General features: G+C 40.6%; 6 protein-coding genes and 1 long non-coding RNA gene across 7 annotated transcripts; 6 read left to right on the top strand and 1 right to left on the bottom strand.

Annotated features, from left to right (window-relative positions):
* Nucleotides 1-7,181: 7,181 nt before the first annotated feature.
* Nucleotides 7,182-13,777, top strand: LOC112075406 (homeobox protein Hox-B9a). Its single transcript, XM_024142410.2, has 2 exons — nucleotides 7,182-7,912; nucleotides 11,139-13,777. The coding sequence occupies exons 1-2, from the start codon at nucleotides 7,399-7,401 to the stop codon at nucleotides 11,372-11,374; spliced, it is 750 nt and encodes a 249-aa protein (XP_023998178.1). The 5' UTR covers nucleotides 7,182-7,398; the 3' UTR covers nucleotides 11,375-13,777.
* A 5,629-nt stretch (nucleotides 13,778-19,406) lies between these two features.
* LOC112075405 (homeobox protein Hox-B8a) lies at nucleotides 19,407-22,099 on the top strand. The gene is made up of 2 exons (XM_024142409.2): nucleotides 19,407-20,283; nucleotides 21,012-22,099. The coding sequence occupies exons 1-2, from the start codon at nucleotides 19,860-19,862 to the stop codon at nucleotides 21,323-21,325; spliced, it is 738 nt and encodes a 245-aa protein (XP_023998177.2). The 5' UTR covers nucleotides 19,407-19,859; the 3' UTR covers nucleotides 21,326-22,099.
* A 959-nt stretch (nucleotides 22,100-23,058) lies between these two features.
* LOC139025715 (homeobox protein Hox-B7a-like) lies at nucleotides 23,059-28,309 on the top strand. The gene is made up of 2 exons (XM_070440900.1): nucleotides 23,059-23,692; nucleotides 27,414-28,309. Exons 1-2 carry the CDS (start codon nucleotides 23,281-23,283, stop codon nucleotides 27,671-27,673), a joined length of 672 nt encoding a protein of 223 aa, XP_070297001.1. The 5' UTR covers nucleotides 23,059-23,280; the 3' UTR covers nucleotides 27,674-28,309.
* A 6,645-nt stretch (nucleotides 28,310-34,954) lies between these two features.
* Nucleotides 34,955-45,173, bottom strand: LOC112075404 (uncharacterized). Its single transcript, XR_002894977.2, has 2 exons — nucleotides 45,044-45,173; nucleotides 34,955-35,626 (listed from the first exon to the last, which is right to left on the bottom strand). It is a non-coding gene; the product is annotated as an uncharacterized lncRNA (long non-coding RNA).
* Nucleotides 36,619-39,803, top strand: LOC112075403 (homeobox protein Hox-B6a-like). Its single transcript, XM_024142408.2, has 2 exons — nucleotides 36,619-37,543; nucleotides 38,940-39,803. Exons 1-2 carry the CDS (start codon nucleotides 37,117-37,119, stop codon nucleotides 39,194-39,196), a joined length of 684 nt encoding a protein of 227 aa, XP_023998176.1. The 5' UTR covers nucleotides 36,619-37,116; the 3' UTR covers nucleotides 39,197-39,803.
* LOC112075401 (homeobox protein Hox-B5a-like) lies at nucleotides 41,934-44,483 on the top strand. Its single transcript, XM_024142406.2, has 2 exons — nucleotides 41,934-42,663; nucleotides 43,357-44,483. Exons 1-2 carry the CDS (start codon nucleotides 42,081-42,083, stop codon nucleotides 43,602-43,604), a joined length of 831 nt encoding a protein of 276 aa, XP_023998174.1. The 5' UTR covers nucleotides 41,934-42,080; the 3' UTR covers nucleotides 43,605-44,483.
* An 11,203-nt stretch (nucleotides 45,174-56,376) lies between the features above and the next one.
* Nucleotides 56,377-60,659, top strand: LOC112075402 (homeobox protein Hox-B4a-like). The gene is made up of 2 exons (XM_024142407.1): nucleotides 56,377-57,955; nucleotides 58,911-60,659. Exons 1-2 carry the CDS (start codon nucleotides 57,532-57,534, stop codon nucleotides 59,237-59,239), a joined length of 753 nt encoding a protein of 250 aa, XP_023998175.1. The 5' UTR covers nucleotides 56,377-57,531; the 3' UTR covers nucleotides 59,240-60,659.
* Nucleotides 60,660-71,800: the final 11,141 nt, after the last annotated feature.

Raw genomic sequence — 71,800 nt, 5'->3', positions numbered from 1 at the left:
CATTTCCTTATCATAACAAGCAATGCCAGTGCATATATTTGGTTTATACAAGGCCTATTTTAAAACAATTTAATCTGATTTAGGAGTGATTCCTTGTAATAACTAATAATGGATATAATATACTTTTACAAGGTTAGCCTACATCTATCGTGTCCCTTTAACCTTCTTTCCCTTGTTCACTAGCTGCGTTCAGTGGCCACCATTTTTTGTAGCCTACCTTCTGAATTCAAAATATGTATATATTTTTTTTTCAAAAGCCAAGTTGCAGATGCCAGAGTTTCCGTTGCTGATTTGCGGGTTGTTAGCCAACATACAGGACGGTCTTTAACGTCCTCTGGGAACAGTGTAGGCTTACATGCATTCCACATAGAATTCCCTCTTTTTTTTTTTGTCTTCCAGATTGTTAGAGATTGGTCGAGCTGGAATTATGTTCTGGTCTGTGACATTTATAGCCTTTTACCAGATCATCATGATAACCACGGCACGTAAAAAATAATAATAACGTGCGTGTATTTAGTGTGTGCATATGATTATTTAGTCCCCATTGATTCCATTGGTATCTAGATTTATGGATTCATTCGACGTTATCTATCGTTTCATTCTGCATGGACTTTCTCTGATATTGTTTGAATATGAAGATTTGATGGAAAACACATGCCGCAACTTCCCCACACTGGATACTGGATATGATCGTTTTGTCTGTTGGCCTTTTGTCTTAAAAGGAAACTGTGTAGCGTCTCCTGCTAGCATCGCCATATTGAAGAGCGCACGATTTTAGTGACGCTGTCTGGGGCATCCAGGTTTTATCAGGGGCAATTGACAGGGCATTTATTGTAGACTCAGGAAGTCAGGGTAGCGGATGTGTCACAGGGATTCTAGTACTGTACTTTTCACTACAATAGTATTGCCTGCTATTGTGGTTAACAAAGACGTCTTAACGTGCGTTATAGGCCTTTATGTGCATGATTGAAATGGCATGGGCATGCTACTTCCTCTCATATTCTTCATTCCTGCTGTATTGCAGTTTGTATCTTGTCTCGTTTTATAACTGCTGATCACTTTAGTAGGCTAGTATATATGGAATAAAGGCTACATAAAAAAAAAAATGTTATTCATCTAGCGGAACCAAGAATAACGTTTATGGATGGTCACCCACGTTTATAAGGTATGGGAACTTGTCCAGTGGCTCAATCAGGTTCTCTGAAGGTCTTTGAAGAGAATATGAGACAAAGCTGTTGTGTGATTTAGGTAGTTTCAAGTTGTTGGGCTGGACGCTTATCACAGGAACCTGAAACTACCTGAATTACTCCAGTACTGCACATCAACGCCCGTGCGTAATGGACGAATGCAACAACAACGAGAATGAGCCGTTTCCACACGTCTGCGCACTACCCTCCATTTTGTAATTGCACACTAAAAATGTATTCAATATGATCTAGAAAAGTTGTTATTGTTGACATGTACTTCCCTCCCAATAGTCAACTTACTGCACATGGGCTTGTGGAGAGTTAAACGGCTAATTTAAGCCTCCCCCAAAATACCTGTGTACACTTGGGTGTGATGAACGCTTCTTCTAATATAATAAATACATTGTATGAAGTACAGCACGCCCAGACGCCGTAAATTATCTACATTAAAAACACCAGCACCGGCTCTACCTCATATTCACACCAGCTTGTTTTTTACTTTGCGTCAGGGGCAATGCTCATATATAATTTGCAGGCAATGTAATAACACATTAACATTTACCGTCTACAATACATTTTCTAACTTCTATCTTGTTTCAACTTTGTAATACAAGACAAATATCATTCACAATTTTTTTGTTCTAATTTTCTGCATTGTGATCACGAACTTTTCAATAAACTTCAATGAACAAAATCAAACTCAGAAGCCATATATGCTTTTGATAAATGTGTTTATTTCTTACAGATAAATGTTACAGCATTACTGTTGATACCTTCACAACGTATTCATTACCCTTCACTTATACCACATTCTGTTGAATTCAAAATGGATGAAATGTATATTTTTTTCTCACCCATCTAAACACAATGCCCCATAATCACAAAGTAAAATCATGCTTTTCAAAATTTATGGTAGATTTATTGAAAATTAAATACAGAAATATCTCATTTATATGAGTATTCACACCCCTGAGTCAATACATGTTTACGATTACAGCTGTGAGTCTTTCTGGGTAAGTCTCTAAGAGCTTTGCACACCTGGATTGTACAATATTTGCACATTATTTATTTATTTTATTCCTAAAGCTCCATCAAGTTGGTTGTTGATCATTGCTAGACAGCCATTTTCAAGTCTTGCCATAGATTTTCGAGGGTAATTTAATAAGTCAAAACTGTAACACGGTCAGTCAGGATCATTCAGTGTTGTCTTGGTAAACAACTTCAGTGTATGTTTGGCCTTGTGTTATAGGTTATTGTCATGCTGAAAGGTGAATTTGTCTCCCATTGTTTGTTGGAAAGCAGACTGAACAAGGTTTTCCTCTAGGATTTTTCATGTGCTTAGCTCTATTCCGTTTATTTTAATTTAAAAAAACTCCCTAATCTTAGTCGATGACAAGCATACCAATAACATGATGCAGCCACCACTGTGCTTGAAAATATGAAGTGGTACTCAGGACATAAAGTACATTTTTAGCCACATTTTTCACAGTTTTACTTTAATCCCTTATTGCAAAACGGATGCATGTTTTGGAATATTTGTGTTCTCTAGAGGCTTCCTTTTCAATCTGTCATTTAGGTTATTATTGTAGAGTAAGTACAATGTTGATCCATCCTCAGTTTTCTCCTATCCTTAAGCGGTTTCCTTTCTCTCCGGCAACTGAATTGGGAACAACGCCTGTATCTTTGTAGTGACTGGGTGTATTGATACACCATCCAAAGTGTAATTAATAATATTCAATGTTTGCTTTTTTTTTTTAACAGGGTTCTTTGCGAGGCATTGGAAAACCTCCCTGGTCTTTGTGGTTGAATCTGAGGGACCTTACAGAAAATTGTATGTGTGGGGTACAGAGATGAGCTAGTCATTCAAAAATCATGTTAAACACTATTATTGCCCACAGTGAGTCCATGCAACTTATTACGTGACTTGTTAAGGAAATGTTTACCCCTGAACTTATTTAGGCTTGTCGTAACAAAGGGGTTGAATACTTATTGACTCAAGACATTTCAGCTTTTCATTTGATATTAACTTGTAAACATTTCTAAAAACATAATTCCACTCTGACATTATAGGTTATTGTGTGTAGGCAGGTGACACAAAATCGCAATTTAACCGTTTTAAATTTCAGGCTGTAACACAACAAAATGTGGGAAAAGTAAAGGGGTGTGAATACTTTCTGAAGGCACTGTACATCTTCATATATAACCCAAGGGTTACCATGAATTTTACCACAGGGATGTCTCTATTGGGAAAATGACAGTTACACGTGAATGGCTGACACACTTTCTCTTGTTTGTTTTGATGATTTCATGTGAAAGAGTATAGACTTTTTGGACTGGTATGAAGAGCGAGGCCCTTAGGGGTGTGTGTGTGAGTTGTGTGTTGTGAGTGTGTTTGAGAGAGAGATCTGTCATCATGAAACCTAACAAATTCATTAACTTGGTCTGAAGGTGGATTCTTACACGTTCAATGGCAATGAATGTAAAACAGCTTAGCCCCGATCTGCCATTGTATTCTGCATTTCAGTTGGCAAAGAAGCATATTACCTACTTCCCCAGAGTTAGATAAACTCATGGATGCTATTTGTATTTCTCTGCATCCATTATGAAGGAAGTTAGAGGTAGTTTCGCGAGCCAATGCTAACTAGCGTTAGCGCAATGACTGAAAGTCTATGGTATCGAGTAGCATGCTAGCAGTTACCACATGCTTCCAGTCATTGCGCTGTTTCTACTAATATGCTAGCAGTTAGTATAGACTTCCAGTCATTGTGCTAATGCTAGTTAGCAATTGCACTAACACTACTTAGCAACTTCCTTCAAACTCTACGCAGAGACATAAAATGGCATCCATGATTTAATCAGACTCTGGGGAAGTAGATAAAGGGTTTCATTGCCAAAATCCTGAAGTATCCCTTTAAGGCTTATCCAGAGGGGGCTCACAGAAAGATGACAGAGCATAACACATATTCATGTCGGAACGGTAATTAACAGTCATAGTAAGTTTGTATGCAGTCATGTCAAACTTTCAAACTTCAATGTCTGTCATTTTATTTCAGCAGTGTTCACGAAAACATGACCCTTATTTAGACGCTAGCCTAAAGGTCAATTCATTTGCATTTCAGCAACAACTTCATGACACTGCGTTCGATATGTATATATATATTTTTTCATTATATTTTATCTGAACAGGATAGATAATGCAATGCATACGAATAGCATATGTTATATAGTACACAGAGAGCAAGCATATGTGTTAACTATTTCCCACATACAATCATGTCTTGATTATTAATATCTTAAAGGCAAAGCACTTGTACTCAACATTCCACAGAAATGTAAGGCTGATTTATTGTGACTAGTTACTGCTCAAATGTGTAGGTTACTGTTTACTGCTTTAGGCTAGCAGCAACAATCACCGAAAGAACTGCAGACTGCATACTATTTAGCATATAGGCTAATATTAGCTACATGCTATACTAATGCTGAAGCTTCTACTACTAACCTATACAGGCCTGCTGCTGCTACTATTACTACTACTACTTTCTTACAACGCACTGTTATGTAAAATGTGTTATATTTAGTAAATAGCCTATTATAGTTATGTAGTCCCAAGTGCAAGCGGGCTAGCTTTAGTAAGAGCATCAGAACCTTTAAAATCAAGCATTTACTGTCAACAAAGGAGGATACAAATAGATTAGGCCTACTTGGAGATGGGGTTGGTAACATAATCATAGTTGACATGAGTTTCCTAATATCATAATCACTTAAGGAATTAGACTGAATACCATTATATAGTGGTATTTACAAACGAATATTATTCACATAAGACAGGAGAGCAACAAAATATTATTCACATTATTTGAACGTTGTAAAACACACCAATATCCCGTCCCTCTTTTTTTGCGGACAAATTAAGCTACATAGCATATAAAGGCATGTAGCCAAAGTTAATTAACAACATTTAGGATAAAAACGTTTCTGTATAGAACCAAAAAGTGTTATATACTTGCTTCATATATGGCACCCCGTAAGGTTCTATATTGAACCGAAATTGGTTCCATATAGAACCATTTATGGGATGGAACCCAATGGTTCTAAATGGAACCTTACGTGGTTCTACATATAATCTTTAGGGGTGCCATATATGAAGCAAGCAATAGAACCCTTTTTGGTTCTATCCGGAACCTTTTTTCCACGAGTGTAGGCTACTCACAAAACGTATTTTATTGGCTCTCTTGTGCAGAAATCCACTTAAGAGACTTTCTGAGTGTCTTTAAACAGTTCTAAAGAACCTGAGCATAATCATAAGATATTTCATTTTGCACGTCACTAGTGTTGCCCATAGCTTTGGAGAGGCGATGTGATAGTTATTGTAACTCCTGGCAATATTAGGTTTCTTATTGAAAAGTGGAGGCTCTTGTAGTCGGAAGAAATATCTGAGGATGAATTATAAGTATAGATACATGTGCTTGTTTCATGGTTTGTTTTACGTTGATTTAACAATGAGGTGTTATCAAACCCTTATTATTGTAACTTGTAGGCCTATCTCCTTACCAGTGATTACATTTTGTTACGATAATTACGATACGATAGTCTACCACATTTAATTAAACGTTGCTCTTGACATTTTTTTTAAACATTTCGTGCGGTTGGCAGATAATGTTTTCAATGTTTACTACTCCAATGTATCTAATTAAGTTGTTGGCACTTTGCACAGCGGGTATTGGGTGGAGTGTATTCAATTACCAATGCAACATTCAAGCCAGTGGAAGGCTACACGCAATGTTATGTAGGGAAAAACATTCAAATGGCCTTACAGATGAATCTCATCTACCCAATTCCCTTTCGCATGTTATCGTGGTTTGGAATTAGTCTATATATTTTTTAACATAACAGCTGCTAGGCTATTTAGTGCTCAATAACCCTGCAGATATATTCGAGTGCAAACACAGCGCAAAGTCTTCTCAGCCGTAGGTATTCCTATATTGCTGTTCTTTTTGCACTTGATAGACGTTGTTCTGAAGCTGAAATGCATTAGATGCTAGCACGAGAGCCAGTGGAAGGCAGAGAGAGCATTGAAGGCCGAGGCCAAAGCTTTGACCCGCTTGAATGTGACAAGTCATGCACAATACCTGGAAAGCTGCCAGAAATAAATATGAACTGTCTCCAAACCGTTAACTTATGAGTCTTCTTCGCTTCCCCCTGTATCAGTAAAATGGTCATCATCCTCTGGGTTTTCGAATATCCTGGTGTAGTCTCACTTCTGCGGTGTTTACTTTTTGTGTCTGAGTGTGAAGTGAGCGTTTTTGTCAGTGGCAGGAATGCTACAGCAGAGTCGTTTACGGTCCCCGCCACAGGCGATATATCAAGTCTATAAAAATCAAAGCTGCCTGATGTAGTATTTTATTATAGTATTAAACGACCAAAAAAGTTCAAGTAGTTCCTTCCATAAAGACAGGGGATTGGCACGCAGTAGTGTTTAATGCGCTCGTTAAGAAACATTACTCTTAATCTTCCAATAAAGCATGAACATAGACATTTCCTACACCAGAGGAAACTCAGACGCAAGTTTAAAGAAAACAAACCAATAAACGTCTAAAAACCTGAAGATTTGAAACATAAAAACGTTATCCGTGATAGACATCCAGAGATGAACGTGGTGGAGAAATAATGGCGCCTTAATAGTATTCCGATGTTAGTTAGATTCTGATGATGTATTGGGCATTCATACACGTAATATATTGGATAAGGCTTATTGTATTCAACGGCCTTGTTCCATGAGACGCATGCATGTTTATCAGTTTGATAAAGAAAATAATGTGATCGCTTATTTTGTCGACCACTGTTTCCAATATGCATGTATAGTGTCGTTGGGATGCATCATTCAGCTGGATGTTTCTACGACCGCCTACAGATACCCACATATATATGGACGCATTCACATTTTGCATATTGCATAAACAAGACAATTTATTTAGAGAGGAACATTTGTACAGTGGTAGGAGAGGTGCAGCCCCCTTGGCGGATTGATTTACGCCCCATTGACGCTTTATCAGGCTCGTGAAAAAAGTCTGACCAATCATTTCGCTCCGAGCGCACAGCCCCAGCAACCTAGCTCTACTTTGTTCGTAGGCTAGTAGAAGGCTAGTAAAAAAAAGACTTCTGTCCTATATGTTTTCAATTCAATGAACCGTGAATTGTATAATGTCCGAGAATGTCAATTTCTGGAACGCTGAGCAACTATTATGTGGACTCTATAATAAGTCACGAGAGCGAAGATCCGACTTCAGTCAGGTTTTCCAATGTACAGTATTCCAACTCCAGGCAACCGGGGGGACATGGCGAGCATCCCGAATTCCCCTCTTGTAGCTTCCAGCCTAAACCTCCAGTTTTTAGCTCGTCCTGGAGCCCGTTCAGCCCCCATGCCTCCAATGGCTTACCAGCGGTTTACCATCCATACATCCCGACTCAGCCCGTGCCTTCCACGGACACCCGATACATACGCACTTGGCTCGACTGCGCTCCGCGCTCGGAGTCCCTCCCCGGGCAGGGGCAGGTCAAGATGGAGCCGCTACTGGGACACCTCGGGGAACCCCCCAAAATCGGTGGACACGAGTACATTTTGGAATCCTCTTCGGCAAGAGAGATGAATTCCAGCCAGGGCTCCGGATTCGAGGACAATAAGGATATCTGTGAAGGTAGCGAAGACAAAGACGGGCCAGATCAAAGTAAGTTATAAAACGAGGAAGTGAACAGTCTGTAAAGCTTTTAATGCTGTCATAAAACAGGAACAAAGAGATAGCGAGCCATAGAGGCTCACTACCAAATATGGTCCGTAGTGTGCGTCTAATTTACTATGTATGTTTACGTTAGAATTATTATCATATATTTATACATACATCAGGTCAGGGTATGGATGGTACTCTGTTTTGGAGCTTGCGACATTTCACGTGCGCGGTTTTCTGCGCTGTCCTGCCTTAGTTTTGGGGACCAACTGGTATTGAATATAATTTGACTGCAGTAAGTTTTGGCACACAGTCTCTGAGAACAGGTTATCTGCGCTCAGTTGCACTTTAGTCCAGTTCGTTTTGTCAGCAGCTTGTTTTAATCTAGTAATAACTGAACAGCACCTCAAGAAAAACGTCCCTCTATTGAACTATGTGCCAAGAGCCTCTCCAGTGCAAATGTAGGGTTTACCAGGGCAAGGCCCCCTTAACTCTAGTCAATATTTTAGTGTAAATATCCTCTCTAAGGGAAAACGAGCCTTTGTTTCATTCACGTCTGATGACAGTAGTCTATTTATAGACATTTCATGTAATTTAGAAGGTGGAGTGTGGGGGATTGGGCTATATGTTCGTTTCTGCAATAATTATTATTCTGGCAAAGAAACCGCATTGACGACATTTTCTGGAAATAAAGTTTTATTGATGCCTTTAGCGCTGTTGAGTGTGCAAGAGTCTCTCTTTAACACCACCAAATAAATCTGAAACATTTTCCAAGTGAGACTCACAGTTGGGTTTTTTACAAGCAGACTCATCTGTCTGAGCTATATGACATTATGTGGAGGATGTTGGTCACTGCACTCTCAGTTGACTCGCTGTTCTAGCCATGCCTATGGTTGCCTTGACAGAATAAAATTAATTTTCTCTCCTTTACCAACACTGCCTCATAAGATCAGGCTGGCTATTAATCAGGCCTGGAGTCGAGCCGGAGTGGAAACCTATATATTTGTGTTACTCCGCACAGCACAGTCTTGTTGAAATAGGCTTTGCGTGCTCGCCGGGTAACGTTTTGGTGCGCCGGGACACATAGAGATATATCATACATCTGAGGCCTAACCTACATTGGGTGGGTCAAGGTTCTGACAGATGGTCATTTTCGAGTAGCATGGACCGACGGTGGAGACGGACGTCGATTTGAATCCACAAAATGGGTTCACGCACTACGTGAACTCTCTAATGGATGGTGCGCAACAGAATTCCCCTTTGTGTTGCCCTGGGCGGCATTCCAGAATAAACTACGGGCAAAGGCAATGAAGTTGGGAATTACACGTCCCTCTTTGTGCTAGCAGCGGCTTGTGAGTGAAACAAAGTGATTGCCCCTGAAGTTTATTAAGTTATAAGACCAGCCAACATCACTATTAATTGTAGTATGTTGGCTCCCTGGGACAGTTGGGGGAAAACATATAAAATACGATGCAATCTTATTGTAGAGAAATGCAATAACGAATCTCTCTAGGCATATACGAAAGGTCAATTCCTCAGACTATTAAGGTAAAATTGCGAAGAGACATGATGGTATAATAACGGTCTGTAGCCATTATGTGTTTCCATCCCAACATTCGTCACAAAACAGACCATGATCATCCAACGACAATACCCTCTTAAACGTGCATTGTTGCAGATCATGTCTCGGAGCTCATAAGTATTTAGATGGCACACCTCTATCTCCGACGTGTCCGCCGGCAACGGATAGCTTTACAGGGTTATCAATCATCCCCGAGGGATTATTTCCTTTCATGATAACAATAGGATTGCGTCATAAGATTTAGGATATTGGAGACAGTTGATGTGGAATGAAAGTGCGTGTCTAGGGGCATGGGCCGATTGGATTTCTCTACATTGGTTACATGTATGTAGCCTAAGAGAAATGGCCATGGGCTTCAATGAGCCCAGATTTTTTTTCATCTGTAGAAATGCACGGATCCATTGGCCAAAGCTATAACCCTTCACATATCCGTACGCGTTATGGGATAGCACTGGATGGTTTGTCATGCAGTGACAGGAAAAGCCCTGACTTTGCACGGGATGAATGACACTAGGTGATTATGTACTTGGGGAATGCGAAGCACCACTTTGCGTGTCACAAAGCCCACTTCTACCTCCAGTGCCTCGGAACAGGCATTTGTGTCCACTTGCAGATGCAATCGATCCAATGCCATGCCTGGGAGATTTATATCCCCACGGCCTTTTGAGTAATCAAGGTATTCTCAGTTTAAGCTTTTCAAGGCCGTTTGAATGCCATGGTAGCCCAACATGCACAGTGATGGTATACCAAAAGCAACTGTGAGGAAATGTAGATGGGTCTACATGAAAATACATAGCATGCATTCCCGAGAAAGCCACCAGAGAGGAAAGGCGTCTCCACGGAGACAGCAAGAATTATTTCCCCTGGAACATATCCCATAAAAAGGAGATCATCCACTTTCCAAAGCAACCGCATTTCAGGGGGACTGCATTTTTGTTTGGGTTAGSCTCTGTTGCTCACTATAGGTCTCTCATAGTTCCAATGCTTTTGGCTCTGTTGGGGGAGGATAGCTTCTCCTCATAACCATGCTGCGCTTTCTTCACTAATTGCATTCGGCTGAGGCCTGCTAACCAAGCTGAAGGGTGGAGTGCATTGCCATGATTGGAGGTTCTGACAAAAAAAAATAAGGAGAATCGTAGTTTACGAGATATCATCACATCCAAGTGTTCCACCCATTTAGAGTGCACTTCTCACAAACAGGGTGATTTTCAAGGTCTAGTGGGGTGAAGGACACGAGTACTTTTTCCATTATCTTTGTGTTTCCCATTTATGACGTTGTTATGGTAACATGAAAAGACACCTTGTGGTCCAGGAAGTACTTTCATGGTAAACATGTACATTGAAGGAACTGCCTGTCCTCTAAACCCATTTACAATACCAACCAAGGTCACCTTCGGCCTGAGGGGAGGTGAGGAACTACTTTCCTCTCTCCTCTACATTACCGAACACGGTTCCATTTGGAGCAATATGAGCCTTGGCTTTTGGTATCACTTTAACTCAATTATATAACGCATGGGCATGGATATCTTGTTATTACGCACGCATGTTTGTATTTCGTTATGTTATGAGGCTTGCTAGTTTTGGGCCTATTCTGGTCTGTGTTTGTTAGCCATTTACTAAAGGTGTCTGTCTGACTTTCCCTTGTAGATGACCCCTCTGTCAACTGGTTGCATGCCCGGTCTTCCCGGAAGAAGCGGTGCCCTTACACGAAATACCAAACCCTCGAGCTCGAGAAAGAGTTCCTCTTCAACATGTACCTCACCCGGGACAGAAGGCACGAGGTAGCGCGCTCCCTGAACTTGACCGAGAGACAAGTCAAAATATGGTTCCAAAACCGACGGATGAAAATGAAGAAAATGAATAAGGACCAACCCAAGGATTAAGAAAAAAGGGGAGTGCTATTAAAAAACACCACCATCACAAAGAGTCTGCTTTCTCGTTACTTTTCCCTTAAATAGGCATACATGGACTGTAATGGGTAAAGTAGGGGTACAGGAAGCTTGTTTTTGTTATTTTCCATATCGATGTGAAATACCCTCTGACGTTATAGAAGCACAGACCAATAGAGAAAACCCTTATGGTCCATTGTAGCTGAGTTGGTATAGCATGGCGCTTGTGACGCCAGGGTAGTTGGTTTGTTTCCCGGGATCACCCGTACATAAAATGTATGCACGCATGACTGTAAGTCGCTTTGGATAAAAGCGTCTGCTAAATGGCATATATTATACTATACAGTAGAAAGGAGGGTGGATTCACGCGGCTCTTTCTCAAGCACTGCTTTTACCACGTATTTATTGCTTTACGCATGACGCCAACGCTCATCAGGAGAGGCGCGGAGGTGCTGAAACGTCGGTTTCATGTGGTCATTAATACATAAGAGAAACGGTTGTAGTTAAAGGGTGTGTGCAACCTGCATTTATTCTTATCTTTTCGTTTTTTGTTCGCTCCATTCCTCTGTTCAACTCCATAGATGCGTCTTACGTAATGACGGTGCTAGGCCTGTAACTGATCCTTCACGAAAAATACATCATTTTATTTTCCGAGCAGCAGTTCCCCAATTCAGTTCCCCGATGATGTTATGTTTTAAATCGATGAATAACCTAGTGTGGCGTCACATCCCCCAGAGCCCCTTTGACTGGGTCGCATCTACCAAAATATCAGGGTTCCAGGTATTTGTTGTAATCCCTTTAAATACTAACTCAACAGGTATATGCACACTCTTATATGTATCTAATTTTTCTACATAATACTTTCACATTCAAGTTCCTTGTGCGTAAAAAGTGCGTAATAACCTAATAAGGGTTTCATATGGAAAGGTCTATGACATGGCTCTCCAACCCTGTTCCCGGAGAGGTACTCTCCTGTCGGTTTTCACTCCAACTCCAGGTTGTAATGAACCTGATTCAGCTTATCAACCAGACAAATATTAGAATCAGGTACGCTAGATTAGGGTTGGAGTGAAAAGCTACAGGACAGTAGCTTTCCAGGAACGGGATTGGAGAACCCTGGTCTATGGGGTATTTATCCGTTAACATTTCCTTGAGACCAATGTTACTATTTCGTTGTGTAATTGCTAAAAAGTATTTTAGACTACTTGATGTGGAAATTAATCAGGAATACGTGTTTTCGGGTAGATAGCGCGACATGGTATATTTCATTGAAGTATCATATGCAACAATGATAGATCACATTCAAGATGGAACTTTGTTCGTGACTGGGATTAATCCTAGTTTTATATAGTTCGGTCTGCCAATATAAGGTCAGTAGATCCAGTGGCCCTTAGCCTACTTGCTTTGATCTAATGACTGTGCAGTCTAACAGTGGGACGTTTCGAACATTTACGTGGAAGGAAAAGGACCTACAATAACCCGCCCTTTTACGCTCTCTCTCATTTTGATATATGCCATAAAAAGATTTACTCCTACGCGCTTAAATACAGGATATAACATATGTCGAAGAAAAACAAGCCTACATTGTCTAAGAATAAAATGTTTACATTGTTAGCGCATGCCTAATATCATAATGAAATGTAATTTATTTCTTTATGTTTGTGTGTTTTGGAAATGAAAATCTATCTAAAGAAAATGCGCCATGCTATAGCAGTTTTTGGATGGTAATATTTCTAATTAATTGTAAATAGGCCTAGGTGAATAACCTCGATTGTTTTTATTGGAATGAGTTGAATATGTTCAAAATTGGTGTTTTGGGAAATGACATCGGAGTTGAATGAGCAGACGTCGTTTCTCCAGTTTTAGATATTGTTTACATGTTCTTGTCCAGAATGTATTGAGCATTAACTGATTTAACCGTGTTGTCAATACAATAAGGAATGACGTACTTATTTGGTGTACATGTATTTTTGTTTGTTTGTTTGTTTGTGTGAGTACTTACAAACATCCTGGGAGACTCTTAGGATGCATTTTCAGTGAGATATGAAATGGGTGGCGTTTCTGGAGTCGCGCGCACGGCTGACCTTCATTCTGAATATTAAGGAGCATTAGACTCCATTGTGTCTCCATGCGCTCGAAGCCTCGCATATTCATTGCAGATGCATATTCATTGCAGGCCTTCAGGTCATCTCAGTTGGACTCTTCATTTTTAATAACAACAACGCTGTAAGGACCGACTCCAGAAACTACCAACCCCCTCTGTCTTTTTTTAATTTTTATATCACATTAATCTCTTGTGTCCCTTATGTAAATTGTATTCAGTCCTGTGTTGTTTATCTGTGAGATAGAACTGCTGATGCTGGATTCGTATTAAAAAAATAGTTTACATTAGAACAACGTCTCTGCACTTTTTTACTGCTGTTGATAACTTCATGGAATTGATATGAGATTCAAATGAAAGTAAAGCAGTTGTATTTATGATAGCCAATTCATTTTAGACAGTGGGAAGGTCTCAAGAGCGCGCGTAATAGGGCGCATATGCGCCTTCTCTCTGCGTGTGAGTGACAACAAAACAAGTTTGAGGCTTTTTATATTTCCAATTCCACTTCATCTTTTAGGAGGAGCATGTGTTCGAAATATGTCTCGTGCGCCGGAGCATTTGTCTTGAATTGTACTTGAAGGAAAGGAGTCAATTTGGCCAAGTATGCGCATAGTTCCCTGAAGAAGATAGCCCCAGACCCTAACATTCATTAAGATGACTCTATGGCAGTGTTTATCTTGACGTTTTCATTTAATACGCTTATGACAATACAAGTTTGGGTTTTGTGTATTTAAAATGTCCCACTCGTGTAGAACCCGAGAAGGGGATAGAGAAGGACGTGGAATGAAACCAATCTGCTGTGCTGTACTGTGCGTGGAAAATACTATTCATGGGGCCTGTGGCACATGACTAGTGAGGTAGGTTATGATTCTAAGGCCCATGTTCGCTTTTTTCCAAAGAGGAACGCAAAGAAAACTATGATTTTTTAATAGGTCTTTCAAAAATGGCACGCCCAGCAAATGCCCACCCCTTTGCATAATGAGTCCATATATTATATTTAACTAAAAAGCAGTCTATTCATGAACTTGGATTAAATAGTTTTATAGATTTATTGCCGTATTTTGGTACAATGTGGCGCATAATGGTACAATTCATACCCTATATCCTCCTGTAACATCCCATAATAAACAATGATGCTAATGTTTCATCGATTTATTTTTCAGAAATGGAAAATAACAACATGGGCGTGGAACTCTGGAGACTGAATATAGGCTACATGAGGTTGAATGTACAATAACATTGTTGGGTGTTATTATCTGAATCCCTGCAGCCTATAGTAATTAAAATATGTCTTGAAGTTCGGGCCAACCAGAACTACTGGCTTGCAGATGTGCAACTGAGACGTTACCGTTTTTTGCGTCGCCAAGCATATGGGAATAAAAAGCCTATTTCTTGTTAGGGTCAGTATTGGTTATTATGGCTCTGTACCACCCAATCCTGGGCCTGTTATGGTATTTTTTTCAGGAGGAAACAAACAGCAAAAACGATGTGGGCTTTCGTTTGGGGAGGAGGAGATGGGGAAGCCGACTGTCATAAAAGAGAGAAAGAAAATTCAATGCGGTGTGCCGCAATAAAATAATATGACTGCAATAAAACTTAATAGGGTATACCTTTCTGAAGGTTAAGAACTAAACGGCTGTAAAGCAAACACTGGGAGAAGGAAAAGTTTCAAGTCCTCCTTAATAACTGTTTCGAGGTGTCGTGTGGTAGGCCTAATCCACGTTCCTAGACTGGGGATTTACGTTGTTCCTTTGCGTTTTTGTCGTTTATTGTTTGCTGCGTTTGTTGTTTTCGGATTCCACTAGGAGTGGGGGGCTTGCGTGGCGAGGTCTGGACTTCCAGATGAACCGCCGGAGTCCAGTGTTCGCGAAGCATCCCTTTGTTTCACTTCCGAGCGCATCCTGGCCGCCCTATAGCAGTGCCATAAAACGCCACAAAAAAGATTCTGGCGAGACGTCTGACATAGGGGAACCTTAATCTGTTAACAACCTCGCCCCCAGGCTAGGCTCTCCATTTTGTGGCAGAACCTTCGATTGTTAGGTCATGGAATAGGTTCTAATAAGTGGTCAGAGTGCATCTCTTTCTTTTAAAAACTCTGTTTTCCCCATGTTCTCATTTTCAGTTTGCAATTCTGTTGTATGACAGTATGCTGTGATTTTGCATACATTCATTGAGTAAAAAGACAAACTCCTGGACAGAGTAAATTCAATTTATCATGGCAATTTTATCATACACCAGATTATCATACCAAATCTGAAATGACAACAAACGTTGCAACCTCTTTTTGACAATCATTACCATTCTTGTCAGTACTTGCTACCACTATGAGGCACACTACGACTCTTTTCAAAGAAATTACCATAATTATAGGCTACAATTAGGCCCCACAACAATAACCAGAGATGAACGAATAGTAATAACCAACATGTATATTTTACGTTGTAAGTTGTTTTGACATTTAAACCTCAATGAATGTTTCTATTCATATTGTTTTTTATTGTGATCAAGTTTTTATTCGTTTTTTGGTTGTCAGGACAAACAAAAAACACAAACCAACAGAAATTACACAAATTCACACTTATCCCTCCCCCTCTGCTTCCAACCCGCAGGGTTGAGTACATATATTAAAATAATGGACTTTATACTACCAAGTGTTGTAGTCCATAAGTTAATATTCTCTAATGTTGCACCATGTAGAGATCATATGAGTAAATGTGCCAGGAGTACCCAGGGGGCAGAGCATACAGACAGGGGTTGAGTTTGTCTTCAACTGGAAAGTTCTTTTGGAGTCGCATAACTCATATGGGCAAAATTCATAAATAGCTTTGACTTCTAAATCTCTGCAAGCTAGACTTCTCAAATATGTGCACAGAAAATGAATGTTTCTAACGCATATTGTTGATTATGTTTTTCCATCAACTTTGGCAAAAGTTATGTAAATGGTCATTTCCTAACATGAGCTTGATTCAAAGTTCTTAAAATAAATATTCTGATCATTCTTATTTTCGTTTGAACCATGCACGAGAGGTCGACGAATAAGGTTGAAGCATAATTTACCCTCGTGTTACCACGTCATTCGTTTTTAGAAACAATTAAAAACCTCACTTGCAAATTACAAAGTTTCTTTAAATATTTAAACAATTTCGTTTTTTTTTTTTTTTTTTACATTATTCAGGTTATTCATCTTACATGATTCATCTCAAATGATATGTTTAATTTGTTGTCTGCATATAATCAAATACAATAAGGTATGCTTTCTATAGGTAGGCAGCTGTTAGAGTAACAACTTAAATGAAACAAATATGTATTATATTCTTTCCAACAATATGTAGGCCCATGTACGGCAGCTAATTATTTCTTACAAAAATAAGTTTGTAGGCTACATATAGAAATGACTCGATTGATATTATGTTGTCAATTAAATAGGCCTAAATAATTACACATTTTTAGCAATATTAATTAAACTAGACGGGATTAGGCCTATGTATAGACTAACATGTCTTCAGAACAGAAGAGGAACAGCTCTTGTAGCCTATGTGTTTTCTCATTTCGAAATAAGGCCTATACTTGCACTGTTTAGCTATGAAATAGCGTCATTATGTGGGTTTATGGGTCGTGTTCATAGAATCATAAACTGGTATTAAACTTGAAATCCCTGCGTCACACCTAAAAACGGCCTCTTGGTGGCGATGTTGGTCCACGAAAGAAAGCATCCACTGTGTTGTCTGCCTATCCGGAAGTCCTTAGAAAACTCAGACAGGCCACTTTACACCACCTAAACTTGGGCGAAGGGAACCTCTTGCATCACTTAAAGAGATTTTGAAGGGCGGCAAGAAGATTAATATAGGCCTATATGTTTCTCCTGTATTAGGGTAAGATTTCAAATTAGGCCTATATATTTGAATAGTCAAACAGAAGCGCATTGACAATGATTTGGGCTATTTGTTTGCTTCCTCAGAAACGTTATTAGCCTGCAAATAATGTTTTCACCCTAAAGCACTTATATAAAGGGCACAGCTCTTCTGAGAGGATTATATAGCCTACTAATTTGTAATAATTGATCTTCTGTTGGTTTAAAGATGTTGTCCATGACTTTGGGAATAATTACTAAAAACAAACTGAATGTTGTGAAGGTTTTTATGATTTATTGTTATTCGATTGCAATGTGTTTAACTTTGTAGTACAACTATTATATTCATTATTCGGATCGGAAAACGCTGTTCATATTTATGTTTTTTTACAATGTAACGAAATATGGAAATAAGTGACTCTTGCTGTAAACCGTCGTGTTAGAAGTAAGATGCCGCTAAATTGGGTAACACTCTACATTGGTAACGCTTTTAGCGCTGTGAAATATGTTTGAATTTACATTAGAACTCCCTGATATGTAAAGGACAACAGTTAATTCAGTGTAGCTAATTCGAAAGTTTGGTATACTTCCAATAGATAGCTAACTAATTTGGGTTAGAACATTTATTAAAATTGCAGTAACCTCCTTAACGTAGCCTAATATGAATGCACACGCTATAAAGTATGACAAAATGGCAGACAAATTGTCCTACTGTAAATTGGACATTCACATGACATATGTTTGAAAGTTTTCCAAAAACACGGTTAATATTATTGTTTAAAAAAATTGCAACGGTTACATTTGACAGTAGCCTAGCAGGGCAAATACTTGCATACGCACACTGGGAATAAAATAATGCACGCAAAATGGATATTTTCTCACTTAATTTCAACAATGAACATATAGGCAACAACAACAATTTCAACAATGAACATATAGGCCTATATCTTACATAATATCGGAAAACTGCATAAAACAAGAATAACAAAAAGTTATTATTCGTTTGGCTCCTATACTACAATGTAAGTCATATATTGGCCAATACAACGTAACTAAGACGTTATCATAATCTTAATTATCTAGGCTAGTTGTCCTAATACTAGAATTCGGATTAAATGCTTGACGACACTCCTCCTTAGCTTCATTTTGTAAATGCAAACTACGCTCGGCCTATTTTTCAAAGCAATCACGTATAGACAGGCCTATATTCTCTTTAAAACGTATTGTAGTCCCAATCCTAACAACCGTTTCGTTTTTATGAGGTCATTAACGAACACAACCTTTCCACAAGTTAACCCCTCATTTGTTATTCCAGAAAATAAGTCTAGGGGTTAAAATATCAGCTTCTATAATGACAGTCCGTATGGAAAACACAACTAAAATGACAATTAAATACTTGAATATTTCTGTATAGGTGAAATTGCTCCAAGTGAAGCATTTATGGCGTTGGTCGTGGAACCTCATAAAATCTTAACAGCTTTTTTGATGCTAGGTGTAAACAACAAACAGCCTCAGCGTTTATTGCATTTTATAGTTTGTTAAACCATTTACAACCACTTTCTCCATTACACCACGAGTGGCGCTCCTTTCAGACATATTCATATCTTTATGAATATCATATTTATAAAAATACTATCATCAAAATGTTAAATCTGACTACCTCGTTTGTTCTCAACAAGCCTCAGACGCTGGTGCCGAGGCTTTGACAAGTTGTTTTAGAACTGCAATTACATTTATAGGACTTGTTAAAACTGATACCAATTACATCGTGTGCTTTCACAATTTGCCAGGGCGACCCTGACATTTTCGAAAAAGAGGATCCCACCTCATTATAATTTAGAAATGAATGAGTAGGCTATATGTGCATCCCTTTAGGTTGACCATTAGCTAGGCTACATGCTAAAAATCAATCTCTCCAAGAGAGGTTTTTAGAGTGGGTAAGTTGTGGTGGGTGGGGGGCGCTCTCTATTTGATCTGATGCAAAGCGGCAGATTTCTCATTAACTTACCCGCTTGAATATATTAATGCGCATATTCTCCCCTCCTCTCTCCCTCGACCCCCCTCTCTTTCCCCTAGTCCATTGCTCCCTCTCCCTTTCTCTTTTTCTCTCTTTTTCATTCTCTCACTCCTTCCATATCAGAAGCCCGCAGAGTAGAGCAGTGTCCGTGTGGGATGCGAGAAGCCAATGAGATGAGGACCCGATAATAGATGCAAATTATCGTGAAAAGACACCGCAAAATATGAAACAACTCATTTGCAGCGGAGTAAATCACAGAAAACTGTTTGTGAACTGGCACCTCATACCAGAATTGTGATGCAGGAGCACTTCAGTGGAGACGATTTTATGGAATCGGCATGATTGTGGCTTCGGCTATTTAGATTGGGTGTTTTGAAATCCAACATCAGTCCATATATTGCGAACCAGCTTGGGTTCTTTTTTTTTTACCCAATAACTCTTCAATTGCCTTCCTCTCGAGCGCTTGAGTCTTGATAATCACAAACAACAACAAAACCAACAACAACAAAAGATGAGTTCATATTTTGTCAACTCTCTCTTCTCCAAATACAAGAGTGGAGACTCTTTACGTCCCAATTATTACGAGTGCGGGTTCGCGCAGGACCTTGGGAGTAGACCCACAGTAGTGTATGGACCAGGCACTGGAGCAACTTTCCAACATCCCCCTCAAATCCAGGAATTTTACCACCACGGAGCGTCCACGCTCTCCAGTGCCCCTTACCAACAGAGTCCCTGCGCCGTAACATGCCATGGAGAGCCGGGCAACTTCTACGGGTACGACGCTCTCCAGAGGCAAACCCTTTTTGGACCCCAGGACGCAGATTTGGTCCAGTACAACGACTGCAAGCTAGCCGCTGGTGGTATCGGGGATGAGACGGAGAGCACGGAACAGAGCCCCTCTCCAACGCAGTTATTCCCGTGGATGCGACCGCAATGTAAGTCATATCTAAAACTGGAACATTGCTTGTGGGTATGAATGAATAGCGGGAAAGGGGTAGAATATTAAACCTCAAACCATTCGCAATTAGGGCTGAGGTGCGTTTCCTGTGTTCAAAAGGAGAGACAAAGTGCTTTTATTGTTTTATGGTGTCCAAAACTTTACAGTTGAATGACCCCGCCATATACAAGAGAGAGGGGAATAGAGAAGAGAGCAAAGCTTTTCTCTCCATGTGCGAGCCGGACCGCAGCTGATTCTCTTACTTCTCACCCAGGTTAAAGTTTTACTACTCGCTTTTACGACTTAAAGTGGTCTCGGGGATTATTTCGCTACAAGGTGGTCATTTCCCACAGGTTAGGCGCTTTATGGCTTCACCCAATGCGTTGAGTAGCCTATGTGTGGGCGTCAGACATGATTTGCTTTGGATTTTATTTAATATCCCATGAATGTGTGGACATTGAACATCCAATCATTTGAATTGTATTGCAATGCTGATAAATCACTTGGAAGTCAATCTAGGTTTAAGTAACCTCGGATATATATATATATATAAAAATGAGTGGATTATATAATTGATAGCTTCACTCTGTAGGCCTAGACAATAATAATTGCTTGTGGGGATATTGGGGATGGAGGTAAGGGGATTGCATTTGTGAACTTGTATAGGCTATTCGTTATGGATATTTGTATGTTTTCCTCAAACATGTCCTCTCATTTTGCCAACAGCTGCCGGACGAAGGCGAGGCCGACAGACCTACAGCCGTTACCAGACACTGGAGCTGGAGAAAGAGTTCCTATTCAATCCCTACCTGACCCGCAAGCGGCGAATCGAGGTATCGCACGCCCTGGGACTGACCGAGAGGCAGGTCAAAATCTGGTTTCAGAACAGGAGGATGAAATGGAAAAAGGAAAACAACAAGGACAAATTCCCCAGCAGTAAGACAGAGCAGGAAGAGATCGAGAAGGAGAAACGACAGAAGGAGCAGGGCGCGGGGACACACTCGTCCGGGGAAGACTGCGACAAAGCCAAGCAAATGTAAGCTATAGGGAGNCGAAATCAGCACCGCGGAAAAGGCACCGAGAACGATAAGGGAAGTGGGGTCAGCATGTGGTTTTGTCTCGGAACATGGTAGTCTTTGGCTAGTCGTTCCAGGTTTGAGTCATTCGAAGGGAACGTCTCCTGACGGCGACAAAGGACAGGACCATTCACATTGTGGTTGTTGGGAGACAAAACGAAACATTTGAACGGGAAATGAAGCATTTGTACTTTTTATCTGATGTTGGAAATTATTATTGTGTTAAAAATAGAGTCCTTTCATTGTGGAACAATTATCGTGAGAAAAAAAAACACATTTATATTGTTAGAATTTTGTCATTAACATTTATCTTGGCAGCTGTATAGTTTTTAAGTTAAATTGTGCACTTTTTACTGTTCTCATTTCTATGTTATGCCCACGTGGCGAATAATGAATTCCAACAACATGAAACTGCCTATTTATGCTGTAGGCTTTCCTATTTTTACACTTGTCCTTCCTTAGTTCGTTTTGATTGATGGTATTTTGTTGTCTTCCTTATTTGGGTAAGCATGCGCACAGTGCAAAAATGCAAAAATGAATAAAAATACAATGGAAATTAAAAAGGATGTCATGTGACCCCTTGTTTAAACAGAATGTGTACTGTATGTGTACTGGCTACTCGTGAATTAGTTTATGGGGACTTCATGATATGCTTTATTGTTCTTCATCACTTTGTTCTATTGTCTAAACCTGGAAGCGGCGGAAGACAGAGGACACAATAAAGTTTACAAGCGAGAATCTGTGACATCATTGCTGCTTAATTTCCTCTCAAGGTGTGAATCCCAATAGTCACCGTCATCACACAGACTGACTCAACCAATTAGTAATCTTACCCAAATTACACAAGTGCATTAAAACCTTCACCAAACCAATGAGTATGTATGGCTACTGGGTGCACACTTCTAACAATGTAGGGATTGACGCATGGTTAGAATTGTGTCGTACGTGTTTATCTCCACACAAGCATGACATAGATAAGGCCATGATGGCATGTGGAACCACACTGTAAAGTCTGGCTAAATCATATGACTATTAACAGTAACAACACACACCCCTCATTCAGAAAAAAACGTGATAATATTTCACTTCCCATAACAGTCACATTCATGTTGAGTCTTATTTGAGAGGGGGGAAAGAAAAAAAAGGCGCATAAAAGCACCTGTGCGCCAGGTAAATCTTGTCAAACACTGGGAGAGCGTGGTACGTGGCACTAGGCGACTCGAGACAGCTACTGGCATCCCGGTTCCGTAAAAACAAAAGTGCTTGTGTTGTCCAGAGCTTCTCTGTCGTGCTGGAGATGGAAGCTGTGGAAAGAGGGATGCTCTAAAGCAGAAAGTCTCCCAGAGTGGGCTCCACTGCTCCCTGGACATAGTACAGGCATCGTGCGCAGAGACCACAATAACAGACAGAGGAACTTGCTGAGAGATCCCACCACTGACAAGGATAAGTAAAATCGATATGGAAACTAATAGGTTTTTCTTATTTGTGTGGTGTCCAACGAGAAGTCGAGGACATTTTAAGATCTGTCTGTATACATTCAGTTGGATATTTGTAAGCATCAGCCCTTTTTATCACTGTGCAACGCGCTGGGTGATTAGATAATATATTATATTGACTATCGATTTGTTTGTGTTCTAGTTAGTTCCTTGATTGGAGGTAGGCCTACCTTTTGGCTTACAGTGAATAGACTGAAGTATTTTATGTGTATGGTCAGCGGTGCACTATTTTCCACATTAGCTGAGCTTGTAGGAAGCCCTGCTGTTATTGGACGAGTTTGTATCACATGGCCCTCGTCACGTGGCCCCTGAGGAAAAAGGGGTGATTTTTGGTGTAAATCTAGACTGTAATTCTGTAATATATCACAGTACCTCGTAAAACCGACAGTAAAACCTCCCGGCCTACAAATCACCGGTCAAATTATGAGTTCATTGTATTATGCGAACGCTTTGTTTTCCAAATATCAAGCTGCAAGTTCGGTTATTCCAAGTGGGGTCTTTCCCGAGCAAACTTCTTGCGCCTTTGCGTCCAGTTCACCGGGAGTCAGCAGCTATGTCTCGGGCTCCGGCGGCGCAGGCTTCTCCTCCTCTTCCTCCACACTGTCGGGACTGTACAATAACGCAGGGAACATGCCCACTCAAACCCGCAGCATGTATCCCTCTGCGTACGGGCTGGGCACCGGCTCTCTGAACATGCACTGCTCCCACTTTGAACACCCCAACCTCTCCATGATTTGCTCCGGTGGTGACCCGTCCAAGGTGTCCAGCTGCGGCAAGGCGGAGCAGAGACAGAACGAGGACAGTTTACGGATCTACCCCTGGATGAGAAGCTCAGGTATGTGAGCTTAAAATGTATGTTTTCAAAAGAAGAGGAGGGGAGAAAGGAATAGGGCTTTGCTCCGACCTAATAATTCTTGTAAACGGTCTTTAAACAGTGCGGGCTTCTACTTCCTGAACTATGCTTTACGCCGCTTTGCCTGCGCATCTTTTATTGCTATATGACCTCAATAAAACCATAATTTAAGACATCTGAATATTCATTAGGCGGTATTGTGTTAAAACAGAGAGAGAGAGGGCGTTGGATTGTTTTACTCCGTCCTCGGGTAGAAAGAAATAGCGCACATAGACTATTCCATCGCTTTCTGTTGTTTATGCTGTTTCGATAGGATCTCGTGGTAAGCGCACTCTACAACACAGCATGATTTCCAGATGCCTGGTCTCTGCCCCGTGTTCACTGGCTTATATTATTATCGCATAAATGCCTCCGAGTGTTACAAACACTTAACACACTGTGATACTAATAGTTGGTTAGCGCTTGGTTTGCGATGTTAGGCTGTGTTGTTTTGTTATAGCAACGCCTTTGTCTGACATTCTGGACTGGCTTGTGGAATAGTGTGAGTGGGCCTTACAGCTGCCTACAGCCCACACAACAAACAAGTAAGTCTAGTCTGAGAAAATGATGCTTACAAAATAGCAATTCATGTTACGCCAGTGTTTGATTACGTGTACTGTCAAATAATGTCATGTGTAAAACGAGTGTGTGTGTGTGTGTGTGCATGTGTAGATGTGTAAGTGGCTGTGTAGCTGTGGTATGTGTCTGCGCGCGCCTGCCTGTGTTTGTGTGGTGTGCGTTTTATGCACGTTAGGAGGCTAAACAACTACACACCATCAACGAACAACCAATTTTAGTGCGCGCGGCTCATGTGAAATAGTGGCTGACAACAATTTTGTCTAATAATTTTCAGTAACCTCTCAAGGCCTTGGCTACTATTACCACAAAAATTCCTATCAGTCAATTGTCAATTTAGTGCTCCCTCCTCTTGTTAGCCTCTGGCGTAAAACGTACAACATCATAAATAGTTTTGAAACATATGTCCTCATTAGCAGGGCTTTTGACATCTACTAGCAGGTATTCGTTGCCACACGTTTTCTCATACATCTACGCTCGTCGTGTAAGTTGTGTATAAGCTATTTATGTTCTTGTGTGAAATATGCATACTTTAAAAAAAAATCCTAATGGAAGCCTGCTCATGCCTGGCATGTCTTGTCTCTCTTTGCCAGCCTACCGCTTGCTAATTTGGTTATAGGAGCCACCAACTGACTTTGAAAACCTAATTTAGATTTTAAAGTGTAATTTTATCAGGCTAAGACTATTCATACACAAATAAATATAACAAATCGAGACATTGCTCAAATTGACTAGTAGGTACACACAGTGATGGACAAGCAGGCAGGCAGTCTATCTCCCTCTCTCTCTAATAACACACACACACACAGTCTTGTACAGCTAACATTGTGGGGACACACAATTCACTCCCATTCAAAATCATATTTTCTCTAATCCCTAACCCTACACCTAACTCTAACCCTAAGCCTAACCTTAACCCTAGCTGCTAACCCTTAACGTAATTCTAACCTTAACACTAATTCTAACCTTAACCCTAAACTACCTAGAAATAGCATTTGACCTCGTGGGGACTAACAACACGTCCACAGTTGGTCAATTTTTTGTTTGTTTACTATTCTTGTGGGGACTTAGATCCTCACAAGAATAGTTAAACACGTCCACACAGACACACACACACACACACACACACACACACACACACACACACACACACACACACACACACACACACACACACAGAGAGAGAGAGAGAACCCTCTCTCTCACACAGACATTAACTTTCAGTGTCTTATACTCTGGGACGGGTGTGTTGTAGACTATGCGCGAGCGTACTAGAGGGTCTCTGAGAGCACAATGCTCGCTCTTGTTAAAACTCCTGACAAAACTGCGTTTCACGGAGAAGAATTCCAGCCAAGTCGTTTCTCTCTGCTGAAACACAAATCACCGATGACACCATAGGAGAGAAAAATATAATCAATAAGAATACCCCTCTTTCTCTCTCTCTCGCTCTCTTCCTCCCTCTCCCCTTCCTCGGCCTGGCTCCCCAGACCTCCAAACCTCCTCCTGTCTCATTTCGAGCCAGTTTCACCCAGAATGTGACACGTCGCCAGAGAGGAAATGAGAACCACACCAGTGACCACGGCGTGCAATAAAACCCCGCAGTGCTGCGGCTCAGCTCAGACTCCATTCGATGTCTGCCTTGAGCGGAAACGGGAGGAGACCCGTCCCATTCGCAACGTATGCGGAACTTTTGGAAGTAAAATCACTTGTGTATGTAAACACATCTTGTTTTGCTCCTCGCCTATATGCCATCGCGGATTATTCGAGAAGGCCCTACGCCCAATTAAGATAGGCATCCTGTTGTGTGGGAAAGGTTGTGTACACCAAAACTCCCATTTTATGTTCCAAGGAAATGGAATGTTAGGTATTTTGTGCAAAAGGAAAATGCATGAATATACAGCTGAGCATTTTCAGCTGCATTTTATGGTTTCATAGCCTACTTCTGTTGTATAAGCTAGGCTACCTGTTATGGAAGGAACTTGCGTGCCCTTTGCCACAATTGGTTTGAATCCTTGCCAATTGAATGATACTGCGTATCAGTCGATATAGCATTACAGGTAGATGTTATTTCTATTCATTGCATCAAGGATGTCAATGAAAAGTAAGTGGCCCTAAGTATAAGGCTAGTTTAGATACTTTACAAAAAATATAATGTATTATGCACACGATGGAATAGGAAACCTATAGATTACCTAAGCTTGTAATACAAGCATTTAAAGGCCTATAGTATCTCATTACAAATATTGCTTATTTATTACTTTTCTTTTCTTGTTATTTTCATGAAACGTTGCTGGATTGTAGGCCAAAATGACACTAAGGATTTGTGGTGGGCCTACAGTCAACGCTATCTGACCAGGAATACTAATGAACAAAAACACTGCAATTTATTTATATTTCTGATAAGTGATACTTTTTACTAGAATTCCATAACAAAATAACAGTGTGGAAATGACTATTACTTCCTTTCTGGCCTATACATCCGCTTCCCTCTTACTACCCCACGGTTATACCTGGGGGGTTATAAAACTATTTACTGTACACTTAAAATTAGTAGTGGAAACAGCTCGTAAAATGTAACTTTTATGTGTTTATATTTGCTCCGCAAGGCGTGTTTACAACATAGGCCACCACTGAGGTAGCACAACAGATGCAGTACATTTGGCCCAGCTAGATTCAGAAATGTAATTATTTCCAAACTATGAGAAAGTTGCCTTTTAACCTCCGAGAAGATAGTAAATAATAATATCCTCTCCACAACTAATTCTTCGAATCATATAATCTTCAGAAATATAACACAATTGTTGCATTTATTTCAGCAAATATCACAACATTTCCCTCTTCTGGACTTATGCTTTCTATGCACTTTTATCAAAGCTTTGTTATTTAAGTTGAAAAAATAACCCACAAGGTATAGCCTATAGGCCTACACGTTCACAAGAACAAAAAAACAAAGTCAATCTAGAGCATTCGATTTTATACATTTTTTTACTACTTCAGTTTGTTGAGAAAAATGAAAAATGAAATGGGTTTTCTCTCGATTTCTGTCTGTTCAGTATTTTCACACACGCTCTGCCTCTGTTATTTACAGGTGCAGACAGGAAGCGAGGGCGACAGACGTACACGCGTTACCAGACGCTGGAGCTTGAGAAGGAGTTCCACTTCAATCGCTACCTGACTCGCCGAAGACGCATAGAGATCGCTCACGCGCTGTGTCTCACCGAGAGGCAGATCAAAATCTGGTTCCAAAACCGGAGGATGAAGTGGAAGAAGGAAAACAAGACGCCCGGACGGAGCTCCCCTGTAGCCGAACCGCCGGGTGGCGAGGAGGACGAAGATGAAGAAGAGTAGCGACGGTGAAAGGACGGTGAAAAGACTAATAGGCACTACATGAGACAATTATTATATTAAAACCGTGGGGGGAAACCGTGTCCCCCCTATTCTTACACTGAGTTAAACATACAGTACTACCTATAAGATTAATGATTTATTCATGTAGTCTAAAGCCACGTCTTGTTTGGTTAAAAGTACAGTGAAATTGTATAAAGAAAAAAATTACATTGATATCTAATCAATACTAAATAAGCTATTGTTGCTTACATGTTGATTTAGATAAATGTTATCTCGTTTTTTTGGCATAGATCTGTAATATTGCAAAACCCTGGTTGGGAAAACTAGCCTATATGCGAGAAAAGGGATCGGCTTTGCAGCAGTTTTGCAACTCTACGATCATCGTTGTTATGTTATATATGTTCATTCTCTGTCATCTTGTGATCTTCGGGATGTGTATTTTATGACTTGTTGTAAGGGCTTTTACCCCTATGTCAATTGATTTGACGTATTTTGTTTTTATTCTCGACATGTAGGCCTACAGTGGACCACGAGATGTAGGAATTTGTATATTTTCGTGTTGTGAGGAACTATTTGTTATTCAATTGCACAAGTGTTCTGTTCATGCCAATAAAACAAAAAGTCATCAATTACAAATGATTTTGTTTTGGATTTCTCTTGGGTATATGGTACATTCCTAAATGCTTAGGCACTATATGTTTGTAATACATAGGCCTATGCGATGGGCGATGGCCTATCGACGAGGCTTAGGCTATTTGTCGAAGATTACAAAAGAAAAAGACAAACGTTAACATGTATGATGTTTCAATGACTAGGTCTACAGGCTACATGTACAGTTGTAGGTGATATATCTCCATTTCATTTCACCAAATGAGCCTTCATTAAGGCTTTTGTTTAACAAAACTTGTGGAAGCATGATACTATCCACATTTCTTATCAGAATTTTTTCGCTAACTATCACATTTTGCTGATAGTAGGCTAGCCTTCCACTTGCAGGCTAGTCTGGTCCAACAAATAAATAGGCCCATTCATTTGTAGGCCTTATAGCAAAGTGTTCCAATTTTCATTGAATATTATTTTGAATCTGTGTTTACAAAGTCAAGATAGTCTAACCTGTTTTCATTTCTAATGTAGCCCAATGTTTAATATTGATTATAATAGGGATACTTGTATTGCTATAAACAGCCTATCAGTATCACGATTTCATCATCCTGTTTAGTTGATTGATGCAAGTGTTTGGGTTATTTTGAATATTTCGTTTATTGGTATATCTTTTAGGCTAAACTATGGATGTTAAATCTACCCGTTTGCCATGGAATTGTTGGCTATAGTCTCTGCCTTGGTTCTGTGCATACAACACTGACCAAAAGAAGGCTTATATTGGGGGTTGTAACTAATGCGTTTATTGCATCAATGAAAGACCGGAAACCACCATCAAAGTAACAAAAAATCAACAAAACGGGAAACAGGCGCTTACGAAAACGTCTGCTCATGTGACAGGATTGCAGGCCCAGCAACAATACCCGTCTTCAGAGTTTAGTCTTTCCTTTTTCATTTTCGTTAATAATCAACATATTTAATTTGCTTATAGGAAGCATCAAATTGCATCGTTTAGCTATTGTATATTAGACGAAAAAGAAACCAGGATGCAAATGCGTTTCATTCTCTTTAGGAGCTTCTTAGAAGACATCTTTATGATTTGGGCCTTGGCCACAATGCGGCGATTATATGCCGCAGTGCGAAACATTTTACGCACGCCTTTTTGTAGCATAGATATTCAGTTGAATGTTGATATTTGCATATTTCCATGGTTGTGTTGTTCCACAGGATTCGATGAAATCTTCTTTATCAAAGTATCTCCTATTAGACGTTTTGGTAGACCGGAATGCTTTGTTGTTTAACTCACACGCCTCAAAGTCTGTTTTTAATGCTATATGGTAGCCGTGCAAGACTTTCTGTTCTGAAAAGGGTTTTATTCTGAACATACACCACCAATACACCGTCAATAGATAAAGCTGGTCTCATACAAGCAATATTAAGGCAAATAATATATAACATCTGAACAAAGGCCTCGATAATGCATAGATAGACTATCAGCAACGTAAATGGCTAACATTGATGTAATATGAGTATGCAACGATTCAATGAGATATGCTGGTTCATCATTAGCTCTTGATGTAAGTAATTGTTTTCATGTGTTTTTCTTTTCTTTTCAATTTCAACAATACAATGATAATATAACTAAACAACAGGAAAAAGGTCAACGTAAGCCTAGTCTTGTCCTCCAAGTTCTTGCTATCCATAATATTTACGCATTGCGCCAATAGCACACTGAGACATCCCTTTTCAAACATCTTTGGACAAAATAGATATGAAATATCTGAGCAATATAGTTGTATTAATCGCTTATAAGCGCACAAAAACACCCTCATAAGAAACGTTTATGTCCCACCGATCGGCCTACAACCTCTTTCATGTAAAACACAAGAGAAATCCTCCCTTTGCTTTTCCTTTTTGAGAGAAAAAGATGGCGATGGAGGAACCACTACTGCCAAAGCAGTCATGAAGAAATGCAATAAATTCCTTGTTGTTTTATGAAAATTTACAACTTTGTGATAGAACTTTATGAGTGCCTGGGTCCTGGGATTGGCCGAGGATGGTCATGTGGATGGGTAACCGTGAACATGAACTTTTTATGATTTCCCAAGTGGTTATATTGCAGCAATCTTTTGGACACCGCACCTTCTGAAGCAACACCGTGTTCCTTCAAGGTTCTAGGCTCTTCAATCGCATGTCGAAGTAAAAAAATAACCTTGTCCGCGCGCAGTGTTTACAGAGAAACTGGAAGACCTGCCTCCTCATCCTGCGCTATGCTAATGTGGCCGACAGTGATTGGGATTTCCGCTGCGATGGAGAGAGTGACTGACTGTGAGAGATATGGACACACCGGAGGGTCTCGTCTCATTTTTCATACCGGGATGCTTCATTCCTGTTGACTAATGTAAACTGAACGGTATGGAGGCGGCCTGTAAAGCCACAGTGGTGACTTCGCGCGCTAATGGCGGTACGGAGCTGGGGCAACAGGACTGCTGTATGGCGAGCTGCAGACTCGCGGATGCTATCCAAGGATTTAGTGACGGATTATCAACAAAGGTAAGGCGTGCGTGTCTGTCATTACACTCACGCTGTTTCGTTTCACAGAAAGTTTGAAAACAATTATTCAAAACGCAATCATAGCTGCTCTCTCCAATGAAAATATTCAAATTTTAAGTGTGCATAAACCTTTAGTAAATATTAGATTATATGATGACTTTGTATAAGATGTCGTCACTTGAAAGTGCTTGTAAATGTTTACCATGTTATGTGTGCATGACGAATTTGTATTTGGTTCGGAGGCATATTAGAGAAATACATATCGATATCGATATGCTCATTTGTGGCTGGCTGAGGGTGTTTGTGATATAAGGATACCCGTGTCCGGGCTGCGAGGGCGAGGTTTGATGGAGCGGCTCCTATGCAAATATCATTTCTCATGTACAGTCTTGGGTCACCTCTTAAGAGGAATCCTTAATCAAAAAGAACGGGGCTATACAACATTCCTTCGCTCTCATACGACTCCCTAAACCGTGGAAACAAACAAGACGAGGCAAACAACATGCCGCTTTGTGGAGATAGCAGATTATCTTTTGAATATAGCATTGAGACTCGCCGTCTTTTTTTTCTAAATCCTCCATTACGCAAGGGCTTGTCAAGTAGTGGTGTAGCGTATCACTTCCAGATCACCGACGCGACGCTTCCAGGTTACTGGACAGTTGGTGGGTCTGTGCGGTGTAGAATGTTTTTTTGTATGTGTCTGCGGGGTGATCTCGCCCACTTTTATTGCTTAATTTCCCCTTTACATTCCTCCTTCTGTGCCATCATCTGGTATTTTTTTTAGACGCTAGACCCTTAGGTGTCCATTTGTTGTCTCCTCGTCAGTAAAAGGTCCCCCACACCCACCATCAAGGCTGCTTCCATAGTGCACTTGTTATGATATCTGTTTCAGCCTGTCTGTGCCTTAAACCCAACGTAGCCAACTATTTCGTGATTTTTAATGTACCACTATAATCATGATCACATAATAGGCTACCACTACTAGAACTACCACTAATATATTGTACTGACACAAATCATGCTTGCCAATCCTCATCCAATGTAATAACATGTTATTTTTTCCAATGTATAATTAATGGTGGTATTATTATTAGTATATAATGCGTAATTGTGAGTGATAATATTCGCTTCTAGCTGTGTATCAAGGGTCTGGCAGTCTGTCTACCTATATATCTATCTGCAAGTATATCCATCTGTGTGTGTGCGTCTGTGTGTGTGTGTGTTTCTGTCTGTGTGTCCGTTTCTGTCTGTCTGTCTGTCTGGTCTGTCTGGTCTGTCTGTCTACAGTTTATCACAATACTTCTAATATCAAAATCAATGTTCTTTATCATCTCACTTCAGTATTTGACATCCCAACAAACAACAGAGCAATTCCTTATTCAGAGTTTATTCAGCAGTACTGCAAAATACAGACTAAAATCAAAGAAAAAAAATGACATGATAAAAACAAAGAACCACTGAATGATATGGTATTTAATTGCAACATGTTACAATATACAATTACTATGTTATAGCATAGTATATTTTGTATTGTATGACATACTGTCAGCAAAATATGGAGCCTACCATAGAATTTCGTCCATGCAGATACAATAACTTTCAGGAAATAAAGGATAGCAGGCTAGTGCATATCCTATTCCACTTAATGATGAAAGAGACTTTGTTTTGGATTTCATTTCCAAATGTGATAAGCCTTCTTGGCAGTCTTGTAGCTTTGCAGTAATTCCAGTTGATTTGATCCTGCAGTGACGCAGGTCGCTGCAGACTCTGCTCGTTCCTAACTCTTTGGTGCCATCTAGCGTCCATTTTTCCATAATGCCCAAAAGCCTCCTAAATCAGGGCCTCCTGTCTGGTGTGTGTGTGTGTGCGTGTGAATTTCTGTGTGTCTCTGTGTTCGTGCGTAATAGTATATAGTTGAAACGTACGTATTTTGCTCCTATGATTGTGCGGAAATGTGTTCGTCGCTAAGTGCGCGAGCTGTTGACAAACAGATGTGATCTTTCCAGTGTTGTTGGTCCCTCTTCTGAACTATTGCGTGTAACAAAGCGGTGAGGCCCTGGCTGGGGCAGGAGATAACAGGAAAGCTGTAAGGGGCGGGTTGGGCTCGGTGGCAGTGAAACGTAGAAGAATGCAGAGGTTGTAAATTCTCGAGCTGCTGTTGCCGCGCTTTGATGTGCCTGCGTTTGGGAGAGATTTGTGGCACACACGCAGATGCCCAAGCCTTAAGGCTCGATTTCGTGCATCCCCCCATTTCTCCCACTTGTAAAAAGCCCTTCTCCAAGACGTAAGCGGATGACCGCTCCAAGGTTATTGCATTGTGCAGTGAATGGAGCGTGTAGTGGCGGCCCCGTGTTAGAGTCAACCTGGACTCACTCAGTGTAACTTTCACTGTTATTACGCGGCTGACTTTAGTTGGTCATTTGGTGTATTAAGTGATGTTGTGTGCTCTCTCCCCAAGGAAACAACCGTGCTATAAATGTCATCTGGAACAATCTGAGGGTCGTGTTGAAGTGGAGATACAGTGAGACTGGTTGTGGATAAAGGGTAGGGTGTGTGTGTGTGTGTGTGTGTGTGTGTGTGTGTGTGTGTGTGTGTGTGTGTGTGTGTGTGTGTGTGTGTGTGTGTGTGTGTGTGTGTGTGTGTGTGTGTGTGTGCGTGTGTGTGCGTGTGTTGGAAGCATACAGGATTTGTCCTTGGTCACTGTTTTCATTTGGTTTAGTGGGGTCGTACACTCAAGGCAGTCATTTGTAAACACCTCAAGACATGTTTTCATACCGTGTGTTTGTGTGTGTGTGTGGGTACATGAATGCGTTTGTTTGTTGGTGCGTGCAAGCTTGTAAGTGTGTGTGAGCGTGTGTGTGTGTTACATTGAGCTGGCTAATTGTTTAGTTTTAATGTCAAATTAAATTTTACAGGTTTATTACCATCGACTGTTGTGTAGCCTGTGATACAACAAACAACATAATAATCTCCCTTGGAAAATGAAGTGTGTATTTTATTATAACAGAATAGAGTAATGACTAAATATCTATATTTTGACTGCCAACCATGATTAAAAGTTACAAAACATCAGAATATTAGCGATACAACGTTCGAAGTAATTAGGTCTACAGTAAGCCTATATGAAACTCTATGAGGCTAACGCTATTAAATATTTAATGAGTAACCTGCGTTCTAAGCTTTTGGCTGATCAGGTAACGTCTAGTGACTTCACAAGAGTTGAAAGTCCGTGAAGGACTAGTCACTTTCTGGAGAACAATAATAAATATGTAAGGAAGGGTCTGCCCCGTCTATCATTAACCAGCACAGATTATTCACTTGATAGAACACCGTTGTAACAACGCGATTTAAAACCACACCATGCTGCATGGGCCTATATAGGCTACGGTAACAATATTTGCCAATGTTGATATAATAAGTTTGCTAATATTTGATTATAGCTCTAAACGTTAAACTATGCATTTCCAAGCTAAACTGTGCGGAAAAGCTTGGTTGTTATAGTCACCTTTAATTTATGCATTATTTACATAGGCAATCTACTTCCGTTTAATTCGATATTTCCACGCACTTTCATCCATGTAAAGACTTGCATAATGCCTTGTACAGAACTGGAGTATCTTCAGAATGAAAGAGTTGTTGTGTAGGCAATGACAATCATAAGACTGGTGAATCCTTGGTTTAATATAATACCATTTACTAAAACGTTGAATATTTCAATCACAATAATCACTTTCAATCGTCAAAAAGGTTAAAACTAGGATTACTGTTTATGACAACTGGAGCGAACAAGTGTCAAAAGCAGATGATTCTTTTCGATAACCGAATGAATTAGGCTACGCACGCTAGTGCGCACTAAACCGGCTAGAAAAGTCAAATTGTTCTACATAATTCTGAATTGTTTCTTGTATTACGGTTAGGCTAAGTGCACTTATATAATAAACAATTAAAACAAAATTACAGTAAAGTAAGAGCTAAGCCAGGGGAATTTGTTATAACTTCTGTTGTCACCACTTGTTTTCAATTCCAATCGTGTCTGTGAATTTACAAGCCCCCATAAAGTCATAAAACACTAAAACACTTTCCCCAGTGAAATAAAACAAGCAGCTACAAAGCACAAGACACCACAACTCGTTTACAACTTTCTTATATTTTTATGATAGGTCTACATTATCACCAAGATTACAGATAGGCCAATGAAAAGCTACAATCAACAAAATTGGCCTTTTGACATGATATGCAGTTAGTAACTCAGCAGAGCACAGTATTGTATGTTTAATCGTGCAAAATATACTTATTTCCATCAAAATGCTGCGCGTCAAACACATTTTATTCACAGTAGCAAATATAACATTTACAAGGAAATATAGGCCTATTACTACTTGACTTTGTTTCACACACATACTCGTATACATGCACGTATTAATATATGATCAAATAAACAAATATACAGAACAATGCAGGATCATGAAAAGAGCACATACTTACATATGCATATGTCATGCGGAACTCGGGGTTCTATGAGGTAGTTCGGAGACACATGACAAAAAGTGACAGGCGCGTGTTTCCTCCCTGGTCTGTAAAAACAAATCATCACTTTTTCTCTATACAGTCAGACTCATCTTCACTGGGATTTCCGGTAATAGTCCATAGATATTGTGTAATTTTAACTGAATTGGTATCCAGTGTGTTGCTCCCCATGCAATTTGTGGACAACCTTTCTGCAGTGCAGTTTTGTCCACAAAAGTTACCAAGGGAAGTTCAGCCGGCTTTACCTTGCTGTTCGAAAAGTTGTCAGGAGACCTGCAACGAGACAAAAAGCAAAATGAGAATTGGTTCAGAGGAACAGGCATTAAAGTTAGTTTTAACACAACAATAGCTCCATATCATCAGATCATTATGTTAAATTTGCTTAGTTAAGACTGAATAAAATTGAGTTATGGTAGTTATTATTCATGAATTATTAACCGAGACTTAGACTGGCCCATTTCTCTCTGTACTTTAAGAAATAGTCACACAATGGACGTTTTCCGTTCACACAAAACGAAGCCAAACCAAAGGAAGCTCTGTGTCCTGGTTTGAAAGGGAACCAAACTGAAAGTAAAAATACACAGACTGCCGGCGCTACTGGACAGACACCACTTGTGTGAGGACCGGACTTATTTATGGGACTGGCTAATTTACGATTTTCTAAATGCCATTTGTAAATGAAAAACAGATCCAGACCTGACTTGACTCGTGGTAGAAAAGTCAGCGAAACATTTAAAGCATTACAACGCGTAATGACCTTCCCAGTCAATAATTCTGAAATAAAAACCGGTGCATGAAATGTGGTCAGGGCAGCATGCATGTAAATACACACTCAGACTAGACAAATGCGGTAATAAGGAACTTTTATGATACCGCAAAAATAGGCCAGAGCCGTTCAACAAACAACCAGTGGTAACATATCGACTAATGTATGGCAGCTAATTTGCTCTAAACATTGATAAAAGCCAGGGCTCTAAAAAATATTGTACCATATTCAACTAATATAGGAATATTGTTCAGTGAAGGCAACTGTTGTAATGCTGAATATTCCAATAAATATAATAAGCACGTGCATGTTGAAATATACATTAGGTACATTGTCAAATACCCGGATGGAAATCGCTATGGTGATGATAATGTGCTGTAAGAGGGGAGAAGACATATCTCATCACATATCTACTGTACTGAGCGAATAAATCAGACCTCGACAAATATAAACACAAAATATTTCAAATGCAGAAGACAACTCAAACCCCCATTGGTGCGTCTCTACTTGATTTACGTCTTCAAGTCCTTTTTAAGGTGGGGATTATTTGAAGGGTCATATTTGTTGTCTTGAGTGAATAGGGCCTTTACTGTATATGGGCTCACCAAATACCAAATCGAAGGGGGAGAAGTGTCGATGTATTCAATTTACCACTTTAAAATTCCAGTGTGATTCGTATTGTGCAATCTCATTGGAAGGAGAGAACGGCGAAAGAGAAGCGAGAGAAAAAACGCCTGCTCTCGAGTTTGCGCTGGGGTCCCCCGACGCATGCAATCACAGCCCCCCCTCCAGGGTGCTATTTTGCAGGCACTGAAGCACGCTATTGGTCAGCGCCTGGTCAGATGGTACGGTTTCCCTCTGTCCCGCACTGGCACATCGCCACCCAGCGCCCCCCCTCAACTAAAACCCAATCTCCGATAAACTACTAATAGCTAAACCACTTGGACTATAAAACACAACAAATCATAAACCAAGGAAAAGAACCTGTACCCTCCCAATGAGTTCCTATTTTGTAAACTCAACTTTTCCAGTGACTCTGCCTGGAGGACAAGAGTCTTTCTTGGGACAGATACCGTTATACTCCTCCGGATACACTGATCCTTTAAGACACTATCCCGGTGCTGCCTATGGCGCTACCAGTGTTCAAGACAAGGCGTACCCATCCTCATATTACCAGCAGGCGAACGGTGCCTATGCCCGGGCCAGCGCCGCCGGTGCATGCGACTACGCAGCAGCCAGCTTTTACAGGGAAAAGGACCCCGCCTGCACCCTCGCCAGTAAAGAGGAACATTCGCTCGTCCTGAGCCAAGACCATCGCAAGACGGACTGCTCGGGGCAAAATAAAAGCATATTCGGGGACAGCGAGGACCAGAAGCCCTCGACTCCCGTTTATCCGTGGATGCAGAGGATGAACTCGTGTAACGGTGAGTCCACATTGTCATGTCATTTGTTTTTTCTTACGGTTTGTTTTGGTTTTTGCCTGTCTAGGCTGATACATAGAGCTTGCCTATTACATGTGACCTGCAGCTGCACTGTACAGCGCCGGAAGAGCATACCGTGGGGAATATTGTCTCTCTGGTTGTGTCTTAACACAGGCAGAAAGTAGAGGAAGCAAAGCATGCTATTAAAAATAAAAATGGACACTTTTGCGTCCTCAATAAGTTAAAAAAAATTATCCTCATAAACTGGTATTCGTATGGTTCCTATCACCTCGAGGCTGACATTATTCAGGTTCTAGATTAAAATCGCACGGCACACGAACACATCCTTGGCAACAATGGAGCAGCAGTTCCAACAAAGATGGGTTCTTATCACAAAATGGCTCGTATTGTTATTCTGACAGGTTTCCAGCTATTGGTGCTTAGTTATTCACCACAAAAAGACTCTCGCTATCACAAAAGTTCAAAATGTATCACAAGGCAAATACATGTCTGTGCTATGGGTTACAGTTAGAAATGATGTCCGAGACATGAAATATGATAGGGAAGCGTACTACACAACAACAGAGGAATAAATTAGCACCATAAATTCCACTCGAGGAAATCCGTTTCGACACAAAGAAATAGCTAAAATAACTCTTAATAGACAGTGAGAGAGAGCTACACTTCCTTGACTGTTGGATATTCTAATATTTGAATTATGATCATTTTAATTACACCCGCCATAATCTAAACGTTGATTGTCTTCTTCTACATAGGCATTTTATTGTTTTGTGTCTCCAAGCAGAAGCTGTGTGTGACTTGCTAGAAGCAGTGTGGGTCAATTAGTGAATGCTTAGAATTATGATGATCAATAAAGAGCTTCTTGTTCTTTAATGTTAGGGTGCGCCATGGTTTGCCCCTACTGCAGGCTAGAATGTGTTTATGAAGATAAAATAGGTAGTTATTAAACTTGCCAAAACTAACATCCCTTCTCTGAATAGCTTATCTTTTTGTATGTGTGGGAAAAAAACAACAGGAAATAGACATGATATTTCAGTTGCTTATTTGTAAGGCTGGCGCTCATTGTTTGGCGCAAAAAAAACACATGCATGATTCAAATATCGTGCATATTATAAAAGTATTGCATAACCCTTTGCCATATGATGTAAACAGCACTTTTACGAACTAATTTGAGGGCAGCTTCCAGGACTATATAAACAATATCATTTTTTTTGCTACTCTACACAACATGTCTACCAGTAATGCGTAAATCTTCAGCAAAAGCTCACGAGTTCCAGTCATGCTCTTCGCCCTAAGCTCTTTCTCCTCGGACATAGCCTATCTATATCAGTCCTATAAACACAAAATGTTTGACTCTCTCTTCCCTTTCTTTTGACAGGGACCTTCGGTAACCCCGGTCGAAGGGGTCGTCAGACGTACACCCGCTACCAGACGCTCGAGCTGGAGAAAGAGTTTCATTTTAACAGGTACCTTACCCGTAGGCGCCGTATCGAGATCGCGCACGCACTGTGCCTAACAGAACGCCAGATCAAAATTTGGTTCCAGAACCGAAGGATGAAGTGGAAAAAAGAGAATAAACTGATCAACTCTTCTCAGACCAGCGGAGAGGAAGAGGAAGAGAAGAGGTCAGAGTAAAGAAAAGAAGAAGACAAAAAAAAAACGCATTAAATGGCTTATGGCGTCATCTTCGGATATCCTACAAATATGAAGATACTACTTTCATATGCCCAAAGTTCCCACCGGTGAAGTTGTGTTTGGTAAATTTGTTGTAGCATTCCAGAAGTTCACTTAACTGTCTATTTTTTTAATTGTCATTTTATGTTTCTCAAAAAAAAAATCATAATTCGGGTTCCCGAATGGCAGGGTTTTTGTGCACTTGCCTCTTGATTTAGGATGTCCCCCCCCCCCCCAAAATGGCCACGTATAACGAAACTATTTGAAATATATGTCATATTCGTGTTCATATTTAAACTGTATAGAAATAAAATGAAATTCTCCTTGTATGGTGAATGAATGTATTTCTTTGGTAAGTTAAATACCCAGCCTTATCTATTTGTTTTGTTGACTTGTATAGTTTCATGGGGAGAACAAACTGATCTACTGATAATTCAAAACTACCAAAAGACTGGGACAAAAGTGTATATTTTATGGATTTTATACGTGGTTTATGTTTGTGGTTTTGTCACAAATAGGTATCTACTTACGAAATCCTTCAATAAAATGTAATAATTACTCAACCTGTCATGCACGGTCTGAGCGAGCATACTTTATAGGTCTTTGTGATTTTGTCACCTGCTTAGAACGCCATTTACAGTAAGTAGGCTAGAACACATTTGGCTCAGGAAGTGAAATAGGCCTAGGCCTATATACTTCATAATTATGGCCAGAACAAAACTTGTGGATAAGTATTTGAAACAGCAAATCACAGGAAAGCTACATTTCTCTCTTTGAAAACGTATTTTAATGAACTGTCTACCATTTGGCCCTGCATAAAAAAGCGAGCACCGTCCATCTGCTGCAGTTATGAGCAAACAGTGACTTGGTCATAAACCAAGCGTCGCTCTTTCACAGGTGTATGAAACACACGAATTTAAGGCTAGTGAATACTTACGGCCCAAACAGTGACAGCAAACTTTGCGAGGCTGATTGAATTAATGGGTGGGAGGGAAAGTTGACCTGTCCGCCTAGAGACTCACCCAAACGTCTCTCAATGGTCACGTTCCCTTTCCAGGTACCATCAGTGTGACATTTCATATGCAATAGAACCCTCGGGCCTGGTATTCCCTAGTAGATAATTACACACAAATTATTTGGAAATTGTCAACCGACAACCTCCCCAGTGTACATGACACATAAAGTAGCCAAGCCATTACAGTGTTGTCGTTTGGAGTTAAACCGCATAAATACATATGGGGATACTTGTTTTTATTTAATATAATATTTATTCAACTAGGCAAGTCAGTTTAGAACAAATTCTTATTTACAATGACGGCCTACACCGGCCAAACCCGGAGGACAATGGGCCAATTGTGGGCCAATTGTGCGCCGATTACAGCCTGGAATCGAACCAGGGTGTCTGTAGCGACGCCTCTAGCACTGAGATGCAGCACCGTAGACCGCTGCGCCACTCGGGAGCCCCATACATACTTGTGAACTACAGCAAAATGTATAGAAGTGTTTATTGCTTGGAGTAGACTGATATTCTCCAGGCTTCATGTTACAGAAGTAGCACACACACTTAGAATAGCCTCATGTGTGATATGTGGATACGTAGAATGCATACGTATCAATCTGTGTCTCCCCTTGGAGATAGTCTGGACTATTTCAACTATCCTTTTCCGGTCTATATGTAAGCATACATGTATGTTCTGTATAGGGGGGGTTTACATATCATGGTACACATAGCCTACATGAAATAACTTGCGCCTTTCAATCAACAAACCATAAATCAATCATTACCGTAGATCGTGACTTTGCATTCCTCTTGTGAACAGCAACACGTTTCCAGTCAATAGCTTTGCATGAATGGTGCCTCAGAGAAGAGCATAAAATACAAAGACAAATTATGCGACGTCGGAACAACACGTTTATTTCCTTTCACGGCTAGGCCTACTCACCGACGACATTTTACTTACATGTAAGACATTAGCAGGTGTGCCATTACCTTAGACTGAGGGTTTACTATTCGCGTTCGAGTCTTGACCTATTGTACGCTATATTCTAAATACAAACCTTTCAGACATCCTAAAAATAATCTCGTAACCTCAAATTAATAATACAAAGAGGAATTATATATTAATATTACTAATATCATAGTGTTCAATATCTACCAGGTATTATTATTACTATTATTATTATGATATATGACGGAGAGCCAGTGTGACTAAAATCTTACGAGAAACTTCCCCTGGGCATGGTAGAATGAACAGGACTCGGCATCATAGCTATTAACGTTATTAGCTGTAGTGTGTGTGTGTTTCCCTACTGTATTAATATTCAGTTATTAATGGTGCATTTATTGCCATGAGCCCACTTCCCACGGAAAAGGTTAGTAAAGACGCAAAATTATACTGCAATCCCAACAACCGACAAAGAAAGTTATGGGGGAACAAATCAATTTTATTATTTCCGAAAAGAGACCTAAATCCTAACTAAAACTCATTCTCCTAAGTCCTTCTTTACTGCATTAAATTAAATTCCCAGTAGGTGACGCTCTCTGCCAACACCGAGCACAACCCTGCAATGGGGAGGCACACGTTGACTTGAGTCTAACGACTCCAATCTCGTCATCATTTGTAACCATAGAGCATGAATTACCTCTTGAAGTCATCAGTGAGAATTTACGACTGGTCAACAAAAGCACGTGATTCTCAAACGCACCCCCACCCCCATATTTGGCCGCATACATAGCAAAAACCAAGTACAGTGCATTGCTATAATTCATTAATACATCATAAATCGTGAAGCACAGCGTTATAACGACCAAGATCTACAAATCAAGCCCTCTAAAACAACCTAAATGAGCTCTTACTTTGTAAACTCGTTCTCAGGGCGCTACCCAAATGGCCCCGACTATCAGTTACTAAATTATGGAACTAGCAGCAGCGCTATGAACGCCTCGTACAGGGACTCCAGCACCATGCATTCGGGCTCTTACGGCTACAACTACAATGGGATGGACCTGACCGTCAATCGTTCATCCAATACTGGCCACTTTGGGGCTGTTGGGGATAACTCCCGGGGTTTCCAGTCTCCCGCTCCGGAGACGCGGTTCAGGCAGCCGTCAAGCTGCTCGCTGGCGTCCCCGGAGCCGCTGCCGTGCTCCAACAGCGAGAGCCTGGGACCCAAATGCTCCTCGCCCCTTTCCGACCAGAGCGCCTGCACGACGGGAAGTAACCTCACCAACACCACACATTTCACTGAAATAGACGAGGCGAGCGCTTCCTCCGAGACCGAGGAGGGCACCCATAGAGCCAGCGGCAACCCCGACGCCCGGACGCAGCAGAAGCAAGAGACCACAGCAACCTCCACCACCACGGCATCGAGCGATGGCCAAGCACCACAGATATTCCCCTGGATGCGGAAACTGCACATTAGCCATGGTATATAGCCTACGTGACGTCTATCATTCCTTATTTTGATATCAGAAAGGTTGTGTTTTGTGTGTTCGCTTTATTCGTTAGCGTTTCCTCTGTTGCCCCTGATGGTGCCTTTATTTTCGCAAATTCCACAAAAGCGCCATAAATCTGTCAAGAGGGCAAGCCTCGCAAACTGAGGGCTAGAGAATGGAACGGGGTGGGAGAGAGTGAGGGCAAAACGGCAGGAAGACTTAGAAGTTGTTGTTCCTTTGAAAAGTTAAGCTTTATTACGTGTGGGAACTTTATTACTGTAGGGGGGGAGAAGAACGGCAATAAAATGTGGAGAATGGAGAAAGCCAGTAGAGAAAAGAAGAGCGCAAGAAGTTGAGGGATGTGTAGAGGACAGTGTCTATTCAGGAAAATAAAATACTCATGTTGTAACTTTGGAATGGGGAATAAATGCCCAGTGAAAGGAATGCATTGATAGCCTAAAAAAATACACACAAATACCCCAATACAGCCGAATGAGGCGTATAACACCATTTGGCGTAGTTTTATGTGCATTGATAGCCGTAGCCTATATCGTTGGTCTTGGTCGTGTGTTTGTGTTTACAAACGTGTGCTGGCCAAAGTTATTGAGTATTTGCTTGTGTAATGCTTTTGGTGGTCCTTTCTCGCTAATGTTTATCCCCTATGCGTTTTGTCCATGCTATTCAGATATGACTGGACCAGACGGCAAAAGGGCCCGAACAGCATATACTCGCTATCAGACGCTAGAGCTGGAAAAGGAGTTCCATTTCAATAGGTACCTTACCCGAAGGAGGAGAATAGAGATAGCCCACGCGCTCTGCCTCTCAGAACGGCAAATTAAGATCTGGTTCCAAAACCGAAGAATGAAATGGAAAAAGGACAATAAACTGAAGAGCATGAGTCTGGCTACTGCAGGTAACGCTTTCCAGCCATAGACGTCACGCAAGTAAATAATACACTACGTGGGGTGAAAAGAATACACACATTCAAAATAGTTTTTAAAAACACTATAACTGAGTACTGTACAACGCGGCATCTTTTGGCATGTTGTTGATGTTTTAGGGCAACTTAACTTCTACTGTTGTACTGCTTCTATAAAAACAGTTCATGTTCATATGTTCTTGTCTTTTTAATACAACAGTGATTATTGTTTGGAGGTTAAAAAAAATAAGAAAAATAGCTATCTATACCGCCCGTTGTTATTGTTATAAATATCGTTTTCGTGTCAAGTGCTATGTTACTGCTTTCTTGAAAGTTGGCATGTGAGCCCTTAAATGTTATAACTTATTAACAAACTATAACGAATATACTTTTGAGTTTACAGCTTTAGAGACTCCTCTGCCCAAATATGAAGTTAAGCTATATTAAACAGGCCCCTGTATTGCTTTAGCAGGAGTCTCGGTGAGTTATATATGGTGATCTTCATGTTTTCATACCATTGTTTGAATCATATCTTTGGATTTTGTCATGTGTTTAAATTACTCATTTATTTTTTGAAAAAAAGGAAACTTGTATAAAAACAAAAACAAATCTTAACTAGAGTTCCTGTATCCGTTCATACGTTTGTATAGTTATATTCAACATGTAATTGTATATTATTGGATCATGCTTATGTTCCAGAAAGGATGTATATATTAGACATTTTTAATGTGACCAATTGGCTATTTGTATTGGGCAGAGTGAATGACAAGTGTGTGGGGGAAAATGACAATTGTCATGTCGGACTGCCTGTAAGCATTTTGCCAATAAGCTTTTTGTATTTGTTTGTAGCTTACCTTGGAGTACAAAATAAAGTTCCTCATACTCAGACCTAACCCCTCGAGCACACTGCTTGTAATTCTGTACCCCCTGCTCCTACCTCACAAACGACCCACCTGGGGTCAAACACGCATCAAACTCCCAGAACCTCGTGTACCCACTGTCCAAACCTGGTAGACGTATATCAATCATTCTTTGTACGACATCAGATGTCAATTCGTCTCAAAACCGTATCAAAATACTTCGGGAATACGTCTAAGTCTTCCACCAATGTAGTCGGACAAATGACAGGCCCGAGTTATATCTTAAATGGAACAATCGCAGTCACGCATTACGCACAAGAACATAGCCGCTACTGCAGTCATTTCCATTGTTTTTTTTATGAAACCAAAGGGACATGTGACAATCAAAGCGGCAAAAACTACTGAAACTCAACTAAAATACACACTGAGCACACACTCTTGGCCCATCTCTTGTTGACAAACTTTGACAGCCAAAACATGAACGAATTGGGCACTTTTCTGTAATGATTTCCTCACTGTTAAACGGCGCCCCTCCTGTACAAATTAGTTTACGTCTCACTTTCAGTAAACAAGCACTGAACTTTCAAACTTACCGGTGGGTCCTCAACCGTTCTTTCTGGTCCTACGCTACTTTTTAGAGCCGAGTAAAGGTCCTGCCAAAAATCCCCATCTGCCCGGCGCTGCCTGGCCCATTGCGTTTTGAAAATTTGCTTTCCCCTTTGGCCAAACTATACAAAAAGAAGCTATGACATTTACATGTCAAACGGATGAGGGTTTTATCTTGAAGTTAGACCGTAAAAATCGCCCAGGCCACGGACAGATACCCCTTACTGGCTCTCAAAAGTCACGTGGGGTCCATAAAGTTAGTTTTATGGTTTTGGGGAGTTGACAATATATATTTCACATTCTAGAATGCAAGTGGCGGGTTTAACTGCTTCGGAGGGATTCTAAAGGGTCAGTAGTTAGACAAGAGCTATGTAGTAGGCCACTGCCATGCTCTTGTCTGGTACACACAATGTCTGCGCTTCAGTTCGAACCATTTCAAGGCAGAAATGTAACCCGTGGACTGTATGACTGCACCAACTGCACAGTAAGTCCAGTTTTAAGGCTTATTTGGCTGGTGGCTAGGCCTAGGGGCAAGGGAGGTAGGAGAGGGGAGGCATTGTTTGTACATTGTTTGTACTGTGTCATTTATTTGACTCTCAACAGTGGTATTAATATGATACTGAGTCTCTGGACCCACATATATTTCGGGTATTTTAATTAGGACTATCTGCTATGTGTGGGGACATGTGATACAGGCGTCGTAGACACATGTGTTTATGTGTGCTTGTTTATATGCTTTAATTGTGTATTTGTGGATGTAACTACACACACCGTGACCTCCGCCTCCGAGGGAATTCATGTAGACTCAACTGTTGAGGGAAGTTACTTAGACATATATATAGCCTGTCGTTTTCTATTGTCATTTTGCATCAATGAAATAAAGTTTTGTTGTGGTATACACTTTGACATCTTGATTTGGAAGTATTGTGATTAGATATTCAAAATTATTTTATTTTTTAAATGCTAAGGCGCTTGGTAACCTGGAGTGGAGTTGCTTCAGCCACAAACAGATTGCAGCATAGGCTACTCGACGGTCATGGGGATGGGTCCTTACACAGTATAGTATAGAGCTGTGATCAGCAGATAAACAAGTTCAAAGTGATTATGAATATGAGCGTGGTATGCGTGATTGTGGTTGCACATTGTTTATACCTGTCTGATTTGACGATCAGATATGCTATTGTGATTATCCAGTGGGCAATAGATTACTTTTACGCACACTGCTTTAGTGTATGGAATGGATATCAACACCAACAATCAGAAAATGTCACCAAAGTGCGCAATGCCAAATGCTAAATGCCATGATTTTTCCTAGAAAGACCACACACACACAAACACGAACTCACACACACACTATAATGATATGCGTCCTAGAGATACAAGCAAATCTTTGTTTGTACCCTGCCCAAGTATTTTCAGGCAGGGAGGGTGTGAATAACAAAACTGGAGACGAACGTTCACATGCGACCCCTGTATCAAAATCTCCATGTAGGCAGGACTATTTCGAGGAACAAAGCCTTGAATGAAAATCCTTGAGATATATCCAATACCATGGAAATGGCACCTCTGTATGACGTATGATTAAATCCCTCGTGTAAATTGTTTAATAGTTGTGTCAAAGCGACACTTACATTTGAGACCAACTGTAGTTGAAGTCAGTTGTAAACTTTAAACTCTAAATCATTACATGGCCTTGTGTAAAGATCTTTATCGTGGAATCTCTGGCAGTTACTGTCGATCAAAAAAACAGAGGATACAGACGTCATTATTTGAACAATTAATAACTATGTAGTCTACCCAAAGCAGGGGGCAACCGCAACAGAGATAGGCTAGCGAATGGCTGCTAATAGGGAGGGATTTTATTTCGGAAGTTCCTCAGAACTCGTCTACAGAACTCCAACTGTCATTAATTATTTTCTCTCAGATCTATGCCAATGTATTTGCAATATGGCGACGACTGACCCTCTTTCTCTTCTAGTATTTTCAACCGTTTGAACAGTTCGTGTTTGTAAGGAGAGTTGTGCGTATCACAATGCAACATATTCAGAAAAAACGACTTTACACAGTGGAATATTTACCATAAAAAGTTATTCAGAATCAACAGGTTTGTTTAGCATTATTCATATTCATGACAGGCCAAAATTAATTCACAAGGATATGAGGTTTTATATTTCTAATGGCAACTTTTGCATTTGATATTCAGGAAAATGGAAAATCCACTACGGGCTTCTTTATGAGGCCTATTTAAACGTCTATTCATATGACGAATATGAGCAAGACAGACGTAAACACGTTATTAATGTTTAGTTTCACAATAATAACTATATCACAATAACAATTGCCAATGAGGTTAACGTTTTATGCGTAAATATTAGATTATGTTCACTGAGACTACATTTAATTGCACTTTCTCTTTTCCCAAATATTATCAAATCAACAACACAATAGAATGATTCAATCATATGTTCAGCTGATGGGAAGCGGCCCATACGGTAGACAATTTGAGAATCCAATATTGTCCAGTGGGATCTTAGGCCTAGTTCATGTTTTTTTTAAAAACATTGAATCCTACAGCGTCCTATTTATTTGAGAGAAAAAAAATGAATATTGAGTTTCCGGTGTGATTTACTCTTGGCTCGTTGTGTGTGTGTGTGTGTGTGTGTGTGTGTGTGTGTGTGTGAGCGCGTAACAGAGTGAGGAAGTTCCAGCCAGTAAACAGGAAGGAGAAAATCTGGTTGGGAGGCGAGGTTAGGGCTTCCATTTCATTTTTCATCGGCTGCCTTTTGATAATGATAGCCTACATTCGGAAGGGCTCTGGCCAGAGGCCTCAGCCCGTCACAGAAGTAGTGCGCGACATTCATTTTTACCTCTTCAAAGTTGTCCAACGGGTTCACCGACCTAGACCCCCACGAAGTCGATCACTTTGTTTTTTCATCATCCGTTTCCCGTTTATGTAGGCTGCATGTACTTTTTGACAGTCAGAGGCTTAGCACGAGCATACAAGTGTGTAGATCTGTGGGTGAGTAACTAGGCGACAGCTTTTTCATTGCAAGGTGTGTGTGCTTTTACGTGTGGGTGTGTTTTGGTGATGTGTTGGCACAACATGAGAGAGCAGAGAGAAGCTTATCCATAAATGGGTATGAAAAACTGTATTGTGGTTTTAACAGAAATTACAAGATGTGTGTCACAAGTCTTGTTCTTATACAGTGCTTTCAATTTGAGACGTGTTGATAGCCAATTTAATTTGAGTTTGAAGATAACATGACTGACTCAAATAATCTTGAATTATGACAAACTTGTTAATGCAATTTGGAGTTGCTGTTGCTTATGAACACGACTTTCCCTTTTGTCTGGGTCTCTACGATTATTTGGTATCACAAAAACCTCAAAATCTTTCCGGTGTTTTCGATGGAGGACCTGGCACATTCGAACGCCACAATTTCGAACGTTTAAATTGCCATTTCAACAGCGTAATGTGTTTTGCATATTGATAGAGGTAATCTGGGCGCATATCTCATCCATAATGCATAGGGTGTCACCGCGAGGTCAGCAGACGAGCGATGCAAAGCGAGCTCTATCTGAGTGCGCAGGCGCAACCACAATACAGCAAGCCCATCAAGCGCAGCCACGTGCCATGTTTACCCACCGACAGGGGGAAAATGAATTAACTAAGTTGTTTTTATTTACCTATTGTTTACCCGCTTCTGTATCCGATTCTCGAGGTGAAATGAGGGGGAGGGGGGGTAAAGGCAACGAAAATATCCTAAATGTGTCCTGCACGTGGCCCATGTAGTGTCCACTTTTGAGAGGATTTCAACGGAAACGCGCTGAATACTCCAAAAAATCTGATATTCCTTGCGTTGAGATAAGAACTTGATAACGCCAATTCCTTGTTAATATTCGCTAAGATTTATGATAAGGGGATCACCCTCCTGCATATATTTGAAGTTGTACATCACCTATATTAGATGTGTATTCCATGCATGTTTAAGGTTAGTGATAACTGGAGGAAAGGGAATCTGTACATAATTTCATTACCTCAACATATTCCCTTCGAAGGGCTATTAATTCATTCCAGAAACAGCTATTTATATTTGTGAAACTTTTCAAATTATTATGCGATTTTTTTTTCATATTGCAGATTCTTAACATTTCCTTCACTTCTAAACTATTTGTTAATGGCTTTCGTCTTTCAATTCTATCTACACAATAATAATAATAATAGTTTAACAATGAAATTGGGCCATTGCTGATCAAAATGTCTTGTGTGAAAGAAACTGACTGTTTCATGTGAATACATATCGAATCTCACACTTACCAATTGATGTCAGCATTACAAAGCATTTGTATTTTCCAAAAAAGTTTAGTTAACTTTGGTGATCTTATTTATCCTCAAAAACCACTTTACCATAATCCAACCATACACCACTAAGTAGGCCTACCTATTTTCACAAATATTTATACAACGAAATATGTTTTATGTCCTATTTCTCTCCCAATTTTACTCATGCTGCATACCTTTATCAGGCTAAATTATTTTCTGGAGTAGGCCTTAAACCTAAAAGTATTTCTCCACAAACACAAAAAGCTGGATGTCTTCCCATATAGTTATGTTTACACAATTAGATCTGTGCCAAGAAATATTCACTTTAAATGCAACTCTCTCCCGTCGCCAGCAGAGCCCGCTTTAGACCAAGTTCATAGCCACAAGAGAGAGTTGTAAGCCCGCTTATCTTCCACCCACCCAGCGCTTCGACCATTTGAAACATAACAGTCGATAACCTAAACACTGTTCTTTACTAAAATAGCCATCTCAACTACGTAAAATTGTACTTTGATTCCACAGAGTGGAGACCACGAGTCGAAACAGCCTTACTAAAATACAACCAGGCGCACATGACAAACAATTCACGTTAGACTGTCTTATCTCCCTGTTTTTCGTCGCTTTGTTGACTACACGAAAGGCAACCAGAAAATAACCCTGCAGCGTCTGCTAAAAGCAGTTCTGAGATAAGAGAGTTAGCATCGTACACTCCCGGTCTTTCTCTTCTCCCCTGAAGCTAATAAAGGAAGGTGAATCCAGTATTGGTCGATTGGTTGTATAACTGCATGGGGTCAAACAGTTGAGGGGTCAAAAGTTTACGTCGTGCGTGACTCTGCCGTCGGCTGTCGACTCTGTATTCTAGACCAATTGCTGGGTGTCAATGGCAAAGTGGGAGAGGAGAGGGAGGGAAAATAGAGAAGGGGGCGCGAGGGAGGGGGCTACAGAGATGAGAGAAATTATAGGAAGAGGAGAGGTGAAGGGCTGACCTTCGTGGTAACAAAGCAACCCCCAGCGCGCGATGGAGAGAAAAATGGACGCTTAAATTGAGGGAAGACACGGAAAGATTTGGTGACATTGGGGGTCTCTCACGCACATTACAGGTGTTTGCTCTCCCCAAATGTCCTGTCACAGGGACAGCGGGAAATGCCTGATGGCTCGTGCAATAAAATCGTATTTATTTTAAACAGAAGCATTACGAAGAGAACGAGAGTAAATTGCCCATACATAAAATGCAGGATGAGGAATTCTGATAATTTACTCTAAAATAGCTCACGTCTGTTCATCATATTGCAATTAAATGTTACGCTACATGTGTGCTTCAATCTTAGTGGTGTGTGTGTGTTTAAAAACCTCAACATATAGGCCTAGAATTATATAGTTTTCCCCTTTCCAGCATTGGATAATCAAAATAATGATAGGCCTATCAATGAGGCACTCTTCGTTGACACTAGCGAATATATTTCCGTTTTTGTTGCGTTATTTTAGTGTCAGACATTTAGCTAATTGGCCTGTATGAGGACACTTCTTGTCTGTTTAAATAACATGGGAGAGGACAAACTAAAACGAATGATTTGCTTTATTGTTATTAATTCTACTCTTCCACGACTACAACAACTACAACTATTATTGTTTTATTATTACAATTATTATTAGTAGCTGGCAGTAGTGGTGTGCAGTAAAGAATGATGGTGCAAGTGTTACTGCCATGGCGGAGGTCAAACTATAAAGGTAATAGGATATAGTATAGGGCTAATATCTGAAATCCCTGTATGCTACCTGCGATTGTGAACCCCAGAGCCCTCCCTTCCTCTCTCTGTGCTTATCAGCATAACGCCGTCAAAAAAAAACCCCATCTTTATCTTGCTTACCATCTTCAAAATCACTCACCTTATCTGATTGCCCGCTTAAAAATAATGTGCACGGAGACAGAACCAACATCTTGAAAAATGAGTCTTTAGGCATCCTAAATAAGGTTAAGGTTAAGGGGATACACTCAAGCTATAGACTACACTTATACTGGTATGTAATTTTTTTTTTTTTTAAACAGTTTAAAAAAACGTCTGTTTGTTCCTATCCTTCGCCAATGGTCTCCATACTAACTCTAAGCATATTCAAATGATGTTAAGGCTGGAATCATTATGGAGCAGGTTCATTCTATTTCTAGACGCTACAGTTGCATATGACGGTTTCCCCCTCACAAATGTGTTGGGTTGTTTTTGTTTACGTCTATTTTATGAGAAAGTATTTTGTAACCCCTGGAACAATTTGTTTTTTTTAAACACAACAAAGTCTGTAGGCTACGAAAGGCGTATTGCAATGCACATCATTTCAATACTCAAAAGAAGGAAATCAGCCTCTGTTGAAAATGTCAATTTGTCACTTCCACAAAGCACTGCGGTAAACAGTGAAAATACAAGGAAAACATCCCGTGCCCCCACCCTGAAGAGAACAACAGTTTTCATTTCACTGTGAAAGGATGGGTAAAGGATAGTGGTTGGCAGAAAAGGGATGTTTAGACAACGTTTTGTCCACATGGTGACAACTTTCCCAAGTAAGAATATCAAAGTAGCATACCTGGTATAAGGCTATATCAAGCAACCTGGTTGCCAGTCGGAACCCTATAACACCGTCCTTCAACAAATTCATCAACAAATAGGCCTCCATTTTTCTTTACGTAAACCTCTTTATCAACGTCGAGAAGTTGAATTGGTGACTTTGGACGTGCATTATTGAGGTATGCTTAATGTTCGGTGGAGAAAAGAGATGGGAGAAACGAGAAAATTGATAATTCAGTAAATAAATAATTTCGTTATTGACAGAAACATTTGGCCTAATGGTAGAGTTTAGGATGATATAATTCTGGTTGGTCGGTATTTTGCCAAACAAATAAGTGCATAAGTGGTGAATAATTGTATTAGAGAACATGTCCCTATTGGAGTTCATCCGGAGTTCACTGAATTAATTTCAATTCCATTGTAGCTTGTGCGGTTGCCTGGCAGGGTATTGCCGTGAATTTTAATATCTGCAGTTTGCACACGGCTAGAGAAAGACAAGAATGAATTTATCTATCGTAGCTTTACACTTTTCAGTACGTCAAAGGAATGAGCATCGAATGATAGCAAAGATGATCTCATTTATTTTGAGCCCACACACGATGCGTGCGTCCCTAAAATGTTCAACGTAGGCCTATTATACATATAGATGAAAATAAGACAAAAAGTGAGCAGACATGTTAGATCCACAATACACAATAAATCTACTGTAAGGAAAGGGTATCGAATATCCTCAACTGCATTTACTTGATACCCTTAAATCGACTAGTAGCCTATGTGGTGATATATAGGCTATCAACTATCAATCAATTGAATAATTTACAAAATGTTATACAAAATATATATATATATATTTTTTAAACAAGATAGATTTCTAAATTTGATTCTACATCAACAATATTGTATATCGCGGTTTGTTAACTGCACATTTGGTTCCCCCATTGTGCACGGGACATTTTACATACGCAACAAAGAAAATGAAAATCACTATGCTTGAGTTGTTTTTCGGGCTTGGAAAGCCTTTTTGAATGAGCCCCCTTCCTAGTCCATTTTTCTTCAAAGTAATGACCTGGGCACAATTCAATATGACCGAGCAAGCTATGCATACATTACTATAGAAGTTGCGAGTGGGAGAGACCCAAAGAAGGGGTGAAACGCAGGTCAGCACGTCTAACAAATATTAAAATGTCCTCGGACTCTTGACACGCCTTGCTGTTTAACAAAGACTGCCAAACTGCGAGATTAATACGAAAACTTGAGTCCACAACAAAAATGCATTAAAGCACCCGGTGGTTTGTCGCGTTCACAACAGTAGAGGGGTAATGTGCATTTTATTTTTTAGATGTATTAGGTGGCATACGGTGGTGTTGCGCGGGGGATAGACTAGCCCTCTCGTGTCGCTCACCGCAAGGTTAAAGCGAATATGTCGCATTCGTTCGACTGATGAAGTTGGTTTCCTGCTGTTTTATCGTATTTCTTTTCTTCCTCTTATAGTGTGTGGTCTACGCGTCGGAGATTGGCTTTCGCCCTTTGGATAGTTTAATGTTCGCCTGCCCATTGTTGCCCTATGCTACCGGAGTGAAGTTTAGGGGAACATCGCGGAAATGAGAGGGAGTTTCACGCAGAAAGGTATCACGGAGAGGTCACGGGCTAAACCTGTGGCGTTAGAGAAAGGTAAAGGGCGCTTCAGGGCTCATGGTATGGCGAAACGGAAAGAAAGGCTTGGAGAATCGACAATAACCGGAGCAAGACCGCGTCCTGTGTGCAGCAGGAGAGATGGGGAAAGGGGGGAATCGAAGACGAGATGAAATGTGCCAAGGAGCGAAGTAAGTAAGAAATTGTCGCTTAATTTACATATTGCGGTGTTCTCTGTTGAGCAGGTGCTTGCCTGGGCGGACCACGTGCTTTGCACTGCGGTGAGTGGCAATGTTCCCCCTCCTTTCATATTTGGAGTAGTTATGACTTTAATTCAGCTCATTGGGGCGCAGTACCCTGAGCACCGTGTGGGGTTTTGGGGTGAATATTTACCTTGGCTATAGTTTGTGGGTGCTCTCCTTGAATGCCTGTCGGTGTACACATTAACCCCCGAAGGGGCAGATGGCTCAGGGGTCCCTATGCCGTTCAGAGGGGGTAGTTAAGGGGGTGAAGGCGAGGTCGTGGACTCCAGGGGGTGAAATGGCTAGGGTGGACACTAGGGCTGGACTTTCTCCCTCTTTCAAAACATATTGGTCCTATTTTTGTGCGTTAGAATTTAGTCGCGTGACATATGTTTCTTATACAGGTATGATTAGGACTAGCTGGATTAATTTGTTCATATTGTCCACATTGTATATTGATTATTTCAGCCGTGATATAAAGAATGCTAGTTGTTTTGAGGGGTAAGATAGAAGAATAGACAGACAATGCGAGAAAGGGACGATTTGAGTGTTCAGGACATTGTTAAGGCCTATTTGTGAATGAACGAATATGTAAACGCTAGGGGTGCTAAAGATTTCGTAATATAGATTTGGTTTGTTGTTTTCCTCATTACAAAGTATGAAACGAACAAAGAGAATTCTGGTATAGAGAGGTTCACTTCGATTCCATCTCCATTTTTTAGTTTTTCTGAAATGACAGTAATAGTTTCTTTAATTGAATTTGGTCCCAAATTCCATTAAAAAAAAGAACCGTTGCGATTTCTAAACAAAGACCCATCCAAAGAATAACCTATACCCATTGATATAGGAACACTTTGAGATAAATATATTTAGACTAAAATGGACACATGGGATTAATAAATATCTATAGGCCTACTTTTTGCTTGTTTTACTACTCTAATTTATTGGTAGCCTATTAAATAATGGCACAATATAAGATATTTCAAAATATTTTAATTCTCCATCATAGGAGTCGACTATCACAGGTATCATGTTCGATTATTAAATAATATGTCCTCATTAAATTAATAGCCTATTTGAAGATGGAAAAATATATTTTCCTAGTCAATATTTCAATTTATTTAAAACAAAAAAAATTGTATAATAATCTAATTGCAAATGTCTTATAGAGGATGGTTTGAGAAACATGCCTTGATGTTGATTAGAGGTGAAGGCCTTTGTTGAATGTGTGTGTGCATTGTTTTATTTTTGGACAGCAAAAGCTATACTCGGAGGCTATTTGACACGTAGCCTGGGCCAATCATTATCAGAGTTTATCCGAAATATTTCGACGTAGTTTGTTATGCATTTTAATATAACTCTGTAAGTCATTTACAGATATTAAATGCCAACGCAACCTATTCTTATTAGGTATTGTTCAAAACACGTTAAACATTTAGCTCTCACAATGAAGTCGATATCAAATGGTCTACTCTGTAGAAGATTATTGTGGTTCTAAATGCTGTCGTACACAGGTCTTACCTCGATAGTATGGATGATATTTTAGCCTTTTGTATATGGTCAATATGCTTGCTTCTTCGTCAGGTTGTAGTCTTGAGTAGCCAGACTGAGTATATGTGCTTTTTTCCCAGGACGTTTAAAATCGAAATGAGAGACTCTGGGCTTGTTGTGAGGGGGGAAACTTGTTAAAAAGGTCGTAAATTCTGCTGTGCTGCTTTAAGGATGTGAGAGGAGTTGGCCACTTCTTCCTTCGTGCATATTTTATTGTTTTATATACCCTACCCCCGGATATCGCCGTTTGAGTGGTGTTTGCCGGGGACTTGTAAACAAAAATGACCTGCCATAAAAAACTAAATGTTTTAATACAGCCTGGGCTCGAGCTTCGGTTGACCTTTCTGCAGTTTAACTCACTTGATCTTTCTTACTATGTGTATCGTTGCTTGTCAATATTGTGTACAGTAGTCGATAAGGAGCTGGCTATCTTATCATCCCGTACACCCTCAAGTTTATTCACTTGGCGTTTGTTCGCTCTGCATTGTCAAATAGATTGCTGGCTTCGGTTATAAACGAGCTACTCCCTCTCTTTTAAGTGTAGAAGTGTGAGCTAAGCTTCAGTCTCCCCTGAATAGTAATATTTTTTTAACCCTATTATTTACACTGATTTGCTCTTACTGTTCTTTTGTGGTTACCGAAAATCACTGTGCCATTCACCCATTGTGCAATATATTTTGGTGAGTCATGCTGTCTTTTTCAAAGCATTAAATGCATGGCAGAAACAAATGCGAATGTGTAAAGTTGGTCCCTACACATCACGAGCTATGTTTGCGAGCAAAGCACCTTTCATTAAGTAGTGCTGTAGCACATTGCTGACACACTTGAAGGAAGCCTGCTTTGGGCGTAGCACCTTGATACCTCACATGACGCAGTCAAGGTGAGAAGCCCCTTTCAATACCTGTCCGGAGAATACCTGTCATCTATATATACCCTGTAGATCCGGATTTGTGTGAACAGACTCACGGTCACAAATTCGTGTCTAAGGGAGTATGTAGTTGACGTATACACTACGCGCCATCGATGGATACAGGCGACTGCCAGTTGATGTTAATTTGAATTGTGTTGTACCATTAGGCTCTATTATCCCAATGTAGGCTAATGGGGTGAGACATTTTGATATTGTTTTTCAACGTTGATCATTTCAGTAGAAAAGGTAACCGAAAGTTATAATGGGTTTTATTTGCCATGATAATCTGTCAAGTGCTGTGATTTGCTTGTCTTCCACTGAAAATTGATTTAAAAACAGTCAATTTGGACAACAAAGGAGGTTTATCGCATGATCACCCACCATGCATGGAGCCTTATTCCAACGATAACATTGCATGGGTTAGGATAATGCAATCCTGATAAGGACCAAAACTATTATTCGGTTAGCAATGCAAGGGGCGCATGGTCTCAATTACTATGCAAGGTAGGTGTGTAAATTGGTGTGCAGGATAAACGTGGTGTTTAGGGGGGGACTGACGGTGACTCGCTTTAACGCAAAGGTCTAGCTGTGATTTAGGAGGCTTTGTAACCTGAATTAGTTGATGAATTTTCTATCGATCCTAAACAAGCCTAGATTCATCTCTGACAGGCTTCTGCTGCACGCAGCGCACGCCAGGGCATTCTCTCACCATTATTAGCGAGTGCATTTAAAAGCCTGGCAAGAACGAGCACGCGGCATCACTTTCCCAGCCCTTGTTTTCAAACGCTCCAGCATAAAGAAGAAGAAAAAATCGTTCAAATGGAAATAGCTTGACTATCAAGTTTGGGACGCAACACTTTTCTTGTTTATGTACTGTATAGCGAATTGGGCAGGTGAGGGGGTTGGCTAGTTGATCTGCTCTGTAGACCGTTTGAAAACTCCGGTGGTATGTATTTCTGGCGTGTCTGCTTCGGGTTGTTATTGTTTTGATTCGTGCTTATCGCGGAGCGGGCCAGTGTGTAAAAAAGTATGCAACATTCGAATGCCACAAACTATGCCAGGATGATGTGCGGGTTCTGCTATGCCTAATCCTATTTCCTTATCCGGGAATCGTCAGGATCCACGCCATTGGCTCTCGCTGTCACATGGATTCTTAACTTTGTTCACTTGACAGAAAGTAGGAGGGTTCTACGAAACAGGAAAACGAGTAAAGCGATAGATATAAATTTTAGTATATTTTGTGTGCAATTCAAAGAAATTAATGGCCATGAGTTCCTATTTGATCAACTCCAACTATGTCGACCCCAAGTTTCCACCCTGCGAGGAATATTCCCAGAATGACTACCTACCCAGTCACTCTCCGGACTACTACAGCGCCCAGAGGCGAGAGCCTGCGTTTCAGAATGATTCGATCTACCACCCGCGGTCGGGCTGCGCCGACCCGCCGTACACGACGTGCCAGGGTCCGGGGCAGCCCGCGGTGGTGATGTCTCCACGGGGTCACGTCCTCCCCCCAGCCGGACTCTCAACCCCTCTCCCGGAGCCTAGCCACCATTGCGACTCCGTAACTCCAAGCCCTCCACCCGCGTGTGGCCAGAATCCCCTCAACCATAGCCCTTCCACGGACGGCTCTCGCAAGGATCCCGTGGTTTACCCCTGGATGAAAAAAGTGCACGTAAACATCGGTAAGTGCTGCTGACTTCTCCCTACTCTGCGTCTTTGTGAGCCTGAATCAGTTTACCTAAGGTGGGAAGCTTAGTGTTCGGTGCTAAATCTCTCCCCTCGTGAAGTAGCCCCTGGTCTAGATTTACGATCGGCTGTTTGCAGGGCAATATAATTACATCCTCCATAAAATTTTAGTGCACTTGTTCGCCAAGTACCTTTGAAGTCTATGTAACCTAGCCCTTCTCGTTTCTTCCCAAGATTGGTTTTAAGACGACTCGACTATCCCATAAGTTAAGTTTTATGCTTTGGTAATTTGATTTTAAGTGGTTGGATGTACAAACGTGTACTTTCCTCTGTCACCTCTCTATTGTTCATGGGAAAGTTTTATGGAAGCGAAAACATTCATATTTATGGAGACTACAATAAAACACTAATGGTAAGGCAAAGAGTTGAACTCTATTGTAGACCCACACAACTATTCTGCAATGATGAGAGTGTGTGCTTTGAGAACTAGAGCATGCGTTCAGACAACGACAAAATGCTACTATTGTAAAGTCGTCGTTTAAAGACACAGCGTCATTCGCCAGAAATTCAAAATTAAGGAGTTAGGGCCTTACTTTTAGATAGGTTATTAGGTATTTTATTAGGCTTTTTGTGGATACTATCCACTGTGTTTTGTCTATTTTTGAATTGGTTGAATCATTATCCAGCACCCATTCAGGCTCTAATAACACCCTCATTCACAGTGAACGTATATAAAATACTACGAGCATCCATGGATGTAGGCTTACTTGTAGAATTTTGCATAACATAATCCAGCAAGGTTATGTCTATATAGGCCTACTTCGTGACACGTTCTGGGGCAGATTTAATATAATATTCAAATGTATTGATCTGTGTATTAATAATGGCCTACAAATGCAATACATGTGTGTTTTGGGGATGGCCTGTAATATATTGCTCTCTGTCCCACAGTGAATCCAAATTACAACGGGGTGGGTGAGCCCAAGCGCTCGCGGACAGCCTACACGCGACAGCAAGTCCTGGAGCTGGAGAAGGAGTTCCACTTCAACCGCTATCTGACCCGGAGACGCAGAGTGGAGATCGCCCACACCCTGGTTCTGTCCGAGCGCCAGATCAAAATCTGGTTCCAGAACCGGCGGATGAAATGGAAGAAGGACCACAAGCTTCCCAACACCAAGATCCGCTCCAACAGTAACTCCAACAACACAAACTCGCAAAGCAGCGGGCTCGCGCTGGGGAGCTCTCAGAACCGAACCAGCGGGCCTCCACCGAGCCTATAGCCTCCCCCCTTCTCCTACCCATCCACCACCCACCCACCATGCACTTTGAAACCTCCGTTTCTGGAGTGGGATACATGGATTCCACCATGTTTTTACCTCCCCTCTTCAATTCAATTACAGGGATATAACATGTGGGGGGAAAGAGAAGGGGGAGTAAAAAACGAAGAGAAAATGTGTATCTTAAAAAATGTAAAAGGGGAGAAGATTCAAACACAAACACTTCCAATGATGTGTTCACAACCTGATCCAGTTCCCTTTTTTTTATCCCGTGCCCCTCTCCTTCTCTCTCTCCTTCTCTCTCGTCCCCCCCCCCCTCCATTAGGACAGAAGGCGGCAGATACTTTTCAGATTTGGTGAAGATGGATCCGTGTTTCATCTTTAATCATGCCAAACTCGGCCCCATTTGTCATGTTTACTCTGCAGTACAAAGGGTGAACCGTGGGGCCTGCCCATTACCTCGACGTCCAACGTTCTGTTTAATACATAGCCCCCTTGTTTCGTCAAGAGCCGTTGTCTTACTCCTTTTTCTCTCCTCAATACTAAAAAACACACCGAATATGTTCTCCGAACATGAAGGTTTTTTGTAAGAGAAAATATAGCTGATTCTCAGTTGTATTCTATGTTTATCAAATGCAATTAAATTAAGACTGACAACGATTGTGAGGTCCGTTGCTAGTTCATTTTTACAGGGACTCATTTTCCCTTCTTTGTTTCTAGCAGAGACTGGGTGCGTTTGAAAAAAAAAGATGGTAAATCACGGTATTAACATAGGATAGTCGTCGCAGTGGAATGATAAAGCTGGACTTAGAGAAGCATATATGAACCAAAATCTGGTACAAACCTACCTAAGGAAAATAAAAACAGCACTACAATGTACTACCTTGCTATTATAATTACCTCAGTTGTACTTATGTTCATTATTTTCTTGCCTTGTGTTATGAAGTGACAGGTTAAGCTCATTTGAATTTTGTGGCAAGTATCTGCAATACGAACGTACTCATTTCTTGTAAGTGAAATATAATTTAAGCAATTTTGTTGGCCAGGGTTGTAAAGAGAAAAAAAGGTGCGTATATTGCATGACTGAATACACATTAATTTGATCTTTTATCTTTCTCTATCTGGTATCCTTTCTTGGCACATAAACATGCGCACACACTCCCTCCCTCCTCCCTTTCGCTCTCTCTCTCTCTCTCTCTCACGCTTTCTTCTCACCATGTGCCATTTTCGGTCTTTTATTTGTACGTGTTCCTTTTATTTACATTCCAAAGATCAGTCCTGTCGCTGATAATGTCGAACTGTTATTTTTTTCCTCCTCTATATTTGAATGTTGCTCTTTTTCTGCTCTTTCTCCTCAGTGTCTACCTTTTTATTTGTAAATAGCTATAGAAATGTAATAAATGCTTGAAAAAGCGTCCATCTATCCTCTTTGTGTCCTCCTTTCCCTCTGCCGCTGTTTCCCCAATGCTATGGGTCCAAAAGATACGGAGATAAGTCGCTCTCGTCAGACCAGCTCCTTTAATAGCAAGGGATGTGTAAAAAAAAAACTAAAATGATTCAATTTAATTTTGCCCTCCCCATGGTGGGTTTTCGTTTGCCTATCTATGTAGCCTGTCTTTAAAAAATCACTGAATATCTCCGTGGTGATTTATATCTTGTGGTCATGAGTGATCCTGGTACATTATGCCTTGTAATCTCGTTTTAAATCACAAACCCCTTCGTTTCACTCTCTTCTCTCGTTAATTTAACGGTGCTCACACACCCGCTGCTCGCTGGTGCTGAAAACAGCCTGAAAATATGGATCCTCGTTTTGAAAAAAATGTTAAATAGGTTCTCGGCTCGTGGGCTTTTAATGCTTTAATGAGTCTAATTTTTGCACAACAGTTTCTCTGTGTTTGCTGGCTCGATGTGTTTTTTTTTTATATTACAAAGGAGCGGGCCGGTGCCATAGCTCAAACCTTGACAACCAAATAGATAATCAGGAAGACAAATGGCTTCTTTTGTAAGGCGCGGCTCTTGTATTAATTTTCATTTTCTTCTCTTAGAGCAGGTATCGAAAATATAGAGCAGGAGAAAATAACATTCTGTTTGGGTGTTGAACTTTAAACAAAAGTGTGGGCTCAAATTGGCCTTCTAGCATTCCGTGGAACAGAGCTTTTCTATTACTTGTTGTTTGATGTAAGCCCCTGCGCCATATAGCCTCTTCCAATCCATTTATATTATTTTTTTCTCACCATATATTCCTGAAATGCCTTTTCAAAACCTCCAGCTTCCTACAGGCCTATGCTATGCCTCAAGACATTGAAGCAAGTCCAGTCAAATATACACACATGGTACCATTGAAATACATACAATGTGATAGGCCTACTATCGAATTCGTTCACAGTATTCTTGAATGTGCTCCTTTTTTAAGTCTATAGCTCACACACATAGGGCCCTTAGGCAGTGTCTCTATACTTTTCAGATGGCAAGTGATATTATGTCCAAATGTTGTGATATTCACAACAGTTCAAACGTCGTTTATTTGAATAGACACCATTGGTCCCCACGCATATGTGTCTTCACAAAAAAGCCCCCAAGCACTTGCATAGTAAAATAAATGAATTTGCGTGTGACATCACATACAATATGCACCTTAGAATTCTATTCTTATCCTTTATTTTTTTTAAAGAAGCCTTCTGCCTTCGGAGGGTGAATAGGAGCGAACAGATTTCTATGGGGGCCCCAAAAGTTCACCACCATTATTAGCGGACAGAGCCAAGAAAAATGTGAGAATTATACAGAAAAATCATTAATCACTTCTTCTCTTTAAACACTTCTTCTCCRCTCTATTGTCATTCAGCGGCACAACTGCACGGACCTTCTGCTAGGAGGGGAGAGGAGTCTTGGAAGACACTTGAAGATACACCCCCCCCCCCCTTCTCAACCCACTACCTTCTTTTTGACCAAGTCTTGCACACAAGAAAACTTTTTTTTCTTGAAGGAAAATCATCATAGAATTCCAACGACATTGAGAATCTTCGCATTACCGAGGATGGCAGCGACGAAGGTAATGACTTTTTGTTTCGTTGGTTTGCTTTGGTTGGAGTTTTATTGCTTTATAGCCCTTGCTTTCACAGCCGGGTAGCAGGCGCATTTGTTGCGGTCGGGGGGGTGGGGGCTAGGTAGGTTTTATGGTCGCTTTGATATAGTGTGGGGACTTCTGGATTCCCGCTGTTGTGTATCCATGATCCGTGTGGAGGGTAGAAAGGAAGTTGCGTTTTCCTGAGAATTTGTGCAACTGTTTACTTCTCTTGGGCTCCAAGCGTCACCTCTGAAATGGTATTAACATGTCAAATGTCTCTCTCGCTCACCCTCTTCCTCTCTCGCTCTCTCTATGTGTTGCTTGTTTCAATAGGCCTATGTTTTTAGCACATTATATATATATGGATATGGGTATATAGGCTTTGTAATAGGCCTACACACCCATGCGTAAGGTTGCCTTTTGGAGTGGACAACGTCCTTGTCTTCAACGCTTGACTATGCACTGCATTCTTCCAGGATTGGGATATTTACATTCTTAGAATACTGTGCTATAATTGGCCTATTTTTCTTCCTGAAGATACTTGCTTAGTGATACTGGCAGTTCAATTTGAATATGAAGCCTAAGTCCTATCGTTTTTATACAGGTGCGTAAATGCAACAGAGGCTTGGCTATGAGTAATTCGATGATCAATTGGTCAAACCAAAATTAAAAGAACGAGTAATGGGGGGGATACCGATCGCTAAAAAAAATAATTGACCTCGAAATAAACGACTTGTAGCACATCTCTGCAACGCAATTGCATTTAGTAGTTTGCTTACATGAGCACGAATGCCTCAGAAGTGCATTCACTGCCGCTTGACCCCTCCAAATCAATCTCTGCGGGTATAAAAAAAAAAGGCCAGAGGTTCTGCGCCATGGCTTCTGCTCCCTCTGCGGGCCTGCGTGGCATGATGCGTGTTAAAGTAACAGAAACAAATGGTAAAAAATATAGGGACTGTTATCGAAGGGAGAGGCAGAGAGAGAAAAAAATCAATGGGTGGAATTGCCAACAGAATGGCCTGGCCGAGCGCGAGTTCAACCAGGGGACACGTTTTCTGACCGATTAGGTCCGTTGCGAAGTCACAGACTGACCCGTGGCACCCCTTGACCCCTCGCAGACTGCACAGTGCTCCATGTTACATTTCCAACAAAGACCCCGGGCGAGTTAGTCATAACACCGCGGCCAGGTGACTGTAACCTCGGGGCACGGTGCTATCTCCTCTCAGACACCCACGTAAACCAAACAGGGCCTTAAGAAAACAGACAGCCGTACCCTTCTCCAGAGCTATCTAGCTGCATGGATTCTTTTTTTCTCTCTCTCGTTCCCCTCAGATTCACAAATATATAGGCTAAGCCTCTGGTTGCTATAGGAGACGTATGGGTTGTGTCCCACATCTCGTTGATAGGCCTCGCTATGAGTGAGACTGTTCATTTCAGCAGCTTCAGCTTAACACAGGAAGTCATGGGGCTTTTTACCCCCAAGATATGACTACTATATGGTATGCCAACGCCTTGCATTGTATCATTCTCCCTCAGTCCCCCTCCAGCCCCGTTCCCTCCCTCCTTGGACCTAAAACCCCTCCAAGATTTGTTGGAAGCCTCTGCCGCTTGGCCTGGAGAGCTGCGGTGGTGCGGTGTCTGTTTCAGATCACCCCGCTAATTGCGAAACAAATAGCCTCCGCGCATTGATGAATTATTATTGTGGAAAGCCACTGAGCGGAGGTCAGCGCCGTGTCGTCACAGAGATATATAGCGTACGCACGCGCACTTTGTGTGCAAAAGCTGGAAGCGTTTTTCTTTTTTTCCCTTTTTTTTTTAAAGGAGATATTAAGTAAAGCAAAGCACGGTCGTTACTGCTGCCAGCAACGACCCTCCCCCCATTCTAACCCACTGTCCACTAATACATAGTACAGTATATCATTTTACTTTATTACCTGTGTAGGGTGTTGTTTTTGTGTACACGCACTGCTCCTATCTATAGCGTACTTCTAGCTGGCCTCTTTGCTACTCTTTATTACTTAGCCTACTACTATTATTATTAGAGCCTACTACTACTACTACAATTTCTACTACTAGTACTTTAATGATACTACTGTTATTATTATAGCCTACTACTACTACTACAACAACTACTACTACTACTTTAATGATACTACTACTATTATTATAGCCTACTACTACTAGCTACAACAACTACTACTACTACTACTTTAATGATACTACTACTATTATTATAGCCTACTACTACTAGCTACAACAACTACTACTAGCTACTACTTTAATGATACTACTTTTATTATTATAGCCTATTACTACTACTACTACTTTAATTATACTACTAATGATAATAGCACAAATAATGATAGGCCTACATTCAGACAAACAGTACATACATACATACATACATGTATAAGCTATATAGTACATAAATACAATACAAAGGCTACTGTACATACACTAACAGCATCCATAATTCATCTTTATAATTATTATCGCAACGCCAATAGCTTGATACCGTTCATCATGTATGCCCACCTTCATGTTTTATCATATTTCAGACTGGCGTCCATAGATTTAGATTTTTTATCAGAAGCTTACAGTATTGATTGAAACATACCTAAAACAACTAAAGTGTAATGTCAGGTTATGTTACATGCTGGCTGGATGCTGAATGTTGTCCTATGGAGTCCATGTCCTTCGCAGAATATTTTTTTTTTAAAGGCTGTGTGTGTCCTGCCGGATCTGACAGATTTACGATCCCCAATAAAGTCCGGGATGTTGGGCTTCGTAAATCAATCTCTGCTACCCCATATAAACCTAGCCTTTAGCATAACGTTGTGTTTACATAGCCAAACTCCAGCTTTGAGTTTCATGGACTGCTGTTTGATTTTTGTTTCTGGTGAGAGTATTTATTGTTTATTGACCATTTACTTCTATTATGATGATGATGATGACTAGTATTATTGTTATTATTATTATTGTTATGTCTTCTGTAAGCAAAAGTAAGCCACAGATAGGCTATTCTTTATTTATACAGTATTCCAATAGGTTTTTTAATGGACACTTCAGTTTTTAAGTGCAGTTTTATTCAATTCTAGAGTGATTAGGTTAATCATTTACAAGGATAAGGCTTTTGGGTGTTCCCATCGATCACGGATTTTTCTTAGACCTTTTCTTGCAATGTATTTCGTCCAAAAAAAAAAATAGTCTATTATTAGGCCTGTCCAATCATCCCTATTATGCTCATTAAGTTATTGGTGTTGTTGGTGGTGGTAATATTACTATTATATTTAGCCTACAGAATATGGTGTCATTCTTTTGTGAGTAGTATTCGTTTGTTGTTCTTATTGTGGTCATCTATGTTGCGATTATATGGGCCTACTGTGATTAGTATACTTTATAGCCATCATTAATAGTGCTATCACCCCTGCAAATATTTGATTTCAATTATGTGTGAAATCTTTAGCAACTCCTTGAAATGTGTTGTTAGTTTTGGATTTCTGTGTTTCCCAGTCGTCCCTTTGCGTCTCCCCTATGCTTTTATCGAAGAGAGTAAAGCTACAATAATGATACAATAACGATTTTATCTGACATGCACAATTGTGTTGTTCTACTCTGCCATCCACATATAGGCCTATCTTGCGTGCATTGTTCACATTTTCCCCCGACCGCAAATATTTCCAAAGAACCTGCTGGGCAAAGTTATAACCGCAAAATAGCTATACTATACAGCGTTGATTTCTTTCCTAAATTCCTCGGGGTAATTACATTTGATATCAAACACTTTTGTGCCGTTTTCCCTTCAAGCTGTTTATTTTCTTGTGTACGATATTCCTGGGGAAAAGGGAAGCAGCTTCAGTGTTCTGTTGTTCTCTGCTACTCCCAGGCACAGCACCAAGTCCTGCTATTGTTTGACCTTCAGGATTCTCCTTTAGACATAGCTGCATGGGTCTGTTGGACACAGCCCCAGGTCTATTGTTCTGAGAGAGTGCAATGGCAGAGCACACCAAAGGATTGGTACCATTGTTGCCAAGTGCTTGCGGCAGGGTCTCTCCCCATTACAACTCTCTCCTATCTGCCGCGTGCTACCTGTCTTTAATTCGCTCCACAACGGTTCCCTGCAAAAAATGAATCACCCTCGTGCCACGGGCTTCCACCAAATTTGTTCATAATTAGATGGTTGCTAATTTAGAGATCTCGTCGGCACAGCTTTGTGTGCTATCACCTCACAACTCCTGTCGAAGTCATTCGAAAATAAGGATACCTCAAAAGGTCGTTGTTTTCTTTGATCTTTTAGCAATTGTGTCATATTGAATCACCACCAGTAACAACAGTGTTATTATGAAATTGACTGTGGGTGAAAGAGTCGTATGCATCGTTTTCATTTCTTCCAGAATGGCCAAAAATGTATTTAATTATTGTGTGAACAAAAGATTTGTGCCAACCAACAAGGACTTCAACGAATAATAGAACATAAATAATCTCAACAAGAGATTATAGACCAAGCAAACAAGTTTAGCTATTACAAAAGTGGCTTTTAGTCTACGCCTTCTGTGCATAAATCTATATCTAAATAAGGATTGCTTGTTTTTCAAGCGAAAGAAAAACACCCTTATCTCGAAATACATAAACAGAGGTGATAAGGAATAAAGACAAAACGAACGCACCCAAGAGTTTCACTATCCTCCTCTATTCGTACCATGTCATCTCTCTCGTATTGCCACTTAACATAACTTATTTCAGTAGCCTACATAGCACACACAAGACGTATTTCTCCCATTCACAAAGAGCTGTAGAGTAAACGGTGTAGGCCTATAGGCCAGTCTTTATTGTATATTTCTGTAAAAGATTTAAGTTGGAACGTGGGCTCTGGAGTGTTGGGTCAGAGTGGTCCCGCGAGCGTGCAGGGAGAGGTACCCCATCCCCCTCCTGGTCACGTGATTCATTAAATAATTAATGCAGAGGTTGCAGAATAGATATGTATTCGTCAGGAATATCGCAGACATGGTCTCCCTGTGTCTGACGTGAAATTCAACTGTCCTTTTAAAAACAAGACCTATAGCGGAGAAAAAAAAGAGAGGGGAGAGACACACAGAGGCTGCAATAAAACAAATTTGGACGGGAGCCTCTCGTGGTGTGGACATTGTGAGTATAGCGGAAACGGGGACGCCACTTCCACGCAAGTGCATTGCTGCGCTGTTGGCTTACCCGAGTCAATGAATTATATGCTGTTTGTTATATTGTGGTAAATATGTCAAAAATACTCATCTTGCCGTACTTTGACATCATGCATGTATTTGCACCCATCATCCCATCGTTTGACTTCAGCCTTGGTTACATGAACGATACTAGCCGTTACATGTCATAGTACTGCACTGTATTGCAATGCAATGATAGCGATGTATATATTTTAAAAGCAGTCGTATTACTATTCTCATCCGCCCCCATCTCATCTCGGTCTTCCTCATGTCTGCATGTCTCTCTCTCTCCCTCTCTCTTCTTTTCAGCCAGCTTCTTCGCTTGATTTATAGTGATATGTGTGTCAGCGGCAGCGGGCTGCCATTGTGTGTTTGTGAGGGAGTTGTGTTGTTTATGGCCGTCTCCACGATAAATCATTTCTCGGGGAAAATGATTGGCGAGTGATGATACGCGGGAATGAGGAAGAGATTCCTGGATCCTCGTTTCTCACTCTGGCTTTTTTGGTTGCTTCTTGTCTCTCGCCGGTCGAGAACAGCTTCAGCCTTTTTCACACTCCTCTCTCCCCCCGCAGTTGATTATCGCGGGCGATTTACGGCAATGGATCAGCAAACTAATATGAAGGCTAAGTAGCTCGAGATCTTGAGTTACTACATATGCGATTACCAATTCAGGGAAGATTTGTTTAAATTTGGCAAAACGGGAACGCCTCGTCGCCATTTGAATCTCATAAAAGCGCCGGAGCTCGTCAGCATAGGCCTATTCATAGCCAGAGGTGTAATACCTGAGCTTCAGACGTTTTTTGGACAAGATATACAACTTAATTGGAATACAAACTTAGAAGAAGAGTAGGCTATAATTCAGCTAGATGGGAAGTGTTGTATCAGAGGGGTGGCGTGACGAGCATAGTATCGACTCACTGTAGCTAAAGGGACTGGAGGATTTCTTTTAGAATATTTTTCGACAGATTTCTTTCGTTTAAATTTCTGTACATTTTCTTCGACCTTGAAATGATGCAACATTTGATGACTTATGTCAGTAGCTTATATTTCTGAATTTAGTAAACAGCAGATAGTATTGTTTATTATTTGGTGTACTGTTAGTATACTGTACTATTGTGTCATATAGCACTGGCACCCTTTTTATTGGTTGTGGTGGCAATTGGGGGGGGGGGGGGGGGGGGATATGTTATTTTCTGGGCTAACCGTAGTAAATGTTGTATATGACGCGTTAACGTTGTTTTGGTGTGGATATAACATTTGTATGGTGCATTGATGCGATTGAAAGAGGAAACTATAAAGACAGACAAAGACTGCAACAGTTTCCCACTTGAAAATGTTTTACTCACATTTTGGTGTGAAAAGGATGACAATACAGATAATAAAATCAGTATTTTGTAGGATAATAATAATAATAATAGGCGTAATAATAATACATATTTATTATACAGTGCTTCCTTTTATTCATGAATACAAAAGCAGCTTAAATGTCATTCCCATGGCTGGCTCCTTCCACAATCCTCCCCTTCGCCTCGCTAGTGTAAACCTTTGTGTAACAAAATTAGAACAACTCGGTGGCTCCCATCAAATATTAATGGGCATAGCAGCAAGGGGCAGCACTTTTCAAAATGTCTATTCCAGCGGCGCTCCTTGTTGTCGGGCGCTGTGTCAAAAACAATATTCCAGCTCATTTCGGTGGACGCTCAGGAGGCAATGAGAAGGGGGACATTGTGCGCGTAAGAGATCACCGTTGTTCACTGAAACCGCCTCATGTCTGATTTCAATGACAGCCCAGCGTTGGAAAAATTATTCCAAATGCCAGTCAGATGGGTAGCTAGGCTGGGTGCTCAGATTATGTTGGAAACAATTGTGCATCATAATCATGGTGCCAAGACAAATGCTAATAGCATATAGTAAAAAACGAACTATTAGCATTACGCACAGGTCTAATACACGTAAATAGGCTACAAATAGATTATTAGTAACACTTGTAAGTAGCATGTAATGGTAGCAACAGTGGGATATGAGGCTTCTATAATAGCGTCAGTATAATACTATTACAAATGGTCTATATTCCCCTCCCTGCCATAACTAGAGGTTGAAAGCTGAAAGTGGGCCCTTTATTTGAATGGCTCTTTGGTTCGATTCTATAGGATAGGCTATTGCACTTCAAAACCTTTTCAGCAACCTGCAACTGATTTACGGCGTCCAGATTGTATATGTATATCTCTATATGGCTCTATGTATGTATGCGTAAGTGTGTCTGATTATTGTTTATCATTTGTGTCCCAGACAAGGTCGTTAGAATCCCACGCGTAAGAAACAAGGCAGCACGAGCGCATCTTCCCGCTCAACAGCAGTGGGAACAATACAAATATATGGCAGCCATATTGAGCCCTTCTCTCACAAAAAGGCGCGACCCTCCAAGAATACACCATTCATAAGCATAGCCCCTTCTCTCCAGAATATTCTCTCGCTTACCTCAACGTATTCGTATTGTTGTGCTACAGCAAACACATCGAGATAAATGTATTTCCATCCGTTTTTTTTTGCAATTTGTTTACATAAAGAAAATGGTGGCTCTATAATAATAGTATTTTGGAGGTAGCTTAAATTCGATTGTTGCACTTCCTTTTTACAATTATAGATAGACTACGACGACACTGCTTGCTTCACTCATTGTAGTATAAAAACAATAACGGAATGTATGGTACATAACACTGCAGGCGACAAAAGATTCACTAGAACACAAAACTTTTCCTGTGGACAAAAAACAAAAGACGTACCATTAATCATTAATTTACGCGTAAATAAGTAACACATGTATCTACCACATAATAACCAGGACAAGAGGTACACAAAAAGCAATGGGATTGTTTTAATATATCCAAACAAGAGAGAACTGTTCATTCTAAAGCCTGTCCTAACCTCGATCTAACTTAGCTCTATAATTGCAATATTTGTCATTGTAAACAAATATCGAAAGCTTTAGTTTAAGTTTTATGCAATGAAAATCTAACTATCTAACATGTCTTGCATTTATCCACTAAAACATAAGCGTAATATGTATCCTCTTTATTTCAGTCACATTGACCACCCTTAGCCATAATATTAAGCCGAAATTTGACATAATAGATTACACGAAGCCTAATACAGTTTCGATGTAATGTTACTCAACGACTTGCTCAAAAGCTACACAATAATTTAGCTCCCCAAACCATCTATTAAAAGCAGGTGAAAACACAGCTAAAATATCCATCGAGTGGTCAGATTAGTCTTAAACTTGAGTCTTAAACTTGAAAATAATAGCTGTTATTTCCCCTAAGTTATATTACCAGTATTATTATTATCCTTGTGAGTAGTCTATTTCAATCTCCTAATTCTTTTCAGAGGGCCATGTAGATATTGGTTGGCCAGGTAGGTATTTCCCCGGCCTCCAGTAATGCAGGAATGATTACCCCTTCGGAAATAAATCAATATGAAGCCCCGCGCTAATTTATAATGATCTACAAGAGCAGCAATTCAAAAGCGCATGAAAAATGACCGGTGAAACCGTATCCAGAGGCTGCAAGGAGAATTTTCACTCGGTTGAAGAGCATGCAGGGGAGCGATAAGAGTACTAAGCCGGAAATGTTCAGAAGAAAGGCAAGGTTTTTCATGCAGGACTCAAAATAACTCGGATACTATCGTGGTACATTTGCATCAGTATAATTGAACTTCCCTCTCCATACCTTGTATCTCTTTCTCTCTCCCCTTTCTTTCTATCCCCCTCTCTCCATTTCTGTCTCTCTCTCTCTCTCTCTCTCTCTCTCTCTCTCTCTGTGTTTCTGTGTGTGTGTGTTTCTGTGTGTGTGTGTGTGTGTTTCTGTGTGTGTGTTTGTGTTGTCTGAGCGTAGGCAGATAACACTCAGACGCAAAAAAGGATCAGCCAAGAAACAAAGCCAAGTGCATCCGACATAGTCACAAATTCTAAAACGTAATGATCTTTACAAAATGTACAAACGTTAGTGCAATAAAAACAATCACAGGGTGAGAGCTTTACAGCACATCAAGATAGAGGTCATGTATTTTTATATCCCCCGCTATAATGCACGCCTATTTCATTCGTGAAGAACATACTATCCGTTATCCGCCAACCACCCCCAGCCTAAAAATGAATTTAACTCTGGCAACAAAATGGCAGTATCGGAATGAGGTTGACCACGTTCACCCCTGCAGAAGCCCGCAGGTTGTAATCGCCATATGGCCCGCGTGTCGGCCTCGCAGCCGTGCAGTCAGATCCCTATTGGACAGACGAACCCCTTT

This window comes from Salvelinus sp. IW2-2015, unplaced genomic scaffold, assembly GCF_002910315.2.
Source record: "Salvelinus sp. IW2-2015 unplaced genomic scaffold, ASM291031v2 Un_scaffold3139, whole genome shotgun sequence".
NCBI classification, from domain to species: Eukaryota; Metazoa; Chordata; class Actinopteri; order Salmoniformes; family Salmonidae; genus Salvelinus; species Salvelinus sp. IW2-2015.
The sequence above is the reverse complement of the archived record's forward strand: the minus strand, read 5'-3'. Positions and strand labels throughout refer to the sequence as shown.

Coding starts and splice junctions, on each gene's coding strand:
- LOC112075406 (XM_024142410.2), top strand. CDS start 7,399: ATGTCAATTTCTGGAACGCTGAGCAACTATTATGTGGACTCTATAATA. Junction 7,913..11,138: donor CAAAGACGGGCCAGATCAAA/GTAAGTTATAAA, acceptor TTTCCCTTGTAG/ATGACCCCTCTGTCAACTGG.
- LOC112075405 (XM_024142409.2), top strand. CDS start 19,860: ATGAGTTCATATTTTGTCAACTCTCTCTTCTCCAAATACAAGAGTGGA. Junction 20,284..21,011: donor CCCGTGGATGCGACCGCAAT/GTAAGTCATATC, acceptor TTTTGCCAACAG/CTGCCGGACGAAGGCGAGGC.
- LOC139025715 (XM_070440900.1), top strand. CDS start 23,281: ATGAGTTCATTGTATTATGCGAACGCTTTGTTTTCCAAATATCAAGCT. Junction 23,693..27,413: donor CCCCTGGATGAGAAGCTCAG/GTATGTGAGCTT, acceptor TGTTATTTACAG/GTGCAGACAGGAAGCGAGGG.
- LOC112075403 (XM_024142408.2), top strand. CDS start 37,117: ATGAGTTCCTATTTTGTAAACTCAACTTTTCCAGTGACTCTGCCTGGA. Junction 37,544..38,939: donor GAGGATGAACTCGTGTAACG/GTGAGTCCACAT, acceptor TTCTTTTGACAG/GGACCTTCGGTAACCCCGGT.
- LOC112075401 (XM_024142406.2), top strand. CDS start 42,081: ATGAGCTCTTACTTTGTAAACTCGTTCTCAGGGCGCTACCCAAATGGC. Junction 42,664..43,356: donor GAAACTGCACATTAGCCATG/GTATATAGCCTA, acceptor CATGCTATTCAG/ATATGACTGGACCAGACGGC.
- LOC112075402 (XM_024142407.1), top strand. CDS start 57,532: ATGGCCATGAGTTCCTATTTGATCAACTCCAACTATGTCGACCCCAAG. Junction 57,956..58,910: donor AAAAGTGCACGTAAACATCG/GTAAGTGCTGCT, acceptor TCTGTCCCACAG/TGAATCCAAATTACAACGGG.